This window comes from Nicotiana sylvestris, chromosome 3 (assembly GCF_000393655.2).
Source record: "Nicotiana sylvestris chromosome 3, ASM39365v2, whole genome shotgun sequence".
Taxonomy (NCBI): Eukaryota; Viridiplantae; Streptophyta; class Magnoliopsida; order Solanales; family Solanaceae; genus Nicotiana; species Nicotiana sylvestris.
In genome coordinates, this window is record NC_091059.1 from 196,477,966 (window position 1) to 196,542,149 (window position 64,184).

Here is a 64,184-nt window from a genome sequence, read left to right on the forward strand (position 1 = left end):
CCAATATTGATGGGCTTCGGGAGTTGATTCTAGAGAAGGCCCATAGTTCGTGGTATTCCATTCATCCGGGTGTCGCAAAGATGTATCAGGATTTAAGGCAACACTATTGGTGGAGGTGGATAAAGAAAGATATAGTTGGATTTGTAATTCGGTGCCTCAATTGTCCGCAGGTGAAGTATGAGCACCAGAGATGTGGTGGGTTGCTTCAGCAAATAGAGATTCCGGAGTGGAAGTGGGAGCGGATCACCATGGACTTTGTAGTTGGTCTCCCGCAGGCTTTGAGAAAGTTCAATGCTACTTGGGTGATTGTGGATTGGCTGACCAAGTCCGCTCACTTCATTCATTTGTGTACTACTTATTCTTCGGAATGGTTGGCGGAGATTTATATCTGAGAGATTATTCGTCTGCATGGTATCCCAGTTTCCATAGTTTCAGATAGGGGTACTCAGTTCACATCATGGTTTTAGAGGGCCGTTCAGCATGAATTAGGTATTCGGGTGGAGTTGAGTACATCATTTCACCCTTAGACGGATGGACAGTCCGAGTGCACTATTCAGATTCTTGAGGATATGCTCCGTGCATATGTGATTGAGTTTGGAGGGTTTTGGGATCAGTTCTTGCCATTGGCGGAGTTTGCCTACAACAACAGCTATCAGTCCAACATTCAGATGGCACCGTATGATGCTTTATATGGTAGGCGGTGTATATCCCCGGTGGGTTGGTTTGAGCCGAGTAAGGCCAGATTAATGGGCACAGACTTAGTTCAGCATGCCTTGAAGAAGGTTAAGATGATTCAGGATAGACTCCATATAGCCCAATCCAGACAGAAGAGCTACGCGGACCGGAAGGTTCGTGATGTTTCCTATATGGTTGGACAGCGGATTCTACTTCGGGTTTCGCCTATGAAGGGCGTCATGAGATTTGGAAAGAAGGGAAAGTTGAGTCCGAGGTTTATTTGCCCTTTTGAGGTATTGTGGCGTGTTGGGGAGGTTGCTTTTGAGCTTGCCTTACCTCCCAGCTTGGCAGGAGCTCATCCAGTATTTCATGTTTCGATGCTCCGGAGGTATCACGAGGATCCGTCGCACGTGTTGGATTTCAGTTCAGTCCAGTTGGGCAATGATCTATCTTATATTGAGAAGCTAGTGGCAATATTGGACAGGCATGTTAGAAAGTTGAGGTCAAAGAACATTGCATTAATAAAGGTTCAGTGGCGGGCTCAGCCAGTCGAGGAGGCGACCTAGGAGACCGAGCAGGATATGCGCAGCCGTTACCCACATCTTTTCACTACTTCAGGTATGTCTTTATGCTTGTTCGAGGACGAATGAATATTTAAGTGTGGGAGGATGTAACGACCCGACCGATCGTTTTAAGAATTTATGCCTCGATCCCCTATTAACTACTTTTTCCGTGTTTATTTCTACTATTTTGATTTGTCGGGATGTTTGGTTTTGAGTTTCGGAGAGTTTTGGGACACTTAGTCCCTAGATGAGAGCTTAAGTTTTGAAAATTTAACCGTAGTCAGAACAATGTGAAGACAACCTCGGAATGGAATTCTGATAGTTCTGTTAGCTCCGTTGGGTGATTTCGGGCTAAGGGGCGTGTTCAGATTGTATTTTGGAGGTCCGTAGCTAATTTAGGCTTGAAATGCCGAAAGTTGAATTTTGAAGTTTCCGATTCGATAGTGACATTTTGATCTGAGGGTCGGAATGGAATTCCTGAAGTTAGAGCAGCTCCGTAGTGTTGAATGTGACGTGTGTGCAAAATTTCAGGTCATTCGGACGAGGTTTGATAGACTTTTTTATTGAAAGAGTATTTTGAGAGTTTTTGAAGTTCTTAGGCTTGAATACGATGCTAATTGATTGATTCGATGTTGTTTGAGGTGGTTGGAAGATTGGTACAAGTTTGAATAGTGGTATATGACTTGTTTGTATTTTTGGTTGAGGTCTCGGGGGCCTCGGGATGATTTCGAGTGGTTAACGGGAAGTTGGAAAGTTGGAGTTTGCAGCTTAAGTCTTTGGGCTGTTGTCATAACCGCATCTGCAGTTGAATGGCCGCAGATGCGACTCCCGCAGATGCGGAGTAAAGCCGCAGAAGCGGCCAAAGGAGAAGTAGAGCAGGGACCGCAGAAGCGTATGGATTAACACACCTGCAGGACCGCAGATGCGGCATCTGGGTCGCAGGTGCGGAGATGGAACTTTTAAGTGAGAACCGCAGAAGCAGTTCCACCAACTGTAGAAGCGGTATCGTAGATGCGATGGGTGGACCGCAAATGCGGGATTGCTGGGCCGAACATAAATAGTTGTCTTCGCGAATTTGAGCTATTCTTTCACCATTTTTATCCGGGAAGTGAGCTTTTGGGGAGGTTTTTGAGAGGGAATTCAAGGGAGCTTCGAGGAGGTAAGATTCTTGGAACCTAAACTCATTATTATAGTGATTTCTATCATTCTAAGCATGAGAATTTAAGGAAAATTAGTGGTAATTTGGGGGTTAGGGCTTGATTAATTAGAGACCTTTGAGTGATAATTTGAGGGTCCATTTGGGGTCCGATTTTGGTACTTTTAGTATGACTGAACTCGTGAGAGTATGAGAATTCTGAAAATATAAATTTTACCTGATTCCGAGATGTGGGCCCGAGGGGCATTTTGGTCATTTTACCTAATTTCGCGTAGTAGTTTAGAATTTCTTTGTAGAATCGGTTACTTGAAGTGTTATTAATATTATGCAATTGAATTGAATAGATTTCGGCCATTTGGAGTCGAGTACTCGTGGCAAGAACGTGGTCTCGGGTTGATTATTGAGTTGGTTCGAGGTAAGTGGCTTGTCTAACCTTGTGTGGGGGACCTTCCCCTTAGGATTTGGTGTTATTGATAATTGAAATGCTTTGTACGTGAAGTGACGAGTGCGTACTTGTGCTATTTTTTGAAAAATCTGGTTTTCATTAAGTAATTACTAGTATGTTTCCTTCCTATTTATATTACTTGCAATTTAAGCATGTTGTTAGCTTAGGAAAGCATGTCTAGTTGACTTAATTGTCTTACTTGTTCAAACTGCCTTATTTGGATTACGTGCAGCATGCTAGGTTAGAAATACCTGTTTTACCTTGGTATGGAACTTGAATTTAACTGTGTACTCTTCTTGCTATTGTTGTGTGTTTACTTTGGGACTACGGGACGGTATCCCCGGAAATCCCCCTGTATGTTTATTTTGGGACTACGAAATGATATTCCGGGAGATCCCCCTGCACATTTACATTGGAACTACGGGACTGCACCCGGTAGATTCCCCCTGTACTGAGTATTTACATTTGGGACTACAGATCGGTATTCCGGGTGATCCCCTCGTATTATGAGTTGGACTACGGGACGGTATCCCGGGAGATCCACTGGATTTTTTTTATATTTGGGACTACAGGACGGTATCCTGGGAGATCCCCAGTTGTTGTCTTTGTGTTGAGCTGTATTTCTTTCTGTGTTTACCTTGCCTTTATAGTAGTTGTTGTTGTCCCTTATATCCTGTGTTACTTTTACTGATGTACTTATTTATATTGTTTATTCTATACTATTGAACCTTATATATTATTTAACCTCAGTAGGGCCCTAACCTTCCTCGTCACTACCCGACCGAGGTTAGGCTTGACACTTATTGAGTACCGATGTGGTGTACTCATGCCCTTTCAGCGCATGTTTTTCATGTGCAGATCTAGGTACTTCTACTCAGACTTATCACGCTTGAGACGAGGCATTTGAAGAGACTCCGAGGTATATCTGTCGCGTCCTTAGACCGAAGAGTCCCTTTCTACTCTCCATTTATATTAGCCCTTCTGTATTTTTGTTTTTTTGTTAGACATTCTGGAGTTAGATACTTGTAGACATTCAAAGGCTTGTGATCATGAGATTCCGGGTTTTGAGAAAATGTATTAGTTTTTGAGAATTGATATTGTGTATGCCGAGCGACACTTTTAAACACTGTTTTATTTCACTATTTCTGTTTTAAATTGTTTTTTTTTCGCAAATTGGTTTATCTTCCGCATTTTAGGCTTACCTAGTCGTAGAGATTAGGTGCCGTCATGATGGTTCACGGAGGACAAACCGAGATCGTGACAAATATAGACCACAAAAAAAGCCAAAAAATCACTTAAAGTGAATAGGGGAAGTACTACGTAGTTACTTTTATTTATGATTCATTTATGTGTTCTACGTATGTTCATTACATGTATTTGCGGAAAATTAACTAAAGAGAAAAGACGTGCATTTATGAAGAAAATACATGTAATTTTGACTTAAAGGAGAAGGTTAGCTGAGGAAAAGTAGATGGGGAAGTGGGGGAATGTTAGTTTTGGAAGACAGGTGAAAAGTAACTATCAAAAATAATAATGGTGAGGAGAAAGGCACTAAAGTTGATAATAATGAAACACAAAAATAAAGTGTAAGAAAACAAAAGGTCTCATGATATTGTTGGTTTGTTGAGTCGAAGACAAGAGAGAAATTAAAGATATAGGGCCCAAAAAAAAACCTAAAAAGAGACTTTGATGAGTGTCCGGACACTTTCTTTTAATGTGGTTCGTTGATGAATGCCATTGCTTGTTAAATCAGTTTAATGTATTGACAAATTCAATACCCATTTTACAGATTATCCCACTTCTATTTGTCTCTTCTCCCTTATTGATTGGGGCGAAGTTGCAGTGTTGTTATTGGGTTCGGTTGAATCTAGTAGCTTTTGTTCGAACTTTGTATTTGTATTCAGAAATACAATAAATATATATAAATCAGTAACTTAAAATGATTTTAATCCCGAATCAATAAGGTTCAAATTCTAGCTTCGCCTCTGTTTATTGAACCGTCCCTAAAAAAATTTCAACATATATACTGCGTTCTCTGCCTATCTATTTATCCATCTATCTATCTATTTGACACATTATTTATTTCAGGCTAAAAAAATGTCCCAAATCCAGACTGGAGTTATTGAATTTATTATGAATGGACATAACCCGACACTCCAAAAATGGATGGGATATTTAAAAAAGAAATTAAGAAGAGAGAAATTATATAAAAACTAATGTTCTACATTGAATAAACATTTTACACATGATTTCTGATTTGAGACACGTCTAGTTGTACACACACTTCTCTAAGTTTGGTAAGTTAGTATTTCATATTGCTCCAGGGTAAGTATTGTTTTCTAAGATTTTTGCTCATTCATTTAAAAGTTACTTTCTCCGTTCACTTTTACTTAGCACGTTTTGACTTTTCACGTCCTTTAAGAAATAATAAATAAAATGTATAATTTATCATGATACACATATTAATTGATGCATATTTTATTGGATTTGAGAAAATGATTTGAAATGAGTAATATATACTGTGGGTATAACAGAAAAAAAAAATTGTCTTCTCTTGATATGCGTAAAGTGACAAGTAAAAATAAAAATTTATTTTTAGTATACATGCCAAATAAAAGTGAACAAATGTAGTATGTAATAACATTAATCATAACCGTTATTTGATTAAATTACCTTGGTTCTCCTATTACTTTCTCTCTCCTGAGATTAATTTTTTAAAAAAAATCTTTTTTCGAACTTTTTTAACCATTTCTTGAAACAAGGGTAGAATTGAAAAAAGATAACATTTCTTAATTTTCAATGGCGATAATTATTTTGGATCAAAATCTTTTGGCTCAAAGACACTTATCTTGAATTCATAGAGACTAATTTTTTATGACACAACTTCCCTTTTAAACAATTGTCAGCATCTTTTTTTTCTTTCTTTCTTTTGTTTGACAACCAACCGGTAGAATTACATGAGAAGGTATCGATTTATTTTCGAAAGTGAAGGATGGAGACGAGTGTGCTTTTATTTGTGCACGGATTGCTAACAGAAAGTCATGTTTCTATGCTCATTTACTAAGAAAATATAATGTGTGCACTAGTGTACAAAGGAAACCGACAAATCGCATCAACCTGATAATCCGAGCCAAATTGAGAAAAAAAATCCGATTATGGTTTGGTTTGATTTGGTTTGGTGTTGGAAAAAAACCCGACCATAATTGGTTTGGTTTTGTTTTAACTAAAGAAAGTCGAACCGAAATCAAACCAATCCGACATTACATATATAGAAAATTTAGATATATTTCATATATAAATATACTTATTGGTGATGTAATTTATAAATATTTCTTAAAAAATTTCATAATTTTATCTTTTAAGGTATTATTTCAAGGTTGGACTTAAAACTTTTGAATGTTCCAATAAGTTTTATAGCCATTAATATTAGTAAATTAAATAATGCTAACAAAAGCCCAAACCAAAAACAAATCAATAGTAATGTTAACAAAAGACATTCAATTCAATACTACGAACGGGAATGTATTGAATATCTATTTTTTGTTTTGCAATAATTTAGATAAAAATACATAACCTATTTTTATTTTTTCTTTAGCGTTTAGTCATGTAACTAATATTCCCTTATTAGTCTATTTATTTTAGCATGACTTAGTACTTTTAGATTATGTTTATTTTTATTATGGCTTTTAATTAGCAATATTTATATTACATAATTTTGTTGTCTTTATTGTTGAATATTTTAGGATAATGTCATGACAATCTTATATTTTGTATTGTTTTCTTGAAAAATACTTTATATAGTTGTATCTTACTAGGATTAAAGAAATATTTTCAGCACAAGTTATACGTTTTATTTTACGAAGATTTTGTCGGGAAAAAAACCAAAAAAAAAAAATGAAAACCCGAGTTTTATTAGTTTGGTTTGGTCTTTAGATTTAATAACCCGGCACAATTAGTTTGGTTTGGTAATTGTAAAATCCGAATCAACCCGACCTATGTACACCCCTAGTGTGCACTATACTCTAGAGTAAAATTTAATATACCCAACATTTACATCAAATAAAAAAAATTAATTTTAGAAACTAAAAATTGATTAACAAATATACTTATAAAATTTTTGAGATGAAGTACCGGCCGAAAGTGAAATCCCGAAACGCCAACTTGTGACTTGAGATAACAAAAGTAGTACCCGGGGCGGATTTAGGGGCGGAAGGGTGTTCATCCGAGCCTTCTTCGCCGAAAAATTATACGATATATGTAAGGCAAAATCTATTTTTTATCTTTATATATTATGTTTTAATTTTTTTAACACAGTTCAAAAATATAACTTAGTGATTAAGGGTGATCAGACCTTTTGTAAGGTCATTGTTCTATTCTCACTAGCTATGATTTTCTTTTTTAACTTTTTTCTTTTCGTGGGATCTACTTTTCCCATTCTTATTTTCTTCGTATTTACCGTATCCACTAGCAGCCGCTGCGTAGTATGAGCTTTCGGGCTTTCTCCGGAAAAAAGTATTGAGCGAAAGTGTAAATATTATTACGGGCAAGCCACTTTGTGCAGTGGTCTTTGAAAAATCCGGTTTTTTAAAAACCAAAAAAACCGAAAGTTCGAGAAAAATCGAGATTGAAAAATCCGAGTTTTATTGGTTTGGTTTGATCTTTAAATTTAATAGCCCGACATAATTAGTTTGGTTTGTTAATTATAAAATCCGAACCAACCCGACCTATATACACTCCTAGTGTGTCATACTAGTAATTACTTAATGAAAACAGAAAGGAAACCTACCCAGTTAGATTTGACTCCTCTCCATTTCTCAATTTCTCCATTTTCCCAAGTCTCTGTTTAAATTTGTGACACTTGTCTTAGTTACATATTAATGGTCCAGATTTATTAACTGGCTCATAGCCTTAATCATAGTTAATATACCTTTATTTTAGGGGGGGAAAATACTCTCTAACTTAAGGATGAAATCGCCATCTCCAAAAATAATATTTAAAAAAATATAAATCCTAGATGAAGATAATCATATATAGCTTCTTTTTTTTCATTGGCGGAGGTTTTAGCCACAAAAGAAAAAGGTTGAATAAATTGCTGCGATTTTATAAGAAATTTGACACTATCATCTCTAGTTTGTTCTTGTTTTTGCTGTTAACAATCTCACCGGTTGTATACCATTGCATAAAAAATATAAAAGTAGGTAATTTTGTGAACAAACAGAAACTGAATGGAAGTCCTCGCCATATATTAACATAAAGATTAAGTGTATAAATTTATTAAAAGCCAAAATCTGTGTTTCTCTATTTTATGCAAATTCTTTAGTATTACTAATATTTTTGGAGATGAAGATTTCTTACTGTAGTTAGAGAGTATATTCTCCTAAAATAAGGTATATTAGCCATGGTTAAGACTGTTAGTTACTCAAATAAATCTAGACCATTAATAAGTAAATAGGACAAGTGTCACAAGTCCAAATAGGAACTTTGGGAAATAGAGAGAATGAGAAATGGAGAGGAGCCTAATCCATTTCAAATTATTTTGCATCTACACCCATTTTTGTCTTAAAATAAGTTCAAAAGTACTACTTTTATCTTCGTCCCTAACACCTTTGGGTAATTTATTGGGCTCAGTTATTTCGCATAGGCCCATATATTCTAACAGGCCTAGCCATTGATAAAATCGTAAAAATTGCACGGGGCATCCTATTTGGTTGCCATCATTTAATTTATACACATTTTTTAAACTTTTAACTTGTACTCACTTTTTAAACAACTTCAGCCCCCTTTTTCCTCCTCCTCAAAGTTATATCCGCCTCTTCTTTCTCAAACTTCTCCTTCTCCCTTTTCTGCAAAAGTAAGGTATCAAACGGGTCGCATGAGGTTATAAATAATCCTTAATAAAAAGGACTAAGAGATAGCAACGAAGATCCAAGTTGATATACAGTGTTCTAACACTGTGGTTGCACCATTTCTAGCTAGAGAATGATACACGAGATATTTGCAGTAGTTGTGTTAGTTGGATATGAGACGAAGGAGATTGCAGATTATGCTATGAAGCTTTTCTCTGGTTCAGTGACACTCTACAGTAGAACATAAAACTCTGCTATTTCTAGACCAAGGCCTTATCCTGTACCTTGTACCTGTCAGGAGATCATCCACCTCTTTCCACTGACGTTGCCACTTATACGCTTTCAAGTATCCGTTGGACTCCAGTTTCATATATTTAAAGCGGGCGATAATATAAAAAGCTTATTTTTCCAGAAAAAACTTCAGCTCTAGAGCTGAAGTTCGACAGTTACAAAACAAAAACTTCAGCTCTAGAGCTGAAGTTCGATAGTTAAAAAATAAAAACTTCAGCTTTAGAGCTGAAGCTTACAAACAAAAATTTCAGCTCTAGAGCTGAAGTTCGATAGTTAAAAACAAAAACTTCAGCTCTAGAGCTGAAGCTACAAACAAAAACTCCAGCTCTAGAGCTGAAGTTCGGTAGATAAAAACCAAAAACTTCAGCTCTAGAGCTGAAGCTTACAAACAAAAACTTCGCCAATTACAAACAAAAACTTCGATAGTTACAAAACAAAAACTTCAGCTCTAGGCCTGGCTACTAGAATGCTGAAGTTTTGCGCGATTGTCTTTGCTATTTCAGCCCGTATGTTGAAGTTATGCGAAAAAGCGGGTACGCTTACAATTTTTTTTGCAAAACGGGCACAAATTAAAACGTGACAAAAAAACGGGTATAGATGCAAATGTACCAATAAAATCTCGATATTTCCTAACGACAATTTGGCCCACAAACTCTATAACAGTCGAACGAAATAGAATTGGGCCAACTTCCACCACACAGCTCGTGAGTTCGCTGTGATTGCACAGTTCGCAGTGACTCCTCCGCAAAGGTATCAGAATTCTAAAGCATTCTTCCCTTCACTCCCTGTTCGTTCATCTCGCTACTGCTATTACACTTGCTTGGTTGCCACCCTAGAAAAACGACGTGTTCCTAGTTATGTTTTGCACGTGGGGTGTTCGATGAAATGCTTAGCTGAAAATTTAGGTGTTAGACGTCTTGGATTTAACACTTAAATGGTTTCTCCATAACTTGTTTGCAGCTTTCTTTGGGAAATTTTGGTGTTGAGAGGAAAGCTTAACTTATCTGAAGACTATCTATGGAGGGGGAAGAGGATTCGGTGAAGAAGGAGAGGGTGGTAGAGGCAAGAGCAAGAAATATCAGCCACAATGTCAGGTGTACAGAGTGTGGCAGCCAGTCCATTGAAGACTCTCAAGCTGACGTTGCCATTCTCCTCAGGAAGGTATATCTTCTGTCTTACATTTTCACTCCTTTGAATCACTAGTTTCCACAACAACAACAATTCTAAGCTAGTTGAGGTCTAATTCTCACTGATAATGTCGCTCCATTAGGCCCTTATCTGTCAAATATTTAAAAGTTATGTTCTTTATGACCTATTTCCACAGTTCTACCAAAAATAAATTTTAAAAAAAAAATATAATAACAAACTAGCTCTGACCAACATGTGTGTGCTGCTGATGGGTATTTAGGCTAGTCGAGTTCCTGTATCCGGCATTCTGCATATTCCTACTCTCTTGCTGTTATCATTGGCTGTATGTGATGAGGTAATTTGTAGAAAGAAAATGCAGCCAGATGCACTTTTTAAAGTTAGTGGATTCAGAGTTAGTGCATGCAACCTTATATATATAACTCGAGTAGAAGGCAGTGCACGTAAAATTATAACGGTTTGGCATAGGTTGATGCAAGAGCTAGAGTTAGGTAATTATAAGTTACAATGTCGAGGATTAATTTTCATACAGAAGATACTTGATAATTTAGGTCTAGTTTCTATTTAGCAGTTTTACCAATCATTTCAAAAAAACAGTCAAAGAACAATTTTCAGCACAGCTCTCCATAAAACTTCACATACAGTCCTTAACAATCAAAAATAAAAATAAAAAATCACATACAAGCCATTATACTCCCCTCCTGCCACTATATCCACCTTTTATGCTTCTCTATTTCATAATAGATAATCAGCCATTTCAGGTAGAAGAAAAGGAAGACAAGACAGTTATGAGCTGCATCCTGTATATCTTACGTTACTTTTAATATTTCTTTAGTTTATTCTCCTCTTAACAGAAATATCTTACCAAATATGTGCAGCATTCACTGCTCAATAATAATGACACCCTCTCCACTTCCACTAACTGTTCATAAACATGAATTTTTATCTACAGAGTAATGCTATGTGTCTGTATCCATTTATACATATCACCACTACACATAAAGAGACTGTACATAGGAATCAGTAACTTCTGTGTTCCAGCAAACAGAGTTTATATTGCCTGATTTTCTCTTTTTGTTCTTTCCCATCAAATTAAAGGTATTTTCCAACTTATGTCTTGCATGTAAATATAGTCTGGACAGCGTTCTTTTTTTTTTTTTTTTAACGCTGAGAGTCTATCGAAAATAGTCTCTCTGCCCTTCCAGAGTAGGGGCAAGGCTGCGTAACCCCCCCCTCCCCCCCCCCCCCGCGTTAAATAGGCATGCATTATGATAGGAATCCCCAATTCTCTTTCAAATACAGCTCTTTTAATCATTTCTTAGCATGTACCTGCAATAGTATTCAAGTTCACGTTGCTATGCAAGCTTAAATACGGCTGAGCTAAACGAAGAAGCTATGTATGGTATTACCCTTTTGAAGGTGTCCTGTTCTTCGTTTTACATTTAAGACAATAATAGGTTTCCCATATTACTGACGTTTATTTTTTCCCCTTGTTCTTTCCCCTGTTCTCTCTTAATGAGTAAACTGACTCTTTCAGTTGGTCTATATCGCAATTGACCTCCTCTGCGGGTCTAGTTTCTTGAACCGATTGAATTTGCTATATTCTGGATGTCCTTCGTTTTTGAAAGAAAAAAGCTCTATTCTGGATTGTCAAGTAACTATTTCGTTTGTGTTATAGTAAATATGCATTTATCATCTCTTCGATGAGAGGGGGATAGCAGGGAGCCAAACACAGAAAACAGCTTCTGCATGGTAGGTTAGTCTTTTTTGTTTTGTGGGACTAGTTTTTGAAGGAGAAAGAGTTAATCCTGGAGCAAAAAACATGACTTCCTGAGTTTGATGGTTGATATCTTTTTTTTTTTCCAGTCAGAAGTCGGGGCCTGTGCAGTTATGTTCCAAGTTGCAGAATAAAGGAACTACAGTTCTTAAGAACCCTTGTCAGTTGTCACTGCCTAAATTAAGCAAACAAAATTTACTGCATAATTCAGAATTTAAGACTTTGTTGGAGTTTCAAAGGCCAACCTATATATTATATACCAGTACTAATTTAAGATGGCAAACAAACTGCTTGAAATAGCCTACTAATAAACCTCCTGCTTGATCCAAGTTTATCGTGTCAAAAAGCAAAAAGGGGATCTGGCCAAAGTCCTGAAAATCCACTAAAGACATCAGATGTTGGCTTCAGTTCAATGCATTAAGATAAAAGTCAGTGTCAAATGGAGGTTTGAACAGCTCGATTCGCTGAAAGCTACCGCAAGCATGACTATTAGCAGCCAATGTATGGTCACGAGGATCGGATGAAGGTTGTCCACCCTGCCAGTATTCACAGGACATAAGTGGCACACCTTGTGGAATTGCCTGCATCATCTGCTCGGGCATGCTGCTCTGATTTGCATGTGTTGGGTGGTTCAGTGAAACAGTCTCAGGCTCGGATGAACCCCATGAATTAGTTGACAGAAGAGAGAGAGCACGAGGAAATTCCGGTCCTGTACCCATTTTGAGCATGGATTCCTTGGCACGTCGATTGAAAACCTCGGCTGTGTGGCCCTTGGAGGGCAAGAGCAAGCAATACATTACTGTGTGCACCCACGGCCCGTGAAAACTGGATCCCCGGCAGTAATGACTGCCCATTTGTACTGCCAGCTCTTTCAGGCTTTGGAGTAGACCCTCTTGTTATACTGAACTTAGTTTCTTCAGTGCTTTTTGCAGCAGCTCTAGAGTGAACCAGTTGGGTGTGGTTGAGAACAAGATTCATAGGTTGCCTGCTATCATAAAACAATGAAGAAAGCCTTGCCGAGTTGAACTGGACGTGCATTGTGATCAGAGAGCCTCCTGTGACAGCTTCTCTTCTTTTCATCAAATTCAGACAAGCTATGGAACCTGCTACATTGTTGACAAAAGCGGCGTGCTACACCTGCTATAGTGACCTTTGGGCATTTGGAATGACTGTCACAAACTCGATGCTTCCAGTAATATTCAAAGCTGATGAAAGATTAAGGTTGCAGCCTTCAACCTGACAGCGAGGAGTTGGCGCATTTTGAGTAGATGATTTTGTTTTCTTTGCTGCAGCAGCAGATGATACGGGGTTCTCGGGGAAGGATGAAATCTTAGCACCACCGATGGTCTCAAATGTCCGCTTACCAAGTTTCAGACCTATAAGTGGTTCAACAGAGCCTACCAAAGCCTCCATGGGGGGTGAATTTCTAGACCAAGGTTTCACTTTCTTACTAAGATCCTCAGGAGAGCCATCGAAAGAAAAGTTGGATGCTTTCAAGCCCTCCTTTGGTGAAGAGTCAGTAGAAGCTGATATTGAGCTCTTGATCGAAGAACCACGCCCCACATCAGAGACATAACCACCTGTACCACTACCACTACCACCACTCGACAAATTGAAGGATCCAGCATCAAGTTCTCCATCTTCTTCAATTCCCCAATCTGTTAATTGTAGTTCTTTTGGACTTTTGGCGGCCTTTGAACCAAACATTATCAGGTTTCCCCAGTCCCACTTTGCATTCCACTCCGTCTTGGGAAGAAGCTACGAGATGGCATTAGTAAAGTTCCACACTCATGGAATGCAAAAAAAGTAACTAGGACTCAGATCTTTATCAAACAGAGCTGTTGGATTCCAGTAACAGACAAAGAACCACTAGTAGACAAAGAAGTATATTAAAACTATTCAAATAACAGAATCAGAGCTCAAGCCCTTCCAATCCAAGGCCACAAAATGCATCTCCCCATCTATCGCATCCCTTAACTCCACCACATCATTTTCAGCTACTTGTTGTTTCCTCACCTATGAATATGATAGAGAGAAAGACAATTTTCTTGGAAAACTTTAGAGAGTTTACACTTTACCGACGGTTGATATCTCGTTTTTTACTTAGGTTGGCTCCTTTGTGAGTGTTATATCGTAATTCTACTGTCTTCTGGAGCAACTTACTAATTACTTTGATTGTCATACTTCAGTAGAATGCTATGCACACAGAACTGCATTTTTACCTTTAGAAGATATGCCACAAGTCCTTGTTGCTTTGCATCATGTGGCTATGGGTCTTTTCATTTGTCTAATCCAGATATTCTCTTTGCTAATTGTATGTTTGTTCTACTTCTCAAAATTTTAAAAAAAATAAATGAAAAAATGGAGTATATATATGTTCGTCTAACTTTCCTTGCATCCATGCCTAAGTTATTCCAACTTTTGCGCGTGGTTACTGACTTGGGTCTTCTTTTTAGCTAATTAGGGATGAAATTCGAGATGGGAAGTCTGACAAGGAGATCTACAGAAAGCTTGAGGATGATTTTGGTGAGACAGTACTTTATGCCCCCAAATTTGATATGCAGACGGCTGCTTTATGGCTCTCTCCGGTCAGTTAAAGTTTGCTCTCTACCTCTGCCTTGCTCTTTCAAAAATTATATTTTAATAGACAGAGGTGCTAAATTTGTTTGAATTTTTTTTTGACACAGCTACTAGTTGCTGGGGCTGCTGGAGGCATGTGGGCTTACAAGAAGCACAGGCAGAAGACTAACGTGCACATTATGGCTCTGAATCTCGTTCGAGGAGTCCCATTAACGCCAAAGGAGAAGGAAACTATGCTCGAAGTCCTCACACCACCTCCTGGAGGAACTTCGTCCTCCAGTTGGTGGAGTAAATGGTTTCAGCAGTGAAAGTTTCTTTAACCTACCATAACTTGTAGTCTATTTTTCTGCTGTAATATCTCAAACTGCCAGCTAGTCGAGATGCCACCCTATCCATGTCATTTTGCATTGGCGTGTTTGAATTGGTCATTGTGATTACACATTTTTCTCAGGGTATATACCTGAAATAAGTGATCGACATCTTATTGTACAAAAGGTACAAATTGATCATGAGCTGACTTCACAATAATGCTGCTAACATGGTGGTTTGTGATAGAGTATCTTAGTATATATTATTCCATTTGTCTTCCATTCCTCTTAACTGCAAAATAATCTCCTCTATCAGAAGTTGACTTTTGTATAACCAGCATTTAATCGCAATCTCTAGATGCTGTTGGTCTTTCAACTACTACGGAGATATTGAAGTTATTCACATTCACGCTACGGAGTGTTAGAAAGAAGTTGAAAAAAGAATGTAGTCGCAGTTTCTTGCTCATCTCTAAATTATAAAATGAGCAAAACAAAGACTAATTGACTTAATCATAGCAACGACTTTCCAGTGTGCACTTGCCCAGAAAAATCGGCTAGTTGCATGTGACCTTAGCCAACTTGGCTTTAAAGATTATAGTAATAGCATAGTGTTGATTCGAAATCAATACAATGGAAATCCTTTTCCAATTCGGTGATTAGATAAAAGTCTAAATGGTAGTATAATTATGGTGAGTGCCATTGACTACAGCGGATTTGAAGTGTCTAATCGATTAGTTTTTCAAAGTCTACGTAAGCTTTTTTCTTGCTTATCAAGTATATGACCAAATCCTTCAAAATATATATGGACTTCATTTCTCTTCTTCTTACTCAGACTCCAAAGCTTAAGATACAATGGGTAGAATTGATTCCTCTAATGAAGTTGAAAGTCCTCAGCCAGTGGCCGATGTGCCAGCTGCCTCGTATCCTGCAAAGTACCAAGGAGCTGTACACACACCAACACCAACAGGAGCTCCATGGAGCACTGGCTTATTTGATTGTCATTTGGACCAAACTAATGGTAAATTATTTACACTTTTCTCCTTTACCATGTATAATCTTAGTTTCGGAAACAGCCTCTCCTCCTTCTTGAAGGTAGGGGTAAGGTCTGCATATGCACTACTATCCCCAGACCCCATTTGTGGGATTACACTGGGTTTGTTGTTGTTGCATGTATAATCTTAATGTCAATCAAGTCTTACAATGGAGTAGTATATCATCGTAAAACTTCCTCTGCCATAGGGTATGGTGGAATGATAAGGATTCCTCATAGCTTAACCAGATGCCTCAGTTCGAGTCCTAGGAATGGGGTTCTTTTTGGTAGGAAGCGCTAATTACTCCATAGTGGACTTTTAAAGCACGAGTTTGGATTGGTCGGACCAATGAGTACCGGATGTCCGAAGGCTGAAGCAAAAAAAAAAAACAGAACTTCCTGGAAAGAATATTAATCTCTCTTTATCTGGCGGAAGTAATAGCGATATTAACATTCTTGTTTGTGTGCAGCTACAACGACATCATTTTTACCTTGTTTGACATTCGGGCAGATAGCTGAAGTTCTAGATGCAGGAGAAACAAGTAATTAAATCCTCTTAAAAATCCATTTGAATTCTGTTCAATTGCCTTGTAAAAGAAGTGTGTAATTAACTCTTTATGATTTCTGGATGGTGGTTGCAGCCTGTCCATTGGGGACTTTCATGTACCTCTTGATGATGCCTGCTGTTTGCTCTCAATGGGTCTTGGGCTCTAAGTATAGAACAAAACTGAGGCAGAGGTACAATCTGGTGGAAGCTCCCTATTCAGATGTAGTTTCTCACATCTTTTGTCCATGTTGTTCACTTTGTCAAGAGTTCAGAGAGCTTCGGATTAGGGGACTTGATCCAGCTCTAGGTATGAAATCATCCTTCCTATTATGGTTCTACTTAGTCACAGGCCAATCTAGGAACTAGAGTCATGTTCCCAGTGAAGTCAAAATGAATGTGTTCTAATTATGCATATGCATTTTGGATGCTTTTCATTATACATAATTCAGGTTGAAAATACTGGTTCACTTGAATCCACATAACCCGTCCTAATAGAGGCGGATCTAGGATTTCAAGAATATGGTGCACTATTACAAAGAGGTGAATTTAAAAATTTTACGGTTCAATCTTTTGAGTTCTTATCATAAATTCATTATCATTTAGAAATTACAGGTAAATTAAAAAATTTCTTGTAATTTTAGTGATTTTTAATATACATACTTACACTCTATATAAAAAATATTGAAATTATTGTACTTGTTGACTATATGCTACATCATCCACTGCTATGAGTTTTATAATAGATATTTGGTTTAACTATATAAGATTTTGCGAGGACAAAAGGAGAACAAGTATTGTTAGATTTAGAGATTTTGAATCAATAAACTAAATAGAACAATAAACTAAATAGAACAGAAGAAAAAAAAAGTACTGCTTAATTAAAACACAAAAGGGTACACTAGACATGCCTAAAAATATAGAGATTTGAACCCCGAACTACACTTAAAAAGGTGCACCTAATATGATTGCACCATAGGACTTTTTGAGCTTGGGTGCCCACATTTATATTTTAGTACTAGATTTTAAGAAACATAACATTATTATACATAGTATACAAAGAGAAATATGAGTTTACGTGCACCATGCTCCTTCACATAAACAGAGGCAGAACCACGTGGAGGGGCATGAGTCACGTGCACCCATGCTCCCCTCCTTAGGCTGTATATCACAGGGATGTTTTTCAGATAAAGTATTTAATTTTTCGCGTGGGAACCCATGGTCAAAAGAGCATTTGGTGTAGTGGTAGCTTTGTGCGTCATTGACCCCTAGGTCCAGTGTTCAAATCTCGCTTCTATATTTTCCATCTCTTATCCATTTTTCTTTTCCTTTTCTATTTCTCTTTTTCGTTCTTTTCTTTTCTGTTCTGTTCAAATTTCATGCCCTATCTTTCTTTTCTTTTCTTTTTCTCCCATGCAATTCTTATGTTTTTGGGTTCACCCTTTGATATATCCTTGAATTAAATTTTTATTTTTATTGGATTCTTTTCTGTGTTTTCTTCATTCTATTTTTTAGTTCAATCATTGAGTTTCGAAAACTATAAAAAATAAAATTTAAATCATTTTGAATCTTTTCAATTTCAAATTTCCTCTTTTTTCATTTATCACTCTCTTTTTGATTAGTTATTTAATTTTAAATATATTGAGCTTTAGTACTTGTAACTATAAATAATGATGCTATTATTGATAGTTCTCCAAGGTAAGTTTTAGAGAACCAAATCAAACGGTGGTCGGATAGTGGTGCACCCATCCTTCTGAAATCCTGGATCCGCCTCTGCACATAAACATGCCTTTGCGTCCTAGATTTGCCTATGTGCATATTACAAGTAACATTTAAAGAGAAGCAAACAATTTTTTAACATGTGTGTGTAAAACTTACTGCAGGTTGGAATGGCATACTTTCTCAGCAGCAGTATGGGAACCAGCAAATAAATCAAGCTCCCTCAGTACAATCCATGTCCAAGTAAATTGAAGAGTGATTTGTTATTGTTTAATTTAAGTTTGTAGTTTTTAGTTTTGACTCCTTGTTTCCAAATTCTATTCATGTTTGAAGTTTGTATCCGTTAATTCAAGCACATTTGCTATTGTGGTATTTTTCCCATATCAATTGGATTCTTGATTTTAATGAAAGAAATGCCTCTATTCGTTGTGTTTGCAAACAAACCATGTTAAATGTACTAAGGCCGGGCAAAGCAAGGTTGTGACCAGTGTTTTAAAGGGCTTGGGCGTAAGGCGAGACATTTTACATATTACACCCTAGTACGTCGTAAGTCAATTAATATAAGCTTGAAAATAAGATCCTCTTTGAAAGTATATAAAGTGATCTAATGTTCCGCATCACATGAATTTTCTTGTTAAGTCGAGAAAATTTATGGATAGGTCAGATTTTTCAACTTTGGTGAGTACGCAGCTGCCATCGCCTATAGTCTATAGATAAAGATTCCTGCCCAATTCGTCTATTTTTTCTTCACGTTCCTTGATTGCACGTTCTGATAGATTGCATGAATGCATGTCCAAAAGATGGACCAAGTCAGTAAGGCACGTAAAGCAACTGTTACTCCACATAAATCACCTCACGTTAAGGTGAAAAATAACTGAAACTATAATGTAAGATAACACACATCAACCTTACCCTACACTTACAAGTGTGCAGATTGTACAGTTCTTAGAAACTAATGCTGTATTCTGGCCCGGGCCCGGGCCTTAGTGGGCCTAACGGGCCGGGCCTCGTGGCCCCGGTCTTCGTGGGCTCAATGGGTGGAACCGGCCCGTGACGGGCCTAAGCCCACATGGTCTTGTGCTTAACGGGCCGGGCTCGTGGGCTTTGCGGGTCTAGCGGTTTTTTTTTAAAGGCAATTTCTTGTAGTATCATGGCTATATTAAAAATATATATGTAGTATATATGTATATCTAATTATTAAAGTGCTTGACGAAAAAGAAAATAACAAAACAATAGTAAAACACTAAATTGTCATGCATAATATATTTTCTTGTAGTATATTATATTGTATCTTATGTATATATATTCTCTTATATATTTTCTTGTAGTATATATATTGTATCTTATGTATATATATTCGCATAATATATTTTCTTGTAGTATATATATTGTATATTATGTATATATTGTAGCATAATATATTTTCTTGTAGTATATTATATTGTATCTTATGTATATATATTCTCTTATATATTTTCTTGTAGTATATATATTGTATCTTATGTATATATTGTAGCTTATAAATATATTTTCTTGTAGTATATATATTGTATATTATGTATATATTGTAGCATAATATATTTTCTTGTAGTATATTATATTGTATCTTATGTATATCTATTTCGTATTTCGTATTCTGTATTTCATATTTCATATCTCTTATATATTGTTGTTATTTTTAATACGCATTTTTATGGTACTAATATATCATCTCCTATTGCTTTTTGAGCCGAGGGTCTCCTGGAAACAGCCTCTCTACCCTTCGGGGTAGGGGTAAGGTCTGCGTACATATTACCCTCCCCAGACCCCACTTGTGGGATTATACTGGGTCGTTGTTGTTGTTGTATGTATTTATTGTAGCATAATATATTTTCTTGTAGTATATATATTGTATATTATGTATATATATTCGCATAATATATTGTCTTGTAGTATATATATTGTATATTATGTATATATATTCGCATAATATATTTTCTTGTAGTATATTATATTGTATCTTATGTATATATATTCTCTTATATATTTTCTTGTAGTATATATATTGTATATTATGTATATATATTCGCATAATATATTTTCTAAGTATAGACAAAGAAATATTGCGAAAAGAAGCTCATGGGTAGAAGCAATAAATTTTATTACCAAAAATGGCATATCTTTCTTAGTCATCCTTCCCCCAATGGAATGAGCACAACAAGGTACTAATACCACCATTAGAAGGAAAAAAACTAAGGAAGATGTGCCAAAATACAAGTTACATATTATTCTATGTATTATCTCTAACAAATCTCATAAATCCTTCAAGGTTCGGAGGAGGTTGCGTTGGTGGTGGTGGAAAAGAAGCTTGTTCATCACCACTTCCGGGCGAAGCCGAATCCTCCGCAAGTTCCGCTATCATTTCTTCATAAGCTTCATCTATCGCCGGTTGTGCTTCTGCAATTCCAAAGTTTCTTCTTTCCGAGCGGATCCAATCTCTAAACAATACTGATTTTTCCAAGCTATCCCTCATAGACGCTCTATGATCACCTATTTGCAGTCTTGCTTGACTGAAAGCGCTCTCTGATGCAACAGTTGAAGCTTGAATTGATAAAATATCCCGAGCCATCCTTGCAAGAACAGGAAAATGTTTTTCCCTTGCCTTCCACCATTCCAAAAGATCAAAAGAGCCGTCTGGATTCTCCTTTTCAAGTCCCTGAGACAAATAAACTTGAAGCTCATTTAGATGTGAAGTTTCATCATAATTTTCACCTTGAGACCCCCTGAACTCCGTCCAAGATTTAAGAGCTTTTAAGCCCGCAACTCTTTTAGAGGATTGTGAGCTAGACGAAGTAGGGGTTGGAATAGTTGGCCTAGCATGCTCTAAGGCAAGTTGATAAGCATTATAAACTGTTTGAGCATTAATCTTAATTGAAGCTTTTGCATCTGCAAGTGTCGCAATTTCCTCATTTGAAAGATCTAAAGCCTTATAAATATTTGAATACCAAAAATGAGGACCTCCCAATTTCATTGTAGGATTTAGCATTGCAGCAAGACCATAAATAGGAGGGATAGGAAAAAAATATTTTTTAAACTTTTGTTTCATTTCATTTATAGCAAGTTCATAAATATCCCCACCCTCACTAAATTCAACAAACAAATCAGATAGTGCTGCAATATAAACTAAACAGTTTGAAATAGTAGGATAATATTGCCCAGAAAATGCATTTGTAGCAATTTGAAAATGTTCTAAAAAATCTAAAAGAATTTTAACATTAGTCCAATCTTGAGTGGTAAGCATTTCATCATCATCCTCACCACCTACCCGAGAATTAAACGTTGCATTAATTGGGTTTCTATATTCATATGCTACTACTAAACTTTCGTACATACAATTCCATCTAGTCGGGCAAGGTTTAGGAACCTTTCTTTCTCTAAGGCCATATTCATCACATTTTTTAAAATACTCTCTAAGTCTACTTCTACGGTTTGAATAAAAAAGCCAATTAAGAGCCATTCTAACCTTTTCAATTTCTATGTTTAATATTCGCATACCATCACCGACAATTAAATGATAAATATGACAAATACATCTAACATGGAAAATATTAGTAAATGCAGGATTTAGTGTTGTTGTAAGCATGCCTATAGCACTGGTGTTACTAGAAGCATTATCCATTGAAATTGCCATTATTTTATCGCTAAAGCAAAAATATCTACAAATATCTGCAACAGTGTTAGCTATAAACTTACCTGTGTGACGCGAATTAATTATTCTATATGCAATTATGCGTTTTTGCATTATCCATTCCTCATCTATCCAATGACTTGTAACAGTTAGATAATCACAATCATTACCACTTCTACCAATATCAGTAGTAATAGAAATTCGATTAGGTATATGAGTAAATAAATACCGCAAATATTGTTCATATTCATGTTTGAATTTATAAATATCACTCTTAACTGTTGCGCGAGGCCAACCTTTATAAGTAGGATTAAAAACTCTTCTAATATAATGAACCCAATTAGGATTAGATGCAAAAGTATAAGGTAAGCACATAACAGTAATCATCTTTGCTAATTCTTCACGATCTCTATTTGGATCGTAATATAAAATACCTCCGGTGACAGTGTTAATTCCTGGTTGAACTAGATTTGAACCTGTACTAGGGTTAACCGCAGAATCTACACTTGTCCCCTCTAGTTGCGCTTTCATTTGAAAAAATCTAGCCTTATCTCTAGGGTGTGTTTTTATGTGCCTAGTCAAACTACCCGTGCCGCTACGGTCTCCAGTATATTTATGCACCATTAATTTCCCACAAGTTTTACACTTAGCCTTATTTTGTTCTCTTACTTGAGTAAAAAAATTCCAAACTAATGATGTTTCTAGGCGTTTAGCAGGTTCTCTATTAAAAGTAGGAGTTTCTACAGGTGGGTCGACCGGTGCATCAGTTGGGTTATTAAGAGGACTAGTAGGTGTATCATCTAAATCCGGTGCTTGGGTTTCATCATCATCCTCATTTTCCTCATTATTTTCTAAGATGGTTTCATTAGGATAAAGAGCATTCATAATTTCATCATCTAATCTTTCACCTGGTGCAACATTATGATAAAATTCACTATCGGTAAATTGAAAACAAGGGTGATCACTATCAAGAATTACGGAAGGAGGAGGACGTCTAGGTTGGCGACTACTTTCAACTTGCTTATCTTTTCTAGGTCGGGGAGCCGGGGGAAGGGTAGTTGGTTGGCCACTACTTTCACCGGTTTTATCTTTTCCTTTACCAAACATTTTTTTCAAAGTAAATGCCATATTAATTATAATTATGCAAACTAAACCACACAAAAATATATTCTAAAAACGTAAGAGTTGAAACGAGTTTACCGGATTGCCGAACAACTTCTTGAAAATTGAAAATCGTTGAACACTTGAAAACTTCAATTCAACAACTTCACAATTTTTCACGAAATTTCAACAATAAATTAAGTAATTGTAGTAGAGAGATTGAGAGAGATTGAGAGATATTGAGAGATATTGATGAATTGGTGAATAAAAATGAAAGAATGAGGGGGTATTTATAGTTGAGAAATGGGGAAAAGTGTAATTATATAAAGTTTGGGGTTAAAATAAAGTTTGGGGGCCAAATGGCCATTTTTTAAACTTAAAAACGGTCATATTTTCAGCCCAAACGGCTAGATTTTAAATATGGCCGTTGGAGAATTTTAAATTTTTAAAAAAAAAAAATAGCCGTTGGGCCCGCCAGGACCGGCCCAGGCCCGCCTGACGGTCCCGGGCTCGTGGGCTCAAACTTGAAGACCGGCCCGTGACGGGCTCAGGAGGACCACCAGGACCGGCCCACCAGGACCACCAAGCCCGTTAGGACCGCGGGCCCGGTCCGGTCCGGTTCAGGCCCGGCCCACCGAGCAGCCCTATTAGAAACAGAACAACCCATACCAAGTTGTCACAATTGAATTTCTGTCTACACTACCAAATTTTCTAATACCCCCAAGTAAATAAACTTACGAAAAACTGTTTGAAAAACTATGTATGTAGTGTATCTATTTACAGGAAATGGCTATGTCTAAAGTGAACTAAAAACTAGCAGAAGAGTCAGTCAGCATTGCTAGTGGAAGTATTATCTTCAGTCCTAGACTTGTTAAATGATCTCTGGCTGTCAAGAACTGGCATGTAAGCTTCAGTTGTCTTCTTCAGAACATCACTAGCTCCTTTATCAGCTCTTCTAGGGCTTGTTAAATTCTTCTCCACGTCTTCGAACTTGGCAGTTGCTAACGGTTCTGTTCCAACACTCTTCGTAAAATTTGGCCCGTCTAATGTTAGGCTAGCAGCTTCGTCTCTAGAAGCATACCAAGTATTGCCACAAGCAATACACTCCAGCTGAGATAATCAAAAAATAAATAACACAGAAACAAGAGGCAGTCAGTGCAGCAACCAAAATATTCGAGGAAGATCGGAGATAACACGGCTAAAAAGTACATAGGATTCTATTAGAAAAGTTTCCCAATGGCGCTTACACGATATTCAATCTGTTTTTTTTCTCTTTAAATACAAGAAATTCCAAAGTGACTACATAAAATTTAAGACACATGACAGGCAAAAAAGGTCCTTATGCAAGGTAATTCCCTTCAACATTTTGCATGATAGTTCAGTGTAATGGCAATCATGACATGGGGGAATTAGCTTTAGCCCGAGAACAGAAAAGAATTCAATAAGAGATCACATACTGTCACAACATCGAACATAATATTTAAATATCTTCCCCACCACTATCAACATATAATCAAAATCCAATCAACTATTTGAAGTTTCGGGTGCGGCAAGGAATTGCTAACATAATAAGCAGTTCTCCACCCCTCCCCGCAAAAGAAAACGAATAATAATAAGAGAGGACAAGAAATAGCCAAAGAAAAACATCATGGTGTATCAACGAACAAATATATCTCAAACAGAAAAAAGCTGCAAGGACAAACCTGGTAACGGTCTCCATGTCTAGCCTGAATAATCTACATGAGCCGCATTTTTTTCTCTGTGCATCTTTTGCAACAAGCATCAGTCATCGGTGCCACAAACCAATCAGAAGTGAGCAACAAGAAACAACATACTCAACCTGTGTAAAGTTTTCTGTAAGAAGCATCTGTCATCTGTCACACAAAAAGAACATAATAAAGCAATAAGATATGTTGTAATGAAATGTTTCCCAGTCTTATAACATGATCACATTAATTTTGCCAATTAACATGGCCAAATTTCTAAAACTTTTTTTCCAAGTACTCAACATGAAAAGATGATTCTTCAGAATTAAAAGGCTTTCAGTACATTGAGAAGCTATATTCAAATTCATCATAGAAAACAAAAACATACGCAGCTTTCCTCCCTGAATACGAGAAAAATATTCGATCACATTTAATCTTATCTCAAACGGATACATGTAGCTGGTGATCTGAATCAACGACCAACTCCATCACCAAAGTACTAAACTAAAGTTTGCTATGGTTAGTTAAACTAAATCCTGGTTAAGACTTGAATGCCGAAAAATTACCAACATTGTCAATACCCAAAAGGAGCACCTACAAGGTGCAAGAAAATTTGGCCCCATCTGTATCGGCTTATGCACCTCTCCAGAAAGGAAGATTTTATTCACCAAAATCTCCATCAGAACACATTAATGCCCTGAAGCTATTTGTAAAATTTCAACTGAATATATTCTGAGTGCATGCTCATCATGAGACTAATTCTTCAAAGTAGCTTCACAAATACCATCATATCTACCGGACGAGCAGTAATAATATTCTCTCTATTTCAATTTAGATGAGGTAAAAAAAAGGACTTTTGAAACTTGTGAGCTTAAAAATTTAAGGCGTCAAAGCTTTGTGGGGCCATGATATTTGTGTGGTTATAAAAGCTTCTCATTAAGGGTAAAATGGGTAAAATAAAGAGTTTAAAGTTGAATTATTTCCAATTGTAGAAATGTGTCATTCTTTTTGGAACGGACTAATAAGGAAAGTGTGTCATCTAAATTGAAATAGAGGGAGTAGTATATAAACACGATTTTTTTTATTGAATTTCTTAAAGAATTTCGAATAAGCATATAGTTGAGCTCACAATGAAGCTGAAGTTCATTTACTCCATTGAGTCGACCTCAGTTTCATGTTGAAACTTATCTAGTATTATAGCCCAACAGAGCTGAACGCTGGAGTCATTTACACGCCTACTTAGGCTATAAATTTTTGCCATAGAAGTGGTGTCCAGGCAAGTTTGAGCACACCACGACTGTTCCACCAGATATTTGTTATCTCCCACCACAGGTACCGGTTAACCTTGCCCACCAAGACTTAGGCTGATAAGAAAAGATCACCTAACATTTTTCTTGTCTGTTGGAATTTGAACTTTATTAACTAGGCCATAACATCTTCCTCCATACAAAGAGAAAAAGGAAGATGACTGTTTAATATAGCAACTAAGCTTCTTCAGGAACAAAATAATATAGTATAAACCTGTATGGGCTCCGGCTCCTCGGGCTCCCTGCTTGCTATCTCTTCTGCTGTTAGACTTTCCCGAGACAGAAATGGAGAATAACATCAAATAAAGGAAAGCATAATCTGCTGGGACAATTTTCAAATTCCACAACAGAAATAAGAAACTACAGGTTTTCAGAGGAAGATTAATAACTTATAATCTCCGTATAAGGCAGACATTCCTCTCAAGAAACCAATCTTGTATTTGCCAAGTGTGGATAAAAATCCAAATGAACCATCCACCAAAAGATATGAATATTAAGCAGAAGAAATTGCTTTTCTTAAATTCTTAAACCCAAAACCAAACTACGAGGCAGGTTTGTACAGTCTTCTACGTAACCTAAATTAGTTTCTTCTTGCAGGGAAGGAAATGAAGATACCTTCCACATTTCAAGCACCCTTTTGACTTATTTTAGGAGCACATGCAATTCCAAAATGTGTACAGGTAACTGCTCAACTTCTTCTTTTGTATGAATTCTCCTAGCTCTTTTTCCTTTTTTTTTTGGGGGGGGGAGTGGGGGGGGGGGGGTTGAGTAAGCCAATATTTAATTCCCAAAAGGTCTCAAGGGACATTAGATTTTACTTTATTGTGTGCATTTATTTGTAAAAAATGCTCAATAATATTTTGGTTTCCAAAATCAACTTTACTTTATTCACACCTGAACAATATTTACATTTCATGAACTACAAGTAAACCCATTTAGGTTGCACATGGTGGATTTAAGAACGGTCAGTAAGACCACCAAAGCAAGACCTACCCCATCCATAAATCAACAAAACACAGACGGACTATTATTTCTAGCATTTTAGGATATTTGCATATGAAGCGAAAAACAAAAATTTAATCGACAAATTGAGTAAATTATTTTCCTGGGCTCATACCTTTAGCTCATTGGGGGACATGTTCAGTATCTGTGAGGGATCCAACTCCCCATTCAGAAGACAGCGTGCTACGAGTGAGCTGTTCAGGAATGTTTTTGATAAATAAGAATTATTCTGGAAATAGAACAACAACATCGAAAAACTGGACAATTAGAAGGTAGAAATATATTTCACACAGAAAATTAGAAGAAAATCAAATAAATTCACGGACTCATACCCCCATCTCCTCAAAAGAAAAAAGGTACTAACCTTAAGATTGAATGTTAACTGCCTCATCTTCTGATTGTACTTCTGAAAATCATATGAGAGAGACTCGTGTGCAGCTTTCTCCAGAGCGACTACAGCAGGGACAGCACTGTCTGGCCATCGAAACTTATCACCCTGAAAATAGTCCAGGAAAACACACATTTCAAGGAAAATCTGAATAGAGACTAGCATTCTATACATAAATTCTGTCAATCATCAAAATCATTGGAAAGCGAATTCTTACATTGGCACCATTGTCTGGAGACTCATTCACATGCTTTGCAGAACTGGCATTACCAGTAAGATCAGTAACATCTGGGCCCCCTTTTTCTTTACCATCATTTTGTACATTATCCACAGGATTGCACAGAAACTGAATTGACTGCAGCAGTTTTTCCAGCCATTTGTCACGCTGTGTTTCACCAGTCTGGACTTCGAAGTTTGAAAGGATGATGAAGTATTCTGATGCATTATTGGGACAACTGCCTGGAGTTTCTGCTTTAGATTGACCAAATCTAGTTGGTGCTTCATCTTCTCTGGTAACATCCAAAGGCGTCATGCTCTTCTTCCTCAAAAGTCTTTTACTCTTCAATTGGTCTTCCTGACTAACAGGAGCTGCAGAATTATCCTCAGTTTCAATGTCCGGAAGATGCCTGACTCGTGCTATAGTCTTCTGAACAAGCAGATCAATTTCCTGCTGTTTGGTATCTTCATAATCCTTGTCTGTTAACTTGAAAAGCTTCATCTGCTCAGTGTCATATACCTTTTGAAAAATATAACCAGGATGCTCTTTGCCGCCCGGAATCTGCTTGTTTAACGGTATGAAGTGCACCACACACTTGTGCATGACTGACTCTGCGGGAACTTCGGCCCTGTGAAAACTATAGAACAATTCCCTTGTGTCTCGTGATTGCCAATTTCCACCATTTCTTCTTTGAGCTTCCTCGGGTCTGTGAAACCACTGTCCTGTGACCATCATGTTCCCATCCTTGGTCTGAGTAATATCCTATTAGGGGGAAAAACCCAGAAAAGAGAATAGAGGTGATTACCACAATAAATTAACATCCAGAGAAGCAAACATTACCGATAATTTCATGCCAAACTAGAAAAGTAATTCAGGATGCTGCGGATAAAATGCTGGTCACTTTTTACCAAACAAAAGATTGTCATATGTAGGGATGTTCATAAAAACCCGAAAAATCGAACCAAACCGACCAAAAAAACCGATAATTCTTAAGTTTGGTTTGGCTTTGGTTTTGAATTTTAAAAAACGATCAAATTTAGTTTGGTTTTGATTTTAATCAAAAAATAACCGGAAAAAACCGAACCAAACCGACTATAAAAGTAGCTATTTAAATTTATTATTACACCTATATATATATATATATATATATTTTTATATAAAGTTTCTAAAATTTTATGGTATATATTAGTCGTTTGTATTTTTATTCTAGTTCTTTGCTATTATAATTACTAATTATTTGCCTTTACATTTTAGTTTGATTGGTAGTTTAAATTTATTTCATGTTAGAAATAATTAATTTTTAATTGAGTACTTAAATTATTCATATTATCATCAATATATCTTGGTAAATGATAGATTTTTCAAAGAGAAACTGGTTAAATAGTGCTAGGTTGAAAACGTAGTCGCCGAAATATGTGTTTGTTAGTGTATGTCTCATATTTAAGAAAAAACCGATAAATAACCGAAAAACTGAATCGATACAAAACTGACTTAATTGGTTTGGTTCCAATATTTGAAGAACCAACTTACTTGGTTTGGTTTCTTTTTTGGGTAAAACCGAACTATGAACACCCCTAGTCATATGGATAATCGATTCTCCAAGAAACGGACTACCTATTTAGAACTATTTGAGGGAAGAATCAAAACGGAGACTCGTGACATGTTGTCTTCCCTCTATTCCTAAATTACTTGCTAAGCCAAAAAACTAGAGGCTAAATGAATCAAAAGTGGCAGTGAAACTCAAGCAACCCCCCCCCCCCCCCAAAAAAAAAAAAAGGAACCTGCATGTTTCCATGTCTAAACTTATAAGGGTTCAACAACCTTCCTTTCTGTCAAATTTAGAAGACATGAAACACGAATGTGGCATTGTTGCATATGTTCCACTTTCACTTCAGTTCCTCTTCCATTACCTACCAATCAAAGGAAAAACTTACCTTCCAGCAAACCTCCTCTTTTCATCCTAACTTTAAATAGATGCCAGTATTTAAGTGCGAGCAACTATTATCTTTTTCTAGACTAGTTATTTTTCGTCTGCTCTTTCCTTCTTACGCTACAATTTAATGCTTTGCTTCTGTTTTCTTCCCTTCCCTTTTGTACTCCAACTCAAGGAGTTCAACTCAGACTTTCAGCTGCACCAAATAGAATATTTTCTAATATTCTCTGATACTAGATGAGGCAAAATGCAGTTAAGATCCAGGTCAAATTGAGTGCCCAAATTTGCCAGTATAAGCTTCTGAATAAGCTTAGTTTGCATGCTACAACCAAACTAATAATGCAACTGACCCGATTCCTCATAATCAACTGGAAAATAGCATATGCATTCACATAAGTTGTGCATCTATTTAATTTCCAAAAGAATCATGTATCTTCCTGAAAAAGAATTACCTTGATAATTGCCACATAAGGCTTCTGATTTTTTGCTTCTGGAACCAATAGCACGGGATCCTCCTGCAGAAGGACAAAAGTTAGTAATAAGAGCAACCACTCTGGAGAACAGTAACTATAACACACTTAACAAAGTTCCGAGCCAATGCAATTACAGATAATACTGCTCAAAGGGGATGAAACGACCAAGTAAAATTTCATGGAAGAAAAAAACTAGAGTTGATATCCATAGCACGGAATCTCCCGAGCTCTCATACCAACATCCAGGCACACCAAACCAAGCCTCTTCTACTATATTCAAGTTGATAAGAATGGACCTTGGGCCTAACTCAACCCCAAAAGCTAGCTTGTGAGGTGAGAATTGCCCGAGACCATATAAGGAGACCAAGATACCCATAACCCACCGATGTGGGACACAACTCAACCCCCCCCCCACGCCCAGGCCTGCAACTGGAGCGTGGACAATATAAATGGGGGCCCAACATCGGTAACAATAAATTGGGATGGGTCTGGCTCTGATATTGTGATAAGAATGGACCTTGGGCTTAACTCAACCCCAAAAGCTAGCTTTTGAGGTGAGGATTGTCCAAAACCATATAAGGAGACCAAGATACTCATAACTCACCGATGTGATCCTCCTGCAGAAGGACAAAAGTTAGTAATAAGAGCAACCACTCAGGAGAACAGTAGCTATAACACACTTAACAAAGTTTCGAGCCAATGCAATTACAGATAATACTGCTCAAAGGGGATGAAACGACCAAGTAAAATTTCATGGAAGAAAAGAACTAGGGTTGATATCCATAGCACAGAATCTCCACGAGGATATCCCTGAGCTGCATAATATTCCCTGCGATGAACAGTAGCGACGCAACAGTTCACCGGCCATAAATCCATATTCCGGCAGTGGAAATTCACCAAATTGGTCTCAAAAGAACCACCCTCTTCTCTTTGCGAACAATCCCCAGTTGGTTTCATCCTCAAATCAATAGCCAGTTTTTTCAGATCTTAATTTTCATTTCACGATTACTGTAGCGATTACTGTAGCGCGCAGAAATTTTATTAAATTCATCTGCTTCTTCACGCCAATGGAGCCTTGAAAATCTTCATGAATTAATGTGAAGTTTACTGTAGATCGCAGGATTTGTGTTTTGAGCAGCCATGGCTGCCATCGTCTCTCCCCAGCTTCCAGCTGTGGGAGAGCCCAATCCAAATCGTAGTGAGCATATCCCCAACAACAAGATTCAACAAACTTACGCCTCTCAATTACTTACAAATAATTCTGCTTCAATCTCCACAAAACTGCTCTTAAAACCTGTCCAAATTGTTCATAGGGAACCTACAATTCAATTCACAATAGAGGAAAGACAAACTTTTGCTATTGAAAAAGGATTGCATCAAGCAGTTGTGCTGAAGTTATCTCCAAGAGCGCCAGATTTGCAGGTTCTAAGAAGCTTACTGCCAAAAATACTAAGCATAAAAGGCCATTGCTTGATTGGTCATCTTGCCCCACGTCAACTACTGTTATGATTGGATCAACCAGAGGATTTTGTCAACGCACTAGCCCGAGCAGTAAATTCTTTTTCGCACAGTGGCGAACAACATCAGTATAGGGTCTTCCCTTGGACAGTTGGATACAATCCTAAGGAAGAAACATCAAAGGCTGCAGTTTGGATTTCATTACCAAACTTGTCTCCAGAATTATTTGCTCGACAATCACTGTTGTCAATAGCTAATGCAGTGGGTAAACCAATCGCTATCGACAAAGCAACACAGGTGAAATCCCGACCTAGCACTGCTAGAGTTAAGGTTATTCTCGATCTCTTAGACAAACTGCCAACGCGTATACGTTTGCAGCATGTTAATAATGCATCTGGAAAGATTGTCGAGGTGTTTCAAGAAGTAATATATGATAACCTCCCGGTTATTGTATCTATTGTAACGGCAAGGCCACGTAGAGGAAATGTGTCGACTGCTTTTAAAGAATAAGATCGACGACGCCGAAAATTTGGGCGATGACATGTCCAGTGTTGATAAATTAAAAGGAGATGCCAGGGACTTCCTTAATGCCAAAAGATCTGGCCAGTCGGTGGACGATGTTGCAAAAGAAGTTGGCAAACAGATAATGGAGAATTAAATAAGGCTAATGCTGGCTAACAGAGATCTGCTGAAGGAATTTCTGATGATAATCGAACAGGATCAAAGGTTGTTAATGGTCAAGCTAACATAATGGAAACTGTAACAGGGGCATTGCAAGATGCTACTGATCATGAAAAGCAGACTGTCAATGTAGAGGCTAAATTTCCAAATGCTCAAGCTGAAAGAGAGCAGGGATTTGAGCAGGGGACTCTGGCTCAGGGAACTGCTGTTGCACCTGTTAAACCAGTGGACAAAGCAGCAGTAGAATGTGCTGAAGGTGTTGGTCAATTCAGGACTGCTTCTAAGTCCCCTTCAGTTACTGGACAGGTTAATACACAGCAGAAACAGTCTAATGTTCCGCAAGTATCAGGCCCAAAGGATGTTGTTGATCGAGGTGAGGTATCTGCACAATTTGGCAAGGACAAGGTTGGTACTGGTGCTTTGCAAGCTGCAGCTAATGCTAAACGTCCTGATGCTCGAGCAACCAATGCCAAGAACCTTGCAACTAATGGTGCTTTGGTCACATTAAATACCTCTGTATTTGATGTTCCATCACAATCAGTTGAAACCTACGACGACTTTGAAGGTGAAGCTGGGCAGCTTTTTCTATCAACTGGAAACAATGATGAATTTATCCAAGCAAAAGTGATCAAATCTAAATTTTGGTTACAACAACGTGAAGAGGATGACGAATACGAGGATTGGGGTGATGGTCATGCAGGGTTTTCATCTGAAGAAGCTGATCAGGAGGTCGATCAAGAGAGTGCAGGTGAAGATCTTGACTGTCTAGCAATGGCAAAATATGATGAGGGACCAGCAGCAAGTCATAGGAGCAAATTGAACATCAACGCTCCAATATTTTTGCCCAGAAATTCTCCAAATGGAAGCTTGAAGCGAACTGCAACAACACATACAAAGCAGTTAGTCCCAGCTGAAACTGATCAAACAGCTGCTACAATAAAATCTGGGCAGCAGCATATTGTAACAGATAATCCAATCTTCGATGCAATGGAGCAGCAGCTTAATCAAAATGATGCAGTTATTAAACCTACTGCTGATCGCACATCAACAGTAACAGCAATTTCTGGGCAACAACAAATTGTGACAACCACTGCTACTATTACACCAACGGAAAGAAAGCTATTGGATGCAATGGTAAGCTCAAAGCCTGCTAGCTCATTAAATCTTACTGCTTTAAGCACTGGTCGAGTGAATTATAGCAGGAACAAAATGCAAAGCATATTACAACACAAAAACAAGGCAGCGTTGGTTAATAAACAGGATGAAAACAGTGTGGTAATTCAAGAACATGTTCAAGACTTGCAAAATCAGGTGCTTGTGGGCAGAGATACATATGAAGAAGGTGAAGAAGATGATATTCTAAATCAATGCAGGGCAGAGGCAGCAAGAAAAGGTGATTTGTCACCTATGCATAACGGAAAAAATAGGAAATCTCATACAAGGAAAAATAGTTGGGACGACAAGGTTAGTGATTTTTTAAATATTAGGCGACTCCCAATGAGAGTTGCCAAACAAAAGAAGGTCGCGCCAACTACATCTACAAAGTCCAATCGTTCAAAAAAGAAATCATGAATTTTGAATACATCTTGAAGAATTGGGATTGTGATGAAAAAGAGTTACAAATTGAAGAAATTACAAGTTCGGACAAGAAGGGACAACATTTTAATTCCTTCATCATTTTATTCTACCATTATATTAGTATTCTCATTTGTAATATCATCACAGAGTATGTTATAAACTCTGTGATGATCATTGAATATTTGGTAATTTCCAGCTCTTATTTTTTACATGCATGCTAGTAGGTGAGGCTACTTAAAGCCTCAATAGGAATAGTAAGGTAAGGTTTAGCCCGGTTTGTGTTGCCTTGGTCCTATACCTTTGGAAAATATCCTCAAGGCTATGAGATTATATGCCCTCGTGAGACTTTGCCGGCAGTTACCCCATGAATCCTCTACATGAGGCTGCCATCATAAGGCAATGTGAGGCGCAGAGGAGTGATTGATTATATAGCCAAGGCATATGGGTAACAATACCGGTGCTATTGTCCCCCTTATTTGTACTCTTCCTAATTGTTGTATTTTTCTTTTCTCTTGTTAATAAAAAACTAGCCCTAGGCGCTTGCCTAGCGGATTGCCAAAAAAAAAAAAAATAGCACAGAATCTCCTGAGCTCTCATACCAACATCCAGGCACACCAAACCAAGCCTCTTCTACTATATTCAAGTTGATAAGAATGGACCTTGGGCATAACTCAACCCCAAAAGCTAGCTTGTGAGGTGAGAATTGCCCGAGACCATATAAGGAGACCAAGATACCCATAACCCACCGATGTGGGACACAACTCAACACCCCCCCCCCCCCCCACGCCCAGGCCTGCAACTGGAGCGTGGACAATATAAATGGGGGCCCAACATCGGTAACAATAAATTGGGATGGGCCTGACTCTGATACTGTGATAAGAATGAACCTTGGGCCTAACTCAACCCCAAAAGCTAGCTTTTGAGGTGAGGATTGTCCAAGACCATATAAGGAGACCAAGATACTCATAACTCACCGATGTGACACAAGTCATAGTGATATACTTCTACGAGGAGAGATACTAATTTAGATTAATCCGCCCTCTCATTTCTCCAACTCCTTACAAAGTAGCCATTACTACATCAAATGATATTCATTAAATCAAAGTGAATCCAAATCTAATCTAGCTGTTTGCAGTATTTTCTTATGTTGAAGTAAAAAGCATCCAGAAACCCATTTCCTATATCATGATACCCCATTAAACTTTAACAATAAACCAAACAACCAGAGACTAAGAAGCAGAGTGACCCATGAAATCACCTCCTTCAAACATTATGGATGAAATGTTTCCAAGGAAAATAATCTTCATGGAAAGTGTTCTATCAGAAATCATTTTCCAGATTATTTTCCAATGTTTAGTCAGGTACAAAAGCGGATGCCATATAACAGTTCTACAAGGTGAAAGAAATGGTAGGAAGATAGTGTTTGGTAATATTTTTTTGGATCAAAAGTTGAGAAAAATGTAGTGTTGGTTGAAGCTAGCAATAAGGAGTACTAGTTTTGTATATTTGTGAAGGAATATGAATTTCCCTAATAAGCATCAGAAAAGGGGATATATTATCCTAAACACTACTAGGTGATTTCTTTCCATCCGCCTAAACCTTGGTGAGCAGAGTATCTGTGCTGGTGGGCAAGGTAATGTACTTTGCAATTTCTATCATTCCAAATGCAACCTATGAGTGATAAGTAGCATTTTTCGAACCCTAATTTTAGCTCAAGACTCAAGTCATGGAAAAAACCGTAATTTTTCCAAAACACAAACAAAATTTCAATAAATAACATTTCAGAAGCATTTTTCGATGAAAATACCGCAAAGGAATGAAAACTCACAAGTTCAGGAAAGCATAAGTCACTAATATAAGATCAATAATGTCTCAACAAGATCAATAGTGTCTCAATAACAAAGAAAAGGAAATATTTTCACTCTAAATTTTACAATAGAAAGATCTTTTTCTTTTCGGATCATCAAATCCTAATCTATGTGTTCTCAATTATATTTTAGTTTAAGGGAATATTTTGATACTCCTACAACATAAAGGGCAGTATGATGCATAAAGCATCCCGCATTCACGTACGGTCTGAGGAAGGGCCGCACCCCTAAGGGTGTGATGTCAGTCCACCCTAATGCAAGCATTAGTCGTTGCTTTCACGGTTCGAACCTGTAACCTATATGTCACGCGGAGACAACTTTACCGTTGCTCCAAAGCTCTCCTTACCTAACATAGAAATGAGATTTCTGTTAAGAGTATGGATGTATCAACATTAAACACTAAAGGGTTCTCAACAAACAGTAATATAGTTATTACAATCAAAGAACAAATGAAACAGATATGTTGGAGAACTTTCTGCTATTGCTACCCTCACTTTCAGCAATTTCCTTCAAACTAGTCCAAGACTTCCTCTTTCGCTTACTGGATGTTGGGACGGTTTCCTCAGCATCTGTCGCGGATGAACCATCCTGAGGTTCAACTTTCTTCTTGGACCCTGTTCTGTTTCTTTTCTTCCTCTTAGAATCCAACAAAGAAGTAACTGTTACTGTCGACAATGGAGTTGCAGGACCAGCAGTAGGATCATCTCCAACTATTTCAGATGAAACCATTACATCTGCATTATTAACTCTATTGGCACTATCCACTGAAGTATCAAACTGTTCAAACTTTTGGGTTGCTGATTCAGTAAGGTCAACTCTTGTCTCATCGATATTAGCCAATAACGTATCCAACTGTTCAGATTTTTGCATTGCTGATTCAGTAGGGGCGACTCTTGCCTTATCGATACTGGACACTACCGTATCCAACTGTTCAGACTTTCGGGTTGCTGATTTAGTAGGGTATACTCTTGAAGTTGTTGTTTTGACAGGATATAGGTCATTCATATAGCCACTCGGAGTTCCTCTCTTCAGATTACGATGTGAACAGAAATGGCACTCATAGACAACATAGTTCTTCGGGGGAATACCAGGTTTCTTGAGTCTATTTTGTCCCTTTCTTTTGTTCTTCTCGATCCATAATGAACAATTATAGCCAGACTGAAGGATAGATTCACACCTGCGGAATAGCTAATACAAGTTAGTATGCAAGCCTCAATTTTCTCATAACAAAAGGGGGTGAAAAATCAGCAATGACTCATTCAAACATGACAGTTGTGAACATTGTTCCCTAAACAGTATATGGTGCAGGCTGCAGCCAGTTATCGAAAAAATCTGCCCATAATTGCATCTTGAACTCAAACATAACCAGCTTTCAGAGAAATCGAAACAAAAATAATTATAAAAATGGTGTCAGGGCCAGCTTTCGCGTATCTTGATTATTTCACCAGGTACTTGCTACCTCCTACCAGGACAAGTATCGGGTGGCTTTGGCCACCAAGACTCAAGCAGATGTGAAGAAATCACCTAGTATTTTTTGTCTTCATTGGTTTTGCTCACTTCATTCGCTATGCAACACTCCTGGGTACTAAACAGAAAAGTTATTTTGATAGAAAAGTATCTTTATTGATACCACACCACAGTATCTATTGGACCAAACACTTGCTTTACGAACAAGGATTATAAAGTAACAAGATTACGTAAAGGCGTTGCTATAAGGTATGATGTTACTATCAGTGTTTACACCGTGGATAGACAGAATTATATAGTCCAATAAACTGCCTGACAGGCATATAGTGTAACATAAAAACTTATTACTGTTGGTAGACGTCCGCCACATTTGGGTGTCTTCCTCATCCAACAGTTCTTGTCCTATCTCAGAAATTAAAAAGCATAACAAATAAAATTCTAGCTCTTCTAATTTTAATTACACTCTTGAGAATTAACAAGTCTCCATCCATATTAGATAAAGAACATAATATTATAATTAATGATGTCAAAGTACTTCATAAAAAACTATGTCAAAGTGTGGCAAGAATTTAAACATACTGCGATAAAAATAAAAATAAAAATAAAAAAAGTTATTGAGCAAAGTGAGAGAGCATATACACAAAACAGTTGATGATCTGCATGAAAAAAACTACTCCAAACTACCATTCTAATGTATCTCAGTTATGCCACCTTTGTAGAAGAGGATATAAATCATTAAACGCCAAGACATAAGTACAATCAAGGATTCAGCCGGAATCTGATTCTTTCTCTGTTTTCCAAACCAGCGTAAAATTCTTAAATCAGTTCACAGTTAGAGAAGGTCAACAGAATGCTGACCTTGTTCGTTTTCTTTTTTGATTTTCTGGATAAGCTTAGTGTTAGCCATCATATGAATTTACAGATATCTAATGGGAAAATATGAAGGGGAACCTTGGCGTAACTGGTAAAGTTGTTGTCATGTGACCAGGAGGTCACGGGTTCAAGCCGTGGAAACAACCTCTTGCAGAAATGCACGATAAGGCTGCGTACTATAGATCCTTGTGGTCCGGCCCTTCCCCGGACCCCACACATAGCGGGAGCTTAGTGCACCGAGCTGCCCTAATGGGAAATTATGCAGAAAAGTCGGTCCATACATTTTATTATGCTTTAAGCTCAATCATAGAATAACCAAATGACATAAAAAGTTAGTTAGCTATAAGAATATCTAGAATCTGAAACACATAAGACATTGGCATATCTTCTTTATCATCCTAGCATTATCTTGGAGTTGTTTCCTCTTTAAGAAAAATAATGAAGTAAATTCCTACTTTATTATACTTTGCTTCTTTCGCTTTCTTTGAAACCTTTGATGAAAGAATCGTCTATCCTGTTTCAAGCCATATAAGAACAATCTATGGAGAAAGATGTGACTGACATCAAAGAACCATTCATCTATGTATTTTGCCACATAACACAAGTACCAAGCAAGTTCAATAAACCAGATATATTAAAAGGAACCAAATAGTTCTAGACTTCAGGACATTTCTGCAACATAGCATGTTCCTTATATTTAGAAATGTTTCAACAACTGGTATGGGTCTAGACCCCATAGGTACCCTTGTCAAGTGACCCTTTTGAACTTTTCTTTGATGAACAATCCGTCACTACCAAAATCAGCAAAAGACAACATATTCAGATTTGACAGAATCTTGGCAGAACATGGGCAGTTCAAATGGTGTTTACTATAATCTCTGGAACCTTCTACTCATATTTTTAATTTTTGATAAAGAATTAATTAGCCAAGTACTGTTAATGAGTATTGTGTTATTCTGTCAGTAAGACCACCATATGTACTAAATGCCTAACATGTTTCAGCACTATTCTATGTCATACTATTATTCAATTCCTACAATAGCACTGTATCTTGATAATAAATTGGAACACATCCATTATTGTTTAAGAATGTAGACGACTATACGGACAGATATTCTCATCATTTTTTAGATGAAATTTATGATGTTAGAGTCTTCATCCAACAAACGAACAGCAATGAATAAAGGATCTCCATAGAACTCCTAATGAAAACTTAACGAGATCCCCGTCAGCACTGTTGTATCTACTATGAAATATGAGTCCTAGATTGGCTGTAAAATAAGCTGAGCATCTAGAGAGCATATATTGATTAATTTGGTATTCCGAAAGCAAAGGTGGAGGCTGGGTATCTATAACAATGAATGTAATAATAATAAAGCTGGAATAGGTATTTCCAACAATTGAAAAGTTATTATAAAGGCATCAGAATGAATCAAGTCGAGTAAGATAGTTATATAAGACTAGAAAGTAAAAACCCCTCAACAACAAGGCCAGTTTTAACTTTTAATCTTCTACTTTGCAATTTGTCAATACAATTTGGCAATTTGCAATTATAACTGAAGGGTAATCTATAACACCATCGAGATTGGCTTTGTCTGGAATTATTAGTGCAATGAGCTTGCCGCGTGCTTAATTCACAAGACAAAGTATCTTGCGTTGAAGCACTGGACCGTTAATATAAAAGATTGAGCAGGACATTTTTAACAAAACGTGATGAGCAAGGGGAGAGAGGCCTCTACATTCAATCGCGAATAGCATATTAGCATATAAACGGGACATGCCAAAAATAGTACTTCATAATCTCAATAAACATGCTCCTATAAATGGATACGACCAAATGTAAGGCAAAGATCAACTTAGCAGACAATTTTTTTTTTTTTTTGGGGGGGGGGGGGGGAGGGCAACAACAATCACCAAAAACTGAAAGAGAAAACACCAAATTCCAAGTAATGATTCTTAATGCTTAAACACCAAAATTCCAAGTAATGATTCTTAATGCTTGCTTGAGTCCTCTAATTCGCGTGGTAATGCTTACCATGCAAACAAGGGGGCAAGATCAAAAGTATCACAATCGAAGCTTCAACATAGAAAGTTGGCAAAAAATAAATAAAATTAAAGTTTAAATAAAACAGAAGCTTCAACAAAGCACGATTATTTCTTTTTCAGCTAAATAGAGCTTACAAATAATGCTACAAGCAGGATTAAACGGTTTCTTCAGGATAAAAATTAATTTTATTGAGATTGTGAGTTGTGGAGGTGCGTGTAAGATTCTCCAAAAGTAGTGTATTTTTGGAGAATCCGACATGGTGCGACATTATTTCGGAGAGTATGCATAACATAGGACTGAAAGTCAACTCAAATAACACTTTTTGATATTTTTAATTAATACTTACACTGCTATCACACTTTAATTCAAATAACAGTTCCATCACAGTGAACCAAGATCTAATTTTTAAGCCACCGCCAAATTAAAACAAGTCTCTAAACGCAGTAAAATAATTCATTAATGGTTAAAAAGGGAAAAAATTAAGGAAAAAAAAAAATCAACAACAACAACAACAAAAAAAAAAAAAAAAAAAAAGAGCAAACCTTTGACAAGAAAACAAAGAGGGATCCGGAGGAACACCCAAGGATTCAGCTGAAGCAGCTAATCTCTGACCAAAGAATGCACCAAGTGAATGTATGGGAGTTTCACCGCTAACCCAGGTAGCAAGATTCTTTATATGTTCCAATTTAAGCATTGATTTTGCATTTACATGATTTTGTTTCTCCTTCCCACTTAGCTCCTCTCTCAATGTTACTGACCCAGATGTTGTACCACCTCCTTTCTTTCTTGATCCTTTCTTACCCATTAATTTTTGCTAAAAATTCATTCTTCTCAGCAGTAGATAAAGAGAGAAAATTCAAATAAATAGAAAAACTTTGACGCCGCCGTGCCGTCACCGTCGCCACCACCGGGAATTGATGTGGTGTAAAAGACTTGTGAATAGCTTGGTTGGGCTGGCTTTAGTTGAGCCCATGCTCAAACCCGAATTTGCTAGAGCTGAAGTTTTTCACTGTCCTATTTGGATTCTTTTTCACTGTCCCCTGCATCATGTAAATCTGCTTTCTTTTATCGTTTCTTATCGCTAAATTTTATTTGGTATCTCCGCTTTTTAATTGTGCCAATTAGAAAATGGTGTCTTTTGCTACTGCAATGGCTTTTTATAGACTTGCTGTCATTCCCTAGTCGTTTAATTGTACAGCTCTTCCATTGTCACTTTTTTCCCACAACAGAAATCTCATCAAATTCGTTAACTTATACAAGTCCAACGACTTGAGTGGATTAATTGTTATCTGCCCAAATGGAAGAGTCATTTGTCCCATAGTTATTTATAAATGTTAAAACATTGAGGAGAAAGGGAGCTGAAATTTTTTAAAAAGTGGGTATAAGTTAAAAAAATTAAAAAAAATGGGTATATGTTAAATGGGGGCGACCAAATAAGGCGCTCCGTGCAATTTTTACCTCTACTGTTGCGGCCTTTCTTTCACTTTATTGGAAGAATGAGATGAAAAATAGTTTTTAAGATTAAACAAAAAATATGTAATTAAAGGGGTTCGAGGGTCAAATTAAAAATAATAAAAGTGTGAGTAAATATTAAAATTTTCAAAAACTTTAAAAGACTACATATTCAAATTATTTCAAATTTTTATTTCCCTCTTCTTTTTCCTCTTCACTTCTTTTTAGGAATGGCAATGGGGCGGGAAGGTTGTGGGCGGGGCGGATTTAAGCTTATACGGGGCGGGTGGGTTTAAGCTTATGCGGTTGCGGGGCGGGTGGGTTTAGGCTTATGCGGTTGCGGGGCGATTGCGGAGCAAGTGCAAACATTTTTTAAAAACGTAATGCGGTTGTGGGTGAAGCACTCTTGATTAGTACCATCGTGAATTTGCTGCTTTTCTCTACATATATAAATTGCTTTTCTCTACATAATTTGACGTTCAAAAGCATATTTTTGCGAAATTGGTCTAATATAAGTTGCTCATCTAATACTAACAGGAGTATTTTTTTAAAAAAAGTGATTTAGCTAAACGCAAATGGTAGTCTCACGCAAGTAGTTTCTGGAAACTCTCTTAAAGTAAATAAAAATTAAAAATTTTGCTAAATAGAGTATTACTCTTCTCGAAACTTTCTCATAATTTTTTGTATATAAATAAGAAAGGGAAGCTTTAGACATAGTATAATAATAGGCTAAAATTACTCATTAAAATTGAAAAAAAATAGAAAACTTTTGTTATGCATGGCGGGTTTATGCGAGGCGAGGCGGGGCGGGTTGAAAACTGAAAATTTTGTCATGCGGGGCGGTGCGGGGCGGGTTGAAATCATCGCGGGTTAAGGTTGAACCCGCCTCGCAACCACCCCGCATTGCCCCATTGCCATCTATACAGTTCTTCTTCTTTCTACTTGCTATTCCTCATTCTCTCATTCTTGTTCTTTACTTTCTTATTTCTCTTCAACTTTTGTTGTTGCTTGTTTACCTCGAAAAATGTGAGTAACAATTAAAGATAATTTGTGGGTCTAAAGATATGTGATATATTCTAATACTGGCGATTATACAAGTAATATTGAGCTTAAGTAAGAAGGAATAATGAACCAAATCAATGTTGTTGAAACAGTAGGGATCTCGAGCTCGTCTATCCAGGGACCTCGAGGTCAGCTAAGACCAATAAAGTATGAACAAATGAGTAAATGCAATAAAACTGAAGAATAATTGCTGAGCACGTTAAACAAGAGAAGAATAAGAATGTTCTATTGCAGTGAATGATCTGATCCCTTTACAAAATGATTGGGGTCCCCTTTATATAGGAGGAGAAAACCCCAATATAGCATCTTGCTTATAGAGGTAAAGAATTTTATTGGTACAGGTGTATAACGGCCTAGTACGGACCTGTAGCATTTCGTACAACCCTTATCCTATAATTAATGCCCAGCTCCACGTGTCCTTGAGAAATTCTCGCTCTTTCTTGATTGATTTCGAGATAATGCTGCCCTCAATGTAGTCCATGCTGGGCATTCGATCATCTTCCTTGAGGTAGGTGTTCCTTAACCGGATACGACACCCACTTTGAGTCTTACAGACTCGAGTCTATAGCCCGATTCAAGACTTCAAAATCATACTCCTTGATTTTGACCGTATACAGATAGTCCTCGTATTTCTTAGAATGAAATGATATGAAATGATTCGAGCCTCGATTTTCCCGAGCCTTTGGCGATGATGTCATGCTTATGACGTAGGCTTTTGAAGTGAACGAAATGTCCCGTCGGTTCGTTTCCCCAGAAGCGTTGAATGTACCGCTGGTCCATTTCCCCAGAAGCATTGAATGCGTCGTCGGTTTCATCGGTGTCTTTCTATAAATAAGGGGTTACTTGGCTGAACAAATCTACACTCATTCTTTCTTCATCAACTTTTAGCCTTTTCCCTTCTCTATATCCTCCTCTAATCACCTATTTTTATGGTTCAAACTTGTGACCACAAGGTCACATGGCAGCAATTTTATCAGTTATGTCATGGCTCCTTTTTTCAACGTTTTTTCCCACTAAGTGGGATTATACTAAGTTGTTATTGTTGTTGTTGTTGGCTCGAAACAACGAGAGAAGGGCACCGAATTCTTCTCGTATCAGAAGATACGTGAACTTTACTCTGTTGCTCATCTCTCTTAACTTCAACCTGGTGTGACGCTTCATTCCCCTTGCTTTCCATGAAATGAGGTGGCACTATCATCTACTAAATTTTGCATCTCACACCGGTACAATGTCTCAAGAAGTGGCTTCAAAATAGTTGTGCTGACAAGACCCATACTCACCAAGTTTTTCACCAGGCTACAATTTTCTCTAAAGATCGAGATAGAGTCCCCGAGGAGAAGGTTTTCGAAGATGTCGTTCTCGAGGATATGCTCCCAAAAGTAGATTAGGTTTTTGGCTTTTGTTTTTGCTTCTTTGTTTCTATGTAAAGTCCCCTTGTGGGCTTTGTAAACATCTTTTGTCAATATAAGAATTTCTTTATTTCAACTACGATTCGTGTTGGGTTCCATTATGCCTTCGTTTGTGAAAAATCTGAGTGTATAACTCAAGCGATTAGTCCGAATACTGGACCCGGAACATAATAAACCCTTAGGTTTTAATCGACTAATATAACACCTGTTAAGGTTCTTTGTTAATCCTCGAGCTAGGCTTAGGTTGATTTGATGCGAGCTCGGGACACTGGGACTCCTGAGTTTGAGTTGAGTGGGAGCAAGGTCTCGAATTTGAAATAAAGTTAGCCCTTTTAGGCTTCGTAGATAGCCCCTCGAGTGAGAATTTTCTCGAACTCGAAATAAAGTTAACCCTTAGGCCTCATAGGTAGTCCCTGAATGAGAATTTGCTCGAACTCGGGTAGCCCTTGGGGTTAATATTCGGGTGGACGTTTGCTCGTACTTGAAATAAAGATATCCTTTAAGCTTGATGGATAGTCCCCGAATGAGAATTTTCTCGAACTCGGGTATCCCTTCGGCTTAGTAGTTGAGTGAGCGTTTGCTCGAGCTCGAAATAGAGATAGCCCTTAGGCTTTGTAGATAGTCCCAAATGAGAATTTTCTCGAACTCGGGTAGCCGTTGGGCTTAATAGCCGAGCGAGCGCTTGTTCGAACTCGAAATAGAGATAGCCCTTATGCTTTATAGATAGCCCCGAATGAGAATTTTCTCGAACTCGGGTAGCCCTTGGGCTTAGTAATCCAGTGAGTGTTTGCTCGAACTCGAAATAGAGATAGCCCTTAGGCTTTATAGATAGCCCCGAATGAGAATTTTCTCGAACTTGGGTAGCCCTTGGGCTTAGTAATCGAGTGAGTGTTTGCTCGAACTCGACTTGTAGGTTGTCCTTAATAATTTTTGACTAATTAGTTTCCGATGCCTTGGTCCTGATGCCAATATCATGACATAAGTGGTTGAAGTGACTGAAAAGTTTCTTTTTGTACGATTCCCAAAATCATTAATTGAAGGCGGCTGACGGTCGGCCTTTTGGCTTCCTCAGCACGCTTAAATAATCTTTATAAATAGATAGATTCCACAACCTTTCAAACTTTATTCCCATATTGTTTTCAAAGCCTCATTATCCTTTTTTTTAATCTCCTTGAACTTTCTCTTCTCTTTTCTAACAACATTTTTCATCTTCTCGGATCCTCCACTTAGTGATGGATAAAACTTCTAAATCCGTTCCTCAAAAGGAAAAAGCTCATTCATCTTCTCGATCGACTAAGAGTAAACTGGTAGTGCCCCCTCGCATCGAGGAGCCCCTCGCATCGAGGAGTGTATTTGCGCTCCATGTGAAATTATATCCCATTTTAAAATCGAGAAACCTGTTTTGACACCAGGTCGATGCGAGCCCATGTCTCGATATGTTTGTCTGGTGACCAAAGCTGAGCTCAAGCAAGTAAAGAAGATTGTAAGTGGGACAATAAAGGAATAGTGATTCCTTCCTCCGAGGAGGACATCACCACGTATAAAGCAGGGTACCTGAGCGTATATACCTACGCTTTTATGTTGGGTCCTACAATTCCGGCTCAGGGTCCTATAGATCTAGTTATTCTTGATTTTTGCCAATGATACCAAGCGACACTCAACCAAATCTACCCCTCCTTCTGGCAAATCGTTTACTTAATCAGGTTTTTTAACCAAATCGAGGGGATTTCCTTTACCCTTGATCATCTAATCAGACTGTACAGTCCCCGACTTTTATCGTGAGGGCTTGATAAAATTGCAATGTCGATCCTTAAAATCTCTGTTTAATAGTATCGATGAGGACAAAGACCATGGGTGGATGAGCCGGTTTGTTCGAGTCAAAACCTTCGATCTGATTCCTGCTGATTGGATGTCGTTCCCCGAGGAGTGGAACATGAAACGTGAGTATCCACTGCCTTCTTTTCTTTTCCCTGACTTTGTATTTTTCTTTGATCTAACCTCTTTACGATGGTGTAGCCGCTGCTTGGTTCCCCGGTGGGGTCCCGGACCTCGAGGGCTGGGTCCGAAAGCTCCTCTTACTCGAAGCGTTGCTGGCAAGATCTGGCCAAGGGTCAATGGGAGGTCAAAAATCACGGTGAGTTCTCTCGTTTGTTTTCTTGTACTTCCGTTATGGGATACTTACCTCGGTTTCATGTAGGTCTTGGAGACGCCATTGAATTGCGGCTGGCCCCCAGTTGGTGAAGTGGAGGCTCCGAAGCCTCCCAAAGAAAGAAAAAGAAGAAATGAGACATCTGAAAATCCCCCGAAGCCAAAAAAGAGCGTGGCTCGAAGGCCTAAGGCCGATACGACGACCTTATCTCTGGAAACAGCCCAACGCCTTCGGGAATAGGAGGAAGAAGAAGATGATGACTGCTTGTTGGTAAATCGTAAAAGAAAGAATGTTGATGCTTCGAAGCCCACCGAACCAATGGCGGCTGATGATGCCTACTCTAGAACTGAAGAAATCTCCGAAGGGAGTTCAAACAAGGTCCCTGAACCATTGTCCAGAAAGAATGCGCCTCGTTTAGGGGATCATTATGAGGGTGAGGGCAAACGTCCTAACCCCAAGCCTCTCCAAATAAAAGAAAATGCCCCGAGCAGATCACTCGGGGTGATCAATGTGGATGATTCTCCCCCTGGCCCCGAGTTCTCCGAGGGGCAAATCCAGGAGGCTGTGAATATGAGATCTTCTGGAGTGCAAGTAAGCCATGAAGGGAATGACATCTTTCAAGAATGCCTCGCAGGGCTTGAAGACGGCCCCGACCCAAATGCTTTCTTCATTTTTGAACAAGTAAGTTTTCTGTTTTTATGCCTGCGCCGTTGTTTTAGCTGTTTTGAATGTTCTTTCCTCCCTCTTTATGAAGGCTACAATTCTCCATAAAAGCGCATTTTCCAAGTCCCGAGACGATCTTGCTCGATGCAAAACTTTGGAGGAGAAGGACGCTATCAAAGCCTTATATGCTAAAAAAAAGTTGGAGATCCACAATCTCCGAGTTAAGTTAACGCAGGCATGCCAAGGACGGGCCGAGTATGTTGAAAAGATAACACAACTCTCGAGGGTTTGTTATGCACTAGTTTATATTGGTGATTGATACTTTTAATTTCGCAGTTTCATCAGAAGTCCGACTTGGAGGCACAACTTCGAGAGGAGCTTAAGACGAAAGAAAACGAGATCCTGGGGTTGAGGCAAGGTATGGACAATTTCGCCTTCGAGAAGGAGACTCTAAGAGAGCAGTTAGCTTCACTCAAACGCCAGATCCAAGGTGTGAAGGAGGAGAGACAAGATCGGGGCCTCGAGATCGAGGAGCTTAAGGCCAAATCTGTTGTTGAGCTTGCCAAGGCTAAATCTGATGTTGCGACAAAAATGGCTTCGTATCGAGCCGATGGCGAAGCAGCTAATGCTCGGGCAATTGAGATCTCTTCTACAACGGAGGTTAAGTTATCAAGTTCCCTTAACCATGCTAGGCGACAATCTTAGAGGATGACCCTCGAGGAGATACATGCCCGCGGCTTCGACCTTTCGGCCGATATTGAAGCGGAGAAGATTTTGGAAGAAGAGGCGGTCGTTCTGCTTTCTGATGACGATGATTCGGCCGGTGTTTCTGAGAGTGAAAGAGATGGGGATGAAGTCCCCGAGGGTGAGACTCTTGAAGATGCGACTCATGAAGATGCGGATGTTAAGGATGTGACCCTGAAGTAGTTTTAGGTCACTTTATTTTGTTTCCTTGTAAGCCTTTCTTGTGTAAATACTTCCTGTAATCATCTTTTGGAAATACGAGGGGAACTTTTATCTCGTCTTTGGCTAATGCTGGTTTTAACATGGCCTGTATTCAACATTGCCTTTATTTATGGAAGACTTCATTTGAATGACTGGTTCGAGGATTGATTCGGGATATTATAAACCCTTAGATAATTTTCGAGCCGAGTTTAAATCAATTCGTAGTGGGCTCAGGATATTATGAACCTCGAGTCCGAATTGAAATGAAAGCGGAGTCTCGATCTATAAGTTTTAGTCCCTTAGGCCTTTCGGGGTTGGCCCTTGGGCTCTTATATATCGGCCCTTAGGCTCTTTTAAGATTGGCCCTTAGGCTCTTATATATCAGCCCTTAGGCTCTTTTAAGATTGGCCTTTAGGCTCTTATATATCGGCCCTTAGGCTCTTTTAAGATTGGCCATTAAGATCTTATATATCGGCCCTTAGGCTCTTTAAGTTGGGCCGATTTAGCCTCTTAGAAAGGCTATATAATTTTTCCCTCATTTCGGCTTAAAAGACTTAGTGAAAATTTGATTATGCCTTAACATGTATTTTTTGCACCCGTAGGTTTTTCGAAGGTTCAACATATCAGAACCTTATTAATGATTTATTTGTGCAAATGTAATCGAACACCTCTTGAGGTGTTTCTAAGGGTCGATGTTATTGAAGCCCTTTGCATTTAGATTTTGCCGAGGGTATCCTGATTTAACCGATTTTTACGAAGTGTTTGAAGGCCTTTTAATTTATAGCGGAAGTCGGACGTCTCCGAGCCACATTATTTAGTTGTAGCCTTTATATGGCCGTAGTCTTTTATTTGGTTGTAGACATTATATGACCGTAGTCTTTAGTATGGCCATAGCCTTTGGGTATGTCACTTGGACTTGTTACCCAATAACTTTCTGAACTTTGTTCGAGAAGTTAAACTCCGAGAAAATTGGCCTTGGCCTTTGTTTCGAAGGGGTGCCTCTTTGAGGTCTTACTAATTCGAATTTTGATGGCAGTCCCCGAATTTTCATGGTGCTTCTATGTCTTGGCTTTTAAGTCGTTTCCCGTAGGATTGTAAGTGTAGAGCTTGTATGAGACACAAAATATGTTTGATATAACCTGAATGCTTCTTCAAATAGTCGATATATGCATACATGTTTTGCTGCCGGGGCTCGACTATTCTATATGGACATGGCTCGTTTGACCGGTTGGCCCATTACAAAGCTTTCCTATCGAAACCCTCTTAATCGTGAAATATATTTCCCATAAATGTAACCTCCGAGGGTGATGCCCCCCAATATTCGAGGTTGATTGAAAAGAAACCTTGAATACTTGTTGATCGTTCCTCGGGTAGCATATAAGTGTTGTCTCGTTAAAAACCTTGTTGGTAAAACCCATTTGGGATAAAATCCGAGCTAAGGGAAAAAGAGTGCAACACATGCTTTGCGACCTACAGCTTTTGTGCGGTAAGGGGTATTCTCGAGATCACGGGCCTTTGAGAGCTTCCATCATGCTGAGCCTGTAAGATCCTTTATCAATGACTCCGAGGTCTTGCTATCCGCGACCATGACCTCTCTTAGAGCCTTGACCTGGTACCACGAAGGCCGAGAAACTCAGTCGCGCCAACTCCGAGGGAATGCTTCTTTAGGTTCAGCTTCGTGTCGTATTAACCCGATATGTTGATTATTTCCTGCAAATGAATTAAAGTGTTCATCTGTGCACAGGGACTTATCCGACCATATCATCAATATAAGTTTTAATTATTTTACCTGTTTATCCTTCGAGCGGAATCCCTGTCATATTTAAATAGGGCAAAGCAATGCGATCTATATTATCAACACAAAACTGAATGAGTTTTTTCCTGAGAGCGGGGATTAATCCCACTCCCAGGTGTACCTTTTTTTTCAGCGGTTGGCTTAGTAGCATTGGGCTTTTCGGGAACAACAAGGGTTCGAAGATCTGGGGAATTCCTTTCTTCACCTTTGATTACCTGTTATTCTGCTTCCGTCGAGGCTCGGAGCTGTGACTACTACTTAGCCACCTACTTACCTTTGGAGGTCGATGTCTCCGAGGTCAAGGGTTCCGATATCGGCACCAATTCCTCGATTACGAACATCTCTTTTGCAACATGCTGTTCTCCGTGGACTGTTTTCAGTCCTTCCTCTGTCGGAAACTTCATCATCTCATGGAGAGTAGAAGGACTGCCCTCATATTGTGTATCCACGGCCTCCCGAGGAGTGCGTTATACCTCATGTCACCTTCAATGACATGGAACCTAGTGTCTTGTATGGTCCAGGCTACGTTTATAGGCAAGATAATTTCTCCCTTCATTGTTTCACTTGCCATGTTGAAGCCATTCAGCACCCGGGATGCAGGTATAATCTAATCTTGTAGGCCGAGTTGTTTCACGACCCTCGATCTGATTATGTTCGCCGAGCTACCTAGATTCACTAAAACACGTTTAACTTGAATTTTATTCAAAAGCATAGAGATTACCAAGGCGTCGTTGTGAGGCTGGGATATGTCTTCTGCTTCCTTGTCGCAGAATGATAGAGCGTCCTCGGGCACGTAGCTCCAAGTCCGTTTTTCCTTTGTGATGGACACTTTAGCACGTTTGAATGTATGTCCTGGGATGTCGGCTCCACTGATGATCATGTGAATGACATATTGAGGTTTTTCGTGTTCATTATTCCTGTTTGCATCTCTTTCTCGGAAATGGTTTTTGGCCCGGTCACTGAGAAATTCACGAAGGTGTCCCTTGTTGAATAGTCGAGCTACCTCCTCTCTAAGCTGTCTGCAATCCTCGGTCTTATGCCCTTGAGTACCATGGTACTTACACATTAAGTCGGGGTTTCTTTGAGAGGCATCTGTCTATATGGGCTTGGGCCATCTAGTATCTTTAATTTTGCCAATGGCTGAGACGATATTAGAGGCATCGACACTGAAGTTGTATTCTGGTAACTTGGGAGCTTCCACTTGTCCTGAGCGCCTGTCGGACCCGATTTTGCCCACGAATCCCCTAGAGCTCTGGCCTCGATCTACTCTTCGATTATTCTGAGGTACATTACGCCTTGAAATATTCCTTCTATCTTCGACGTACGGTTGATATCTTTCCTTGTAGAATCTTGATCCCCAATCTGTGTCTCTCGGGGGCTTGACTGTGAATATGTTCGGGTGAACTGAGACCGAGGGGGCTCCCAACTGGTCATCATCGACCCTAATTTTTGACTGATACCGATGTGCACATCCGACCATGTCACAGCTGGATACTCGATCAAGTTCTGCTTTAGCTGTCGAGATGCTATCGAGCTTCTTTCATTCAAACCTTGCATAAAGTCCTGAACTGCCCAGTCATTGGAGATCGGGGGTAATTCCATCCTTTCCATCTGAAACCGGGACACGAACTCCCTTAGTATTTCGTCGTCCCTTTGTTTAATCTTGAATACATCTGATTTTCTTATGGCCACTTTTATGGCCCCGACATGGGCTTTTACGAATACATCCGCTAACATAGCAAATGAATCAATGGAGTTATGAGCAAAGTTATGATACAAGATCATATCTCCCTTTGATAGTGTTTCTCCAAACTTTTTTAACAATACTGACTCGATTTCATCATCATTCAAGTCATTTCCTTTAATTTCACAAGTGTAAGAAGTAATATGTTCATTAGGGTCAGTTGTTCCATTGTACTTCGGTATATCGGGCATGTGGAACTTCTTAGGAATGGGCATCGGAGCCGCACTCGAGGGAAAAGGTTTTTGTATGAATTTTTTGGCATCTAGGCCCTTCAAAACTGGAGGTGCTCCCGGTATCTGGTCTACTCGGGAGTTGTAAGTTTCCACCTTTTTATCGTTGTCTTCTAACATCTTTTCTCCTGACTCGGTCCTTTTAGTCAGTTCTTCGAGCATTTTCATGATCGTGGGGTCAGTCCCCGAGCCGCTTTCATTGGGTCTTTCAAGCACTGGTTTGTGTTATGTGTTTACTGGTTCGACTGTGTTAGGAGTTCTGTTATGACTTTGGAGCTGAGTGATGGCGACTTGCTGAGCTTGCAGCATCTCGAATATCACTTGGAGGTTGACTCTTCCTTCCTCCAGTCCTCGTGTTTCCTGGCCTCCGGCCTGGGCTTCCCTGTGCTCATTCCTTACGGGGTCTGTGCCTGCGTCCGTGTTTAGAGCATTGTGTGATTTGATATCAACCGGCTCCACGTTATGCACTCCCCTAGGGTTTACGGGTGGCATACCAAGCCCTATGACGCTATTTTCTCCTAGACCTTCGTCCTCGTGGATGGGTGCATTCTGTGTGCTAGACATGATTAAGTCTGAAATCAAAGAATTTTTGACAAGAAAAAGTGTAAAGAATAACGTGTGTTATCAGAAAACTAGCACTAAAATAATCACTATTATCTTCGGCCCCATGGTGGGCGCCAAACTGTTTACCTCGAAAAATGTGAGTAACAATTAAAGATAATTTGTGGCTCTAAAGATATGTGATATATTCTAATACTAGTGATTATACAAGTAATATTGAGCTAAAGTAAGAAGGAATAATGAACCAAATCAATGTTGTTAAAACAGTAGGGGCTCGAGCTCGTCTCTCCAGGGACCTCGAAGTTAGCTAAGACCAATAAAATATGAACAAATGAGTAAAGGCAATAAAGCTGAAGAATAATTGCTGAGCACGCTAAACAAGAGAAGAATAAGAATATTCTATTGCAGTGAATGATCTGATCCCTTTACAAATTGATTGGGGTCCCCTTTATATAGGAGGAGAAAACCCCAATATAGTACCTTGCTTATAAAGGTAAAGAATTCTATTGGCACAGGTGTATAACGGCCTAGTACGGACCTGTACCATTTCGTACAACCCTTATCCTATAATTAATGCCCAGTTCCACGTGTCCTTGAGAAATTTCCGCTCTTTCTTGATTGACTTCGAGATAATGTTGCCCTCGATGCAGTCCGTGCCAGGCATTCGATCAGCATCCTCGAGGTAGGTGTTCCCTAACCGGATACGACACACACTTCGAGTCTCACAGACTATAGCCCGATTCAAGACTTCAAAATCATACTCCTTGATTTTGACCGTATACATTGCTGCCAATGGTTCGGATATGTCATCTTCTTCTTCTTCATTTTCTTCTTTGTCCTTTTCTTTTTTCCCTCTTCATCTCATTTTCATCTTCTTCTTCTTTCATTTTTTTCTAGTGGTTTAAAATATATGAGAGAAAGAGAAATATGAAATTTTACAAAGTGAGTATTTTGCAAAATACCCTCGAAATATTTTTGATACATCCCCATAAATGAATATTCTATTTGAAACATCTCCCGGGATGTTTGAAACATCCATCGGGATATTTCTTCTGCTTTTTTCTTTTTTCTAGTGTTGTCCTCATTGATCTTTTTTTCACATATGTTCGAAATATCTTCCTAAAATGTTTGAGGATTAGGAATGGCAGGGGATAGAGAGGAGCGATGCGAGATGGAGAAACAAGGGGAGGAGTAGGAGGGGAGGAGTGGGAGGAGGAGGGGATGTTTTGTAAATAAAAAAACTTTGAGGGTTTAAAAATTATGTCATTAATCTTATTCTTAACATTTTTGTCTTAAAAGTTGATATAAGTTTTGAGGTGTCTTAAAAATTTAATCCCCACTATCTTCAATGTTACTTTTTTGGACACTTTTTTAGGCGCATTCAAGATAGTGAATTTCCATATATAACCTTGGGAAAATGACTAATGTAACTTGATTTAAGGATAATCTTGGTAAAATAAGGAGGGGATTTTAATATGTTATGTTATTTTACTGGGAATAACAAATACTGTTTTCTCTTTGCTCTTTCTTGCTAATTACTTATAATAATATACTAATAATTTTTTTTCAAATATAATATAGGACAAGATTCTTATGATCAAGGTGATTACTGATTCCCAATTTAAAATAATCTTTTTCTATATGGTGAATTGAATGTAACAGATTTCAGATCCCTCCAAAGATGTAATTACATTCATGACCCTTGATTCTTGTATATATTTGACAAGTTTGCCCCTTAATAAAAGAAAATTAAAAAAAAGGTACCCAAGTTGGTAAATTCATCATTTGAAATTATATTAGATTGATTTAACAAAGATATTACTGACCAAAAATAGCATAGAAAAAAATCAGCTTGAATATATGAATGATATATACTATATAGTTTTGATTTGGAAAAGAAAATCATATTAGGTGCTAAAATAGTAAGCACAATTAGTACGTTGAATCATGTGTTGAACCATGTTTTTACGTGGTGAAAGATAGTTCTAAGAGCTCGTTTGGTACAAAAGATAAGGAATAATTAATTTTGAGATTAAATTTTAGAAGAGTTTATCCCATATTTGATTGGGATAAAATCGCAGTATAACTAATTTCGGGATTAATTATCTCGGGATTGTAGTATATCCCTATGAAAAACGAGATAATGAATTCCGAAATAATTAATCATGAGATAATTTTTTTCCCAACCAAACGACCCCTAAAATGTAGAACTTGACGGTAGTAATTGTAGTCTATAGGGTTCCTAGGCTTGAAATTTTGGTTCATTCGCAAGAGAGGACAACCTGATGCACGAAGCATCCTGTATTCATGCAGGGGTCCGGGAAGGTCGTACTCAAGGGGTGTGATATAGGTAGCCTACCTTGATACAAACATCAACGACTGATTTTAGCTCGAACCCGTGACCAATCAGAATGGAAGGTCCTACCTACGTGTATGATTGATAGAATCACCACAGGCGCGGTCAACTCTGATGTGGAAGAGGCACTCATAGCCCTTCAACTTTACATATAAGTCACATGGAGAGCATCACAGTATAACACCGAAAGTCTATGTCATTATTAATTATTATTAAAATAATATAATTTACTTTTTGAACAATTCATTCATTTTACTATCAATCATAAAATGGACTGGAAATTTTGAAGTGAAGTTCCAGCAAAAAACTTTAATGGGGACAAGGACAACTGCAGATACACCGATAAAGATTTGGTTGGGAAGTACTTTAGTGGATACTTTCCAGAGATGGAACAATTTATTATTCTACAAGTGGGCAACCTCTATACAGAGGCGGATCTAAGATTTCAAGAATATGGGTGCACTATTACAAAGAGGTGAATTTTAAAAATTTTACGGGTTCAATCTTTAATTCTTATCATAAATTCAATATCATTTAGAAATTATAGGTAAAATTAAAAAATTTCTTGTAATTTTAGTGATTTTTAATATACATACTTACACTCCATATAAAAAATATTGAAATCATTGTACCTGTTGATTATATGCTACATTATCCACTACTATGAGTTTTAAAATAGATATTTGTATAACTATATAAGATTTTGCGAGGACAAAAGGAGAACAACCATTGTTAGATTTAGGGATTTTGAATCAATAAACTAAATAGAACAAAAGAAAAAAAAGTACTACTAACTTAAAATACAAAAGGGTACACTAGACATGCCTAGAAATATGAGATTTGAACCCCTAACTTCACTTATAAAAATTGTATTAAGGACTTTGAGCTTGAGTACCCACATATATATTTTAGTACTAGATTTTAAGAAACATAACATTATTATACATAGTATACAAAGAGAAATATGAGTTCACGTGCACCATACTCATTCACATAAATATGCCTCTACTTCCTAGATCTGCCTATGTGCTTATTACAAGTCACAATTTAAAGAGAAGTAAACAATTTTTTAACATACGTGTGTAAAACTTACTGCAGGTTGGAATGGCATAGTTGCTCAGCATCAGTATGGGAACCAGCATAATATACTGGAGATCGGTGCACCTGTGTATTAACTTTCAACATATAATGCTGGAACTCTAACACGCTGAAAGTTCCAGCATAATATACTGGAGATTGGAGCACCTGTGTATGAACTTCTAGCATATTATGTTGGACCGGTATATTATACTGGAACTCCAATATATTATGCTGGAAGTCAAGTATTGTCACGACCCAAACCGATAGGCCACGACGGGCACCCGGTACCTTACTCAATCGACTACCAATGTAACATATCTTTCATATCATACTATTATAGGTAAATGAATTGGAAAAGCTATTGTGAAATAACTAGAGTAAAACATGAGGTAATACTCTATATAGGACGACCCAACATGATATACCAACTTATACATATGACATACATGCTTATAAGGCCGATATGATCTTTTGTATACTTAAAACATAGGCCGACAAGACCTTACAAGTATCCATATGCATAACATCTATCTACAAGCCTCTAAAAGTACATAAATGTCACAAAGGTTGGGACAAGGACCCACCATATTAATCAATACGTGTCTAAATCATACTGACCAAATAGGCAACTCCGCAGCATGTGGAGTGCACCAACACCTTCCGCTGAGTTGATAGCCTACTAGGAGGACTCTCAACCTGTCTATCGAGACTTGGGAGCATGAAACGCAGTGTCCCTGGGAAAAAGAGACGTCAGTACAAATAAAGTACCGAGTATGTAAGGCATGAAAGCAGTATATAAGATACACGAAGGAAAATAGAGAAAAGAACTCAACCTGCATGTCTTGCATATGCGTATAAATGTCATATCATGCATAGGTATATGCATACATAATATCACCAAGCCTTCGAGGTCATCCCATCATATCATCTCGGCCACTATGGGCAAAATCATCAACGTATACCAGCTGATCAGGTGGTGGTGTGCATATAACGCCATAACCTTTTTTTCATATCCCATATACAAAAAATATACATGTATATAACGTCATATGGTCATGGGTCAATGTACATGTATAAATGAATGAAATGCATAATGAAGTAAGTCAGTAAGATTTCTCGGAATGTCATAAGATCAATATGCCTTCAGATAAACTTTAGCAGCTTACATATTTTTCTGAGACTCATGAATAGGAGGTATAATAATAGGACATTTAGGGAATCAAGGACATAGGCACCCCTAGTACTTCTGTGAATAGAGTTATTTATGAAAGTTGTATGTTTGTTCGTTTCGTTTGTATCATATTGATCATGCCAAAAAGAAAGAAGGGATAGACTTAACATACCTTAACTCCATTGAGTCCTTAATACCTTCCAAGCAATTCTTCAAACAACTCAACTCAATCTGCCATAACATAAGGAGATTCAAAATCAGTGTTGAATAAAAGCTTACTCCGCAACTTAAACTAGTAGCTCGTTTATGTAAATTTGGGAAGCATCTCCCCTGTAACAAGAGCCTCATACAATACCATATACCAAAAATAATGACCATATAAATCTAGCAATACATAATTATCAATAACAAGGCACCATATAACAACAACAAGTCACAACTACTTCACGACGAGCTACAAGCTTCAATTGGAATCCGTATACCCTTTATCACCCCTTATAGACTTCTTAATTTAACTTAATAGTATCATTAACATGATAATGAAGTCATTAATAAATGATTCCAACCTTATACCATATATCTATAACCAAGAAAATAATCCACAACTCCAATTATCCTCAATTAGCAACTTTATTCACTAGCCCATGTCTAATCCATCCATTTAACTTAATCAATGTCAAGATACCCTTAAGAACATGCAATAACACAATATAATTACCTCATATAATGGATTAAAGTTGAAATCCATGTTATATTTAGCTTATAACAGCCCAACATACTCCATTCACTTTATAGCTAAAACGACAACTATAGTAGCGTCAAACACCCCGAAAATATTACAGAGAATGATTAATCCACCATTTTGCCATTATATGGTGTTTATCCACACCATTTCTCCTCCAAAAACTCCATTAAATAACAGCAAAATAGACAGCACGAAAGCAACATGAAACAACCCACAAAACAGTCCACTACAAGTCAAATAACTCGAACTCACAGCTTCCGATTACCGTCCCGTGAGTTCTAACTATTAGGAAATGAATGTATCAACCTTTTATGATATTTAAAAGCTTAAATACAGAAATTAGGCATTTTCTTAACTAGTAAATACCTTCCAAAATTCAAACTACAAAGAAAACGAGAGGCGTTATAGCGATACTTACGCCGTAGGGATCGTTCTAGTGTTATTGCTTCTTGATGTCGTTCCCGGGATAATAATCTTGTTGGAATCTTAAAGGTGAGGTTAGGGGTGTTATTTGGTCATGCTCGGGAAGAATAGAGAAAGAGACGACATAAGGAGATAAATTTCTATTTTGTTGAAAAGTCAAAAAGGTGATACTTGGCATCCTATAATTCGCCCTTCTTCCAACGCTTATACCTTTTTATCCGGATGTCATATGAGCAAACGGTTAAAGGCGTTGGAAACTACATTCCAAGACCTTCAACATCACATTGTTACGGCGTGCAACTCGATCCAAGAACTTGATACATGTGAAATGTATCAAGTTGTTTCACAACTCACACGACACAATATAGTATTACATGAAATAGCCGCGACAAAACGACATCCAACATCTGAATACTCCTCCATAAGGAGCTATGCTGAAATGAACACATCCGGCCTGATATAGAACCCATATTCATATTTAAATCCATCCACGGACCTCAAGCCGATTCTGATTGCACCGTACTAGAATATTAACCTTTCTAGGGTCCATAATAACCCCTTTCTCCTATAACACACAAGAACAACCATCATAACCAGAACAAACTTCCACAGTGCACGGCCAAATGAACCGAGAGCTTTCTAGGCATAAGTTCTCAAATTAGCGATATTACCACAATTTTCCTATTTGGTTTCAATTCTTCAATCAATCAAGTGACTACACGCCACACTTATACAATCTTCCCATGGGGTACACCCCCACGACCTTCCGCACCAGGTAACAATCTGCATACTCATACCACCGGCCACACTATTGCTGTAAAGCTAATCAAGGATCCGCAAATCAATACACGAAGTCTCTGACACATGACACCTATCTCAGGTGACGCTGAAGATAATAACAACTTACTCTAATCATTTGAATCCTTTGTCCCTACCCGTCCGAGCTCGTGACATCCTTGTCAACACCGAACCGCAACTGTGATCCTCACTTTGAAATTTCATAATGCTCATTGCACTTAACATGCCAATATGTGATAGGATAAGAATTTCTTCATAACTCCTAAACCACTAGTGGGGCAAACACTTCATCATATAAAAACTTTTTACTTAACTCATTTCAGGAGAACCATAGCAACATGCGAGTGAATTCTCACAACCGCGGAACATGCAAATCCTCAAGTAGTGGTCTAAACCACCATAACCCTTCCGGGATCCGCCTACACATAATAGGCCAAAATACTTGGATATTTCCAAATAAATTGATTACGGCGGCCATCAAGCCTCGCACGTACTATCACAAATCACATGCACAACTTAATCACGCTGAAGGAACTGATCACTACCACTATTATGCCAATTCACCCATGGCTAACCAATCTAACTTCTTCTAATTCATCCTTTACTTGCCTTAGAGATAAAAATAGCTCCATTCCTTATATCACAAACCTAAATCTGCACTCATCCTGAGTAACCCCATTCCACGAGACCACATTGTCTCCAAACCCATGAACCATTCCATACCCTCCTTGTGCGCACAATCGCGTCTTCAACTGGTACGCCCATTTTGAAAATTTCTCTATGAATCCGAAGTCATTTGCTCCCATTCCTCTTAATTTACACTGCAGACCGAAGATAATATGGAACACTCTAAGCTCATTTATCATAATCCGCGGCAAAAGCTCGATACTCAACCATACTATGAACTCGAAATCCTTAAGCACCACACCTTAACCTTTGAATCCATTATGATCATTGTTGAGAGTCACCCACTCTGACTTAGTCTCGAATAAAAAATCAAACTCCAAGGCCCCGCTAGCACATGAACACCCTCTCACTGAAGCAACTGACTGAATCACCTTTCTTGCAAATCGTCGATGTACTAAGCGTAAATCACGAACCCTCCCAGAGCCTGAACATGAGTCAATAAGCCAATTATAACACACACTCCTCAAATCCTTTGCTCAATTTACTATTGATGTCCACTTCCCTTAGTTGTATTAACCTACCAATACGCCGATAACCAGAAATCTCACAAATAGACAACCACACAATGCAACTGTAGGTGGTGGAACTCTCCCACTTAACTTGAATCTACCATTGCATAACTCTAGAACCAGTCAAGATTCCTTATCCCCTATTGACATGATCTTGCAGAATCGACCCACAAAATTTCCCGAAGTCATGCTGTATACTGCTTCATATCAAGCAAGATCCTTTCTAGCGTATCCCACCTTCCTCCGTATAGTAGTCGATATTCCACATTAAGCCTGTAGACCTAGTCATTGTCCATCATGAATCCCAAATCACTCTAAACTTTCTTCAAGGAGTGTAGTCATCCTACCACAGAACACATTTGCTACTCTGTCACTCTCCCACTTTGGTCAAACTCCCTCCTTAAGCAACTACTCAACTCCTGTTTCTCACACTTAGTTTTTTGGAAACTTAACCACCGTAAGACACCCTCTAACCTGCCCTTCCTCATCCTTCGCTACCCAGTTATTGCCTCAAATCAATATATATCGCCGTAGCACTTGAACCAATAGATTGCTACTAACTTTAAACCCTTTCAAAGATCATCTTCCTCGATCCCATCAACATTAAACATATCCATCCGATTCCGAAATTTTTACACTCTGCTACCTCTGACAACCACTTCTCTGGCACCATCTCATGGATCAAATTCTACCACGCTCAAAAATACCAAGTCTCATTGCTCCAACAACCCATACTTGAACCTTTATAGGCTAATCGCCTTTCCTCCATCGGAAATAAAATACTCAACCTCTGAGTCATGTACTGAGTAAACCCCTTTCCAAGTCATTTATTGTTCCAACGCATATACAAGCATCCTACCATTACACAAACACTGTGCAATAGTGTAACGACCCAAACCTATGGGCCGCACGAGTATCTGGTACCTTACTTAACCGAGTACGAACATAACATATCTTTCTTATTGTACTTTCATTGGCAAATGGGCCAAACAGGCCGTCATGGGCTAACCAGAATAAACATAGAAAAATACCCAATATAGGACAACCCAACCTAATATAAAAACTTATACATGTGATATACGGGCCTATAAGGCCAACATGGTCATTTGTAAACTCACAACATAGGCCGGAAAGGCCATACAAGCATTCGTATACATGACATATGTCTACAAGCCTCTAAGAGTACACAATTAACATAAAGGTCGGGACAGGGCCCCGCCATACAAAAAAATACGCGTCTAAATCATACTGACTAAACAAGCAACTCTGGAGCAAATGGAACACACTAACATTTTCCGCTGAGCTGACAGCCTACTTAGAGGACTCTCGACTTGTCTATCGGGACCTGCAGGCATGAAACACAGTTTTCTCAGACAAAAGGGACGTCAGTATGAATAATGTACCAAGTATGTAAGGCACATAAATAAGTGCATAAAAGACATGGAAGAAATATAGAATAAATGACTCAATCTATAAGTCTGGATAACTCTGTAAATCATGAAATACTTATAGTGTCATGCATATGCATATGAATGTCATGTCGTGCATAGGTACATGTGTTCATAACATCATCAAGCCTCTGAGGGCATCCCATCATATCATCTCGGCCATTGTGGGCAAAATCATCAACGTATACCAGCTGATCAGGTGGTGGTGCATATATTATGCCGTAACCTTTTCCCACATCCCATATTTATATATATACATACATATATACGCGTATATAATGCCATTTGGTCATGGGTCAATATGCATGTATAAATGTATGAAATACATATGAAATACGTTAATAAAATCTCTCAGTACGTCATAAGACCATTATGCCTCTGATTAATATCATGGAATAAACTTGATCTACTTACGTATTTTCTGAGTCCCATGAACAAATAATAGAATAATGTGACACATGGGGAATCAATAACATAAACATATCTAGTATTTCTATGAATATAGTCATTTATGGAAATTGTGCGTTTGCTCGTTTCGTTTGTCGTATAGATCATGCCAAAAAGAAAGAAGGGATAACCTTAACATACCTGAATCGATTTTCTTGAGAAAGATTGTACCGTATTCACAATACTAACATAAATCCAATGCCTACCAAGTGCTTCATCATGTGTTATTTGATATTGGGGTAGGAAAATGTTATGATTTCCCTTCAATATGTTCTAACGTGAATTTCTAATGGAAAGAACAGTATGTTTGAATCTCTTGAAAGTCTAAGAGACCAAATGAATCAAAATGGTCAAAAACCTTTAAGTGTGTTTGAATGGGTGTGGGCCCACTTCAAGTGGTGACGAAGTCACTTTAATCCTCCACAATATGACATTTATGCAAGACTTTTAAGAGTCATTTTAATTATGGTGGGGGGGGGGTGCCACGTTTTTGGGCCTCTTAGGCCTTATCCCAATGTCTTAATTAGCCAACTAATATCTTATTTAACTAATTAATCCCCCAGTAACCAATAATCAACAAATTACCCACATAATTAAAAATTATCTCAACTTACTTAAAATACTACTCACTTTTAATACACTTTACATATCCTACTATCGTGGTCCTGGGATACCTTGTATGGCATTAGTCCATAAATGCCGGGCATTGTAGCTTGGACTGTATTTTATCCCAAGTCGACAACCTTCAACGAAACTCATTTTCTTTGATTCGTTTACCCTTTATCCTTCACAGCACTTACTTATCGCACGTTATAAATATCATAGATGTGTATAACCTCGAGATAATATCATCCCTGAGTCTATGTCGATTAACTAAAGACGAAACTTTAACGTACGAAAACGCGAGATGTAACACGATTAACTTACGACAAAATCTTAACGTACGAAAATGCGGAATGTAACATCTCATTTCGAGCTTATATCAATTTACTTATGGCGTACTTCAATGTATGAAAACATGGGGTGTAACAAATAGCAATACACAAATCGTCATGATAATCAAAGCCAAAGCTCGAACCTTAGGTAATACTGATACTGAGGTGAAACGGCACAACGACCTTCCACAAAGCAACGACAATCGGCCAAAGCAAATATGTAGGGAGGAACATCCTGCACCACATCTGTAGTACCATTACAATTCCTTAAATTCTTAATTTATAACAAGCGTTTCACGTCTCATAAGATTGAATAGGAAGGAAAGGAAGGCATAAGCCTCAAAGGAATCAATTGCACGATGAGGAATCAAGAAGGTAAGTGCTCCTACAGCCCTGTAGCCTCTCGAAGATAAGTACAGACGTCTCCGTACCTATCCGCGAGACTCTACTATACTCGCTTATGACTTGTGAGACCTAAGTGAACCTAGTGCTCTGATACCATGTTGTCACAACCTAAAATCCGTTAAAGGTCATGATGGCGCCGGACACCACTGCCAGGCAAGCCAACACCAAGAAGTTAATTAGTTCCTCATTTTAGTATTTTTGAAATTATTTTTTTCCTTACATTAAACAATAAATAATGAACTCCCCGAGAAAATAATGATGTCTTTAAACAAATTTAAATACTGAATAATCCCATAGTCATCCCAGAACCCGGTGTTACAAGTGCATGAACAATTTTTAGGAAATAAAATGTAATACAATAACTGTCCGAAATACAAATTGGATAGAAAAGAAAGTACAATACTCTGAAGGAGACTCTGCTGGTTGCGGGTCGTCTAGAGTGATGCAGCTCACCTAAGTCTCCGTATCAACCATGCCGCACCCAACGAGGCCACTAGACATACACGTGTGCACAACAAGTGTAGTATGAATACGAAAATAACGCATACCCAGTAAATATCCAGTCTAACCTTGAAGAAGTAGTGGCAAGAGGTCGAATTCGACACTTACTAGTGGTCCAATGATAAAATATCAATAATGAAGAAAATCATAGATTTTGTAAAATGTTTGTAAACTCATTTAATCATGAAGCAGGTAAACATTTCTTTTAATAGTAATAAATTTCCAAATATTCATAGTTCATCATTTATCAATTTATCTCAGGCTAGGGAGGCAATATCAAATTTTGTAAATCTCAAGGCAAGTAATACAAGTATGTATGACCCGATCCAACATAATAATAAAATGTGCACTGCTAGAAGGTCGAATGGCGCGAAGCATAGATGCATCTATTACCCCGCTCGCGAATCATACATGCGACGCGGTCAAATATAAATAAAAGAATTACCCCGCTCATGAATCATACATGTGTCGCGTGTACAAATAGATACACATTCAAACAGTCAATCAAGACTTCATCAGGAAAATAATTACCTAATAAAATGACAACTTCTATTTTAACAGTCAAGAAGTGATGTTTAGCATTTTAAAAATTTATTTACCAACTTCGATATGATTTAAGCCTTTTAAATTGTCAATAAAGTTATAAGTACGACAAGTAAGGATGCTTTCTGGGTCCTACACTACCCGGACTTAAGCATAATAATAGCTACACATGGAATCTCGTCACCTTGTGCATACGTAGCCCCCACAAATATGAGCACATATTCAATCATTTCACCTATGGGGATAATTCCCTCTTACAAGGTTAGAAAAGAGACTTACC

At 38.0% G+C, this 64,184-nt stretch overlaps 4 protein-coding genes and 1 pseudogene across 11 annotated transcripts; 2 read left to right on the forward strand and 3 right to left on the reverse strand.

Annotated features, from left to right (window-relative positions):
• Window positions 1-9,448: 9,448 nt before the first annotated feature.
• LOC104243751 (cytochrome c-type biogenesis CcmH-like mitochondrial protein) lies at window positions 9,449-15,033 on the forward strand. Of its 2 annotated transcripts, XM_009799002.2 has the most exons (4): window positions 9,449-9,726; window positions 9,937-10,137; window positions 14,356-14,487; window positions 14,587-15,033. In XM_009799002.2, the coding sequence occupies exons 2-4, from the start codon at window positions 9,994-9,996 to the stop codon at window positions 14,785-14,787; spliced, it is 477 nt and encodes a 158-aa protein (XP_009797304.1). In that variant the 5' UTR covers window positions 9,449-9,726; window positions 9,937-9,993; the 3' UTR covers window positions 14,788-15,033. The 2 variants fall into 2 exon arrangements, with proteins under 2 accessions (XP_009797304.1, XP_070027425.1); XM_070171324.1 differs by lacking the exon at window positions 9,449-9,726 and having other exon boundaries at window positions 9,733-10,137.
• LOC138886816 (squamosa promoter-binding-like protein 2) lies at window positions 11,804-14,081 on the reverse strand (annotated as a pseudogene).
• A 492-nt stretch (window positions 15,034-15,525) lies between the features above and the next one.
• On the forward strand, window positions 15,526-18,444 carry LOC104243750 (protein PLANT CADMIUM RESISTANCE 8-like). The gene is made up of 4 exons (XM_009799001.2): window positions 15,526-15,805; window positions 16,288-16,359; window positions 16,459-16,671; window positions 18,245-18,444. Exons 1-4 carry the CDS (start codon window positions 15,640-15,642, stop codon window positions 18,325-18,327), a joined length of 534 nt encoding a protein of 177 aa, XP_009797303.1. The 5' UTR covers window positions 15,526-15,639; the 3' UTR covers window positions 18,328-18,444.
• A 5,127-nt stretch (window positions 18,445-23,571) lies between these two features.
• On the reverse strand, window positions 23,572-32,749 carry LOC104246020 (ASI1-immunoprecipitated protein 3-like). 6 transcript variants are annotated; one of them, XM_070171326.1, is made up of 8 exons: window positions 29,854-32,749; window positions 27,469-28,230; window positions 27,228-27,359; window positions 26,979-27,092; window positions 26,076-26,130; window positions 24,689-24,722; window positions 24,552-24,607; window positions 23,572-23,958 (listed from the first exon to the last, which is right to left on the reverse strand). In XM_070171326.1, the coding sequence occupies exons 2-7, from the start codon at window positions 28,201-28,203 to the stop codon at window positions 24,571-24,573; spliced, it is 1,107 nt and encodes a 368-aa protein (XP_070027427.1). In that variant the 5' UTR covers window positions 28,204-28,230; window positions 29,854-32,749; the 3' UTR covers window positions 23,572-23,958; window positions 24,552-24,570. The 6 variants fall into 6 exon arrangements, 5 of the variants coding, with proteins under 5 accessions (XP_070027427.1, XP_070027428.1, XP_070027429.1 ...); XM_070171327.1 differs by having other exon boundaries at window positions 24,552-24,615; XM_070171328.1 differs by lacking the exon at window positions 26,076-26,130.
• Window positions 32,750-35,422: 2,673 nt separating this feature from the next.
• LOC104246018 (uncharacterized) lies at window positions 35,423-41,052 on the reverse strand. Of its 2 annotated transcripts, XM_070171331.1 has the most exons (3): window positions 40,389-41,052; window positions 35,954-36,636; window positions 35,423-35,805 (listed from the first exon to the last, which is right to left on the reverse strand). In XM_070171331.1, exons 1-3 carry the CDS (start codon window positions 40,649-40,651, stop codon window positions 35,756-35,758), a joined length of 996 nt encoding a protein of 331 aa, XP_070027432.1. In that variant the 5' UTR covers window positions 40,652-41,052; the 3' UTR covers window positions 35,423-35,755. The 2 variants fall into 2 exon arrangements, with proteins under 2 accessions (XP_070027432.1, XP_070027431.1); XM_070171330.1 differs by lacking the exon at window positions 35,423-35,805 and having other exon boundaries at window positions 35,823-36,636.
• Between the last annotated feature and the right edge of the window lie 23,132 nt (window positions 41,053-64,184).

What these genes read in the sequence shown, in the direction of transcription:
- LOC104243751 (XM_009799002.2), top strand. Translation starts at nt 9,994, where the DNA reads ATGGAGGGGGAAGAGGATTCGGTGAAGAAGGAGAGGGTGGTAGAGGCA. An exon ending in TTGCCATTCTCCTCAGGAAG is followed by an intron (nt 10,138 to 14,355) that starts GTATATCTTCTG and finishes TCTTCTTTTTAG; the next exon opens with CTAATTAGGGATGAAATTCG. An exon ending in CTGCTTTATGGCTCTCTCCG is followed by an intron (nt 14,488 to 14,586) that starts GTCAGTTAAAGT and finishes TTTTTGACACAG; the next exon opens with CTACTAGTTGCTGGGGCTGC.
- LOC104243750 (XM_009799001.2), top strand. Translation starts at nt 15,640, where the DNA reads ATGGGTAGAATTGATTCCTCTAATGAAGTTGAAAGTCCTCAGCCAGTG. An exon ending in TCTAGATGCAGGAGAAACAA is followed by an intron (nt 16,360 to 16,458) that starts GTAATTAAATCC and finishes TGGTGGTTGCAG; the next exon opens with CCTGTCCATTGGGGACTTTC. An exon ending in GGGACTTGATCCAGCTCTAG is followed by an intron (nt 16,672 to 18,244) that starts GTATGAAATCAT and finishes AACTTACTGCAG; the next exon opens with GTTGGAATGGCATACTTTCT.
- LOC104246020 (XM_070171325.1), bottom strand. Translation starts at nt 28,203, where the DNA reads ATGATGGTCACAGGACAGTGGTTTCACAGACCCGAGGAAGCTCAAAGA. An exon ending in CTCCAGACAATGGTGCCAAT is followed by an intron (nt 27,360 to 27,468) that starts GTAAGAATTCGC and finishes GACTATTTTCAG; the next exon opens with GGTGATAAGTTTCGATGGCC. An exon ending in GACATGGAGACCGTTACCAG is followed by an intron (nt 23,959 to 24,551) that starts GTTTGTCCTTGC and finishes TGATTATCTCAG; the next exon opens with CTGGAGTGTATTGCTTGTGG.
- LOC104246018 (XM_070171330.1), bottom strand. Translation starts at nt 40,651, where the DNA reads ATGGGTAAGAAAGGATCAAGAAAGAAAGGAGGTGGTACAACATCTGGG. An exon ending in TCTTTGTTTTCTTGTCAAAG is followed by an intron (nt 36,637 to 40,388) that starts GTTTGCTCTTTT and finishes GCTATTCCGCAG; the next exon opens with GTGTGAATCTATCCTTCAGT.